Genomic DNA, 72,089 nt, shown 5'->3' with positions numbered 1-72,089 from the left:
TAGTGTTCGTATGGAGCCTAAAACAGGTAAATTGCCTCCATCAGATTTACAAAGAGGATTAAAAGGAAGAGTTGTGTATTTACTGTTAGATTTAAAGAAAAACATTGAAACTATTGGTGTAGACCGTGCAGAAAATGAACCACTAGTTATTCTAGTTAATGGGGTTCCTACTAAGAATAAGAAAATCTGGCAAGAGTTAGTGGATGTTAGAAAAGTGCAAAAGGCAACATTGTATCTGATAAAAAATAGTGAGTACTATAGAAATGTGTTTGTAGGAGAAGAAGAAATAGATTTAGCAGAAGATACTGAAACGTCAAGTGGACAAATTGAAAAAGTGGGCATGTCCAGATGTGAAGAAATCTATGAACATTACAGTGTACATCCAATTCATTCAAAAGAAGTGATGGGGAATACGATTGAGTTATTCCAAATTAAAAAGCAAAAGGAATTCCCATGAGTGTATGGGAAGAGAGCTTGGAAGCTTGTTGTTTCCCGCAGTTGTTTCCAACAGGAAAAGGTGGACGATATGATGAACGTCCTGTGCAGATTCCTGCATCTGAATATCAGACAGCAAGATTATATACAGAAGATCCAAGATTTCGACAATGTATCCCTTATATGTTTCTGTTTGAAAGTGACTTGTCTGGACTTTCATATGCAGTAAATCACATTTTAAAAACTGGAGTGCATCTGCAAATTGTATCTGCAAAGGATTTTATGGATAAAGTACATCAGAGAGATGATCATTTAGAATCTCAGTTGATTAATCTGTTGGCATGTCAGCGTGGGACTAATGATTATTGGTACTGTCGTCATGGAGAACTGAAATGTATGCTATGGAACTTAGGAACTCCTACATGGTTCCTTAGGATGATTTACTTAAATTTCTTCGAGAGGCAAATTCCAATATAAAAAATATTGAATACAAGACACCTGGAGAATTGTGCTCTTTGGATCCTGTTAATGCATGCAGATATTTCAATCATAGATTTGAAGCTATGATGTCTTTTATGTGCAATAAAAAGAATCCTCCTCTTGGAGAAGTTGTGGATTTCTTTTGGAGAAAGGAGCATCAAGCAAGAGGTGCTCCTCATATACATTTGTTGTTATGGATCAAGGACGCCCCCAAATTTGGAACAGATTCAGATGATACTGTTTTGTCTTTCATTGAAGAATATGCCACATGTGCTGTACCCAAAAAGCAGAGAAGATAAAAAGTTAAAACAACAAGTCGTACGATTCCAAAGCCATAGATGTGGAAAATACTGTCGACGAAAGTACAAGTCTAAGGATAAGTTATATACCAAATGTCATTTTGCATTTCCACATCCTGTATTATCCAAAGGAAGAGTGAACAGTTTTATGTCAGCTATGCGACATACCATCACAAGAAAGTCTCCGAAAAATACCTACAACTTAAGAAGAAGCGAAAAGTCAAAATACATAAATGACTACAAGCCAGTTATTTTATCCATGTGGAACGCTAACATGGATATTCAGTATGTTGCGGATAATTCCATTGCTGTTGCTCGATATGTAACGTCCTACATTACTAAATCAGAAAAGACGGAATTGAAAGAAATGTGGGAAGAGATTTCTCACAAGAAGACTCTGAGTAAGAAATTATATAGTTTCAGTTTGAAGATGTTATTGCATCGAGAAATTGGAGCATATGAATGCTCAGATCGGTTATCATCTGCAAGTCTATACTCTAAAAGTAAAAGAATCATTTGGGTGAGTCTAGGTCTTGCAGCAATGCGAAATCGGGTACTGAAATCTGTTCAAGAAATTGAATATTTAGCAGAAAAAGAACCAGAAAGTACAGATATTTTGAAAACGAATATGTTGGACACATATTACCCAAACAAAAGTCATCATCTTGAGAACATGTGTCTCTATGAAGTGCTGCAAAACTACACTTTTAAACGGAATACTACAGAGAACATCAATGATGGAAAATATGAAGTCATTGGTAACGAATGATGTTTGGTGAAACAAAGGAAAGGAAATTTGATTAATCACAGGAAGCTGAGTTGCGACACTGGTGATAAAATGGAATTTTGCTATTTAGCCCTTTTGCAACTGTTCAAACCGTGGCGTTCAGAACTGGAATTACTTGGAGATTTTCAGAGCTATGAAGATTCATTTAATGCTTGTAAAGATAGCATACAATGTAGTGCTTTTGCAAATTATGTGAAAATGTTGAATGATGAAATTGATCAAGAAGCTACAATTGCAGCTGAGATTGCTAGAGACAGTTCTCAAGACAGTCAAAGTTCTGCTGCACTGAGTCAAGATCCACTAGGACAACCAATTGTTGAAAATGAAGCAGCAATTGCCATGAATGAGGTGGAAACAGCAATGCATCAAGCTCAAGAAGATGTAATGGACTTAGCAAAGAAGGACGAACAACTAAATGTTGAACAGAAACAAATATATCAGCAAGTGAGACAACAGATTGACCATGGATTACTTCATGAAAAGAAAGAGTGCTCATGCACATCATTTCAACCTATCCGAATGTATTAGAGTGGACAAGCTGGAACAGGAAAAAGTTTCTTAATTAAAGTAATTACAAGTTATCTACAGAAAACAACTGAGTCGCATTTGTTTCGAGTTGTCACTGATCCAACTGGGTTGGCAGCACATAACATTAAAGGAATTACTTTACATCATTTACTAATGCTACCAGTAGAGCATGAGAACAAATTGGAATACCATAAGCTATCTGGAGAAGCTTGTTGTGAAGTTTCAAGAGTCCTCAAGAAAATGAAACTTCTCATTATTGATGAGGTAAGCATGGTCTCAAACTTAATGCTTGCCTTTGTGCATTTAAGAATGCAGAAAATTCTTAAAACAGAGTATGACGTGTTATTTGGATGAAAACATGTCATAGTTTTTGGAGATCTACTGCAACTGACTCCTGTAGAAGGACAACCAGTATTTAAAAAAACACTTGCCCATGAAGACACCAGAAAGTCTCTGGGTAGTGTTGGAAACGTGAACATATGGTCATATTTTGAATACAAAGAATTGACGAAAAATATGCGACAGGCAAATGATGCTGAATATGGAAGTATTCTTCAAGATATAAGAATTGGACTTCTGACAGAGCATGGCGAACAAGCTTTGCAGAGTCGATTACTTTCCAATTTGTTTCCAAATGAAAATGTAGTTCCTGAGAAAATATACATGAAAATTGCAGAAAATAAATCTGTGATCTGCTTAATGTCAACACTGCGCGAGTGTTCTATATTCAACGAAGAACTATTGAAACTGGAAAATGAAGAAATTATAAAAATGGAAGCCATCGATAAAATAGAGCATGAAGGAATCACTATTATTTTGACAGGAAAATTGAAAACAAAACTGGATTCTTTAGAAAAAAAGATATCTAAAACGGCTGGTTTAGAAAAGAATCTATATGCATGTATAAACTGTTGGGTAATTTTAAGGCGTAATTTGGATGTAGAAAAAGGTTTAGTTACTGGAGCAATGGGTAAAGTTGTGGATTTTGTTAATTATCAGAAAAAAGATGGAAATGAATTTTTAAAAATTAAATTTGATCAGATTGAAGAAGTTAAAGAAATTGGTAGTTGTTCAATTCTTTTTTTGCTTGTTAAAGATTTATATGTCCGTAGGAAACAATTTCCATTTTCTCTGGCATAGGCAGTGACTATTCATAAATCTCAAGGATTAAGTGTAGAGAGTGCATTGGTGAACATTGGATCTACCGTGTTTAAAGAGGGTATGGTATATAATGTCGCGAGTCAGAACATTGTCTGGTTTGTTTTTGATTGATTTTGATGACACAGAGGTTACTGCAGATGCAAACTGTGTAAAAGAGTATAATAGGTTAAGAAGAGCGTATGCTCCCAATTTAGGTCAATATCCTGTATTTGAAAAGTGTGTGGTTGGTCGAAAAAGAAGGCATGAGAATATCTGTACTGAAGGTGTAGAGAAGGGAAAAAAACAGGATAATGTTGTCATTGCAAGCAAAAAGAAAAAGGACACTGTTGAAGAGATTGTTGGTTATCAGTTTGAAAATAGTTCAGGTGTCAACTGCTATGCTAATGTAGTGGTCAATGTTGTTTTTTATCTTGAAGGTTTGCAACAGCAAATTATGGAGAATCGGGAAAAAAGATTTTGTTCCTTGTTGCATTCTGTTTATGAAAAATTGAGAACTGATACAAGTAAAATACAAACTGTTTCTGATGTTCGTAATCTTTTGGATGTATGTTCTGGTTCTACACAATTTACGCAAAATATCCAACAAGATGCTCGGCAATTTCTAATGTATATGCTTACCGTTTTAGAAAATGAAGGTGTAGAAATAGAAAATATTTTTGGCCTTTGTTATAAATGGAAACATCATTGTGAAAATTGTATGTATACATCTAGCACTAATGTAGACACTGAAAGATTTCTATATTTAACATTACCGGACTGTAAATCAGTGTCTTTCAATAAATTAGTTAAAGCTGCAAATCAAAACATGGAGTGTAGCCAATGTAAATCAGAAATGTTATCAACATTATTTTTACAAAGATATGGACAATATACAATTTTAATGATGCAACATTGTACAGCTGATGGAAGAAAATTGGACACTTTAATAAAACATTTTGTAGCAACTCAACTACCAATATCAGGAAGGACTTTTGTAGCAGTTGCAATATTTTTCCATGATTGTCCTTCTACAACATCTGGGCATTACAATGCCTATCTAAAATGTGACAAAGGCTGGACACTTTGTAATGATGCCCAGTTGGTTTCCAAACAACGTTTGCCTAGCGAATTACCAAATTCCTACCTAATATTTTTAAAGCCAAAGTTTTAGGAAGATAATTCACCCTCTGAGTAATTTATTATTATAATTTAATAGGATTACCATTGGACAATTTACATAAAAAGGAGTGCAAAAATACCATTTGGCCTCAAGGAAAGGTATATGTTTGAATTATGGACTTTTTCTTACACATTGACTCAGTGTATATTTTTAAGCGACAACATTTACAGTGTTTATAAATTTAAGTTATAAAATTTTCTTAGCAGAAAGCATTTTATATATGTGTGAATTGTATTATCTGGTATTTTACTGAGGATAGATTGTTGTTAATTTTTTAAACAATCTTTTTGATTGTTTTTTTTTGCCCGCTGTTATGTGATGAGTATGATTGAAATCACTATTTCTAGTGAAATTCAATATATTCTGAGAACAGCAAAAGAAGGCAAAGAAATTACTTTGTAAAATGTTTATATTATGCTGTGTTGTTAAAAATGTGTTATTACATGTTATAACTATTTTTTCTTTTCTTTCACAGATCCTAATTCTAAGATAAGCAATTTACCCCAATTTACATTATAAAAAACAACTGAAAAAAATGTGTACCATTTTTTTTATTTCTATTACTGTGAAGGTAAGTTTAACTAAGTATTAATATGCACAATGGGCTGTGTTTGCACACTGGTGAAGAAGGGGGGATGGACGGAGTAGATATGTGTGGAAAGATGCCCTAAGGGTGTTCTACGTTACAGGATAAAGTTAACATGAATACTGTGTGTCACTGGGACCAACTAACCCACCAGATATGTGCTTAAAATGCCAAAGACTTGCATTGCAGAGAGGTATAAAATGGGACATGGTTTCAGAGCACCTCTGTGCAATGCAGCTGTATGGTGTTCAATACAGAGACATGGTGGGTTAGTAGGGCCCAGGGACTTTCATGATTAAAAGAAACTAAATTCCTCAACTTAAAACACGTCACAGAGTGAGTTTGCACAAGTCTCATCAGGCCCCATCCCTTCCCTTTACCACTCTGTAAACATGTCCTATCACTTTGCCAAAACCTAAGTACTTATAAATGTATTTTCTTCTCTCTTTGCAGTATTGAAATTACTCTATTTGTAAGTCATATAGGTAAGAATTGGCCTAGTCATTAACCCTAGTACAAATTAATTTCTTTATATACTATGCAAGCAGATCTGCAAGAAGCTACACAGTTTGAATACACTCTTCTAAACACCGTGTTTATACCTATGTAGTTTTGGAATCTCCCTGTCATAGGATATCATGTGACCTGCAAAATAACAGATTTGATTGGTTCATAATATTTCCCATTGTACCTATTGAAGGACCGCAACCATTTCAATCATTCTTCTTTGAGCATCTTTGGAGACAAAACTCTGTGCTTACCTCCTATCATTCGCAACCAATTTTCCAAACGGAAATATGTCATTCTTTGTAACATAGTTATAGCGCAAGACAGTCTTTCATATTTACAAGGAGAGGAAAAGGCACTGTTTGTACCTTTTCTTCTCCATGTAAATACGACCTTATTATACACACCACTTTGTGTTGAAAGGGCGTTCTATAGGTGTTGCTGTGCATAATTGCAAAGAACACTCATAGAACAAGACACATCTCCAGATTTATCAGAAATCATAAATCTGGACATGTGTGTGAATGGTGCACCATCCTCCAATTGGTGTAGCAAGGCACAACAAGGAGAATTGTTTTCACTTCTCATTTTTTATCTTTCAATATATGCTACAATGCTCAGCATACATTGAAGGAGAAAAATTCCTTTACTGATTGTTTTTGTTCAAGAAGGTGTGTCTTCCTGCACAAAAACAAACTCTACACGACACAGATATCCTTGCACCATTGTGCAAGGGTGCCTGTGTCACCACATGGCTGCAGTTTAAGCAGCCGTGCAGAGGGAAGCATAGACTTGCAACATATTTATGTACATATGTTGCATCCCTGTGCTTCGGAAGTACCACAGCACACTGCAGTTAAAGAGCTTACTGTGTGATGCTGCCGGACTTCCTCATAGTTCTGCACTTATACATTCGCCATACACTACTAATGCATTCGTTCAGTCAATTATGCACTACACATACATTCATCTAAACTTTCACACACTATCATACAAATATAGCTCTTTTTTAAACAGAGAAGTAGTTCTGACAAGAACATTTTTTTTTCCTCTTTTCTGTTTTATATTTTTTTTGTGCTTTTTTCAACGATTTTGTGTTTTTTTCTTTTTAAACAAAAAAAGGGAACAGGATGAACAAAATAGTGAACTTCAGGAAAAAAAAATAAACAGAAGTTTAACACTGGTGTTTTTTCTGTGCTCTGCAGATGAGGTCAATGGACTGCTCTCCATAGCAGAGCAGTTTGTTGCATTTAATGCAACTAATTTTAAGTTGTCCGAATTCGGGACGTATGTCCGGGTGACCGACAGATGGCGATGCCGCAGATGTACTTGCCACTGCTGGCGGAGGGTTGTCATGCAGTCTTCTGCACTCTTTCCTTGCCAGGTTGACAGGGTGCAGAGTCCTGAGGTGCTTCATCATACTTGCGGTCCCGCAAGAGTACTTCTTGGTTGGATCACCTCACGTGGCTTTAGTTGCATTTGTTTTAGTTTGTCCTTCAGGAAAGGATTTTTTTTTCCAAACCACTGAGGTGTATCGTTCAGGGCGTGGAGGTTCAGGAACAAAACCATCATCTGAAGAATGTTCTGAATCAGTTGGTGGCTGCTGTCCAGAAGCCATTGTCTTCATATGGAAATGAATAGAAGCTGTGGAAATCTGCAAAAAAAAGTTCTTCTGAGGTGTGAGATGTTCCCTCAAAGAAGAATGATGGAAATGGGTGGGGTCCTTCAATAGTTACAATGGGAAATGTTATGAACCAATCAAATCTCTTTTTTCAGGTCACATGGGGTCTGCGCACAATGCGCATAGACAGCATGCACCCAACGCGACTTCGCGAAATCGCATTAAAAACTAATTTAGGTTTATTAAAAGTAAAAGTATATTATTTTATGATTAGGTCAGATAATGTCTTGCCTTAATAGTTATATTGAATACATATGTATATCTTTTTCGATATTAAAACTTTTTGCAGGAATCGCGCACCTACCGCGTCAAACACATATATGTTGTTTCGCGGAAGCGCGCGAGCATCGCGTAACGTAATACGTATGTGTCGCCTGTGCACCTGGAGTCGCGTACCGGTCGCATAGCAATCGCGCAGGAAAATACGCACCCATCGCACACCCTACGCGGATCCTACCCAACAATCGTAAAATGGCGACTAGGTTCTGAGCAGGGATCGAGAAAGGTACGCATTGGGTGCGCGACTCCAAGAAATAATTTTTTGAAAAAATAATAAAAGAATATTAACAATATAGTTAAAAAATATATTTAAAAAAAGTAAATTTTTTTTTACAAATATTTTTCTTTTTAAATTCATTAAAAACATGTGATATTAAAAAGAAATGTAAAAAAAAGAAGTTTAAAAAATGAAGAAAAACAGTATAAAGAACATAAATAAAGCAATTGATACACTGAAAAATAAAGATTTAGAAATCCTATGAAATTCAGTAAAAAACCATAGGTTAGAGATAAGTTATAGATAGGAATTAGCATTTAAAAACCTTTGAAATTCACTGAAAAAAAACATAGGTTTCAGGCACGTTATAGTTAGGAATTAACATTTAAAAAACCATAGAAATTCACTGAAAAAACCATAGGTTTCAGGGGTGTTACAGTTAGCTGGACATTTCCCTCGTACAAAACCATTGAAATTCCCCCGTTATAGTTAGTTCAGCTAACTATAACTCGCGCGCCCCCAATCCACTGCTAATGACGTCACATATTGCATCACTCATGACATCACTGATGACATCTCAAATGACATCACTGATGACATCATCCTTGTGATAGTGGGAGACCTCCTCTTAACCTAATATAACCTTTGATACACACATACAAAAATAAAACCTAAAATCTTCAAAACAATGGACATACCAAAACCAGTTACAACAACCAATTCAGTAATTCTAAGATGTACATACACATGCACTCATTCACCAACAGTCCTATATAGTCACTCATATATGTACTCACTCATCATATATACTCATACACCTATACATCCTGTTACACACCGCCACTCATCCATAGTTACTCACACACATAGTCACTCATGCTAATAAAGAATCAAACAACCATTTACTTGCATATACACTTATACACACACCACCACACTTACTTCTACAGAAACTTACACATACTTACTATTTTAAACAATCACTTATAGAAACACATACTTATTCATACAGGACCTCTTCCAATCTCTAACTCTCACATATACTCACTTATATACACCAATACTCACATATAATAGTTTAAAATATATGTAGTTACTAATATAGACACTATTGAAAGTCATTCACTCACTAACACACCCATACACACACTCATCCACCCATACAGTCCTGCACACATACAGTCTTCAACACATACAAATAGTGACTCACTCATTCATGCATGTTTGCACTAAGTAATACCCTCCACTGAATCATACAGACACTCATACTGATACTCGAAAAAACAAATATTAACCCAGATAGACACACATGTAGCTACTCACCAACCCATGCAGCCACTTATACACAAAGTCAGAGACTGATACAGATATTTATATATATATATATAAACATTACTCACTAACCCATGTATTCACTAAGATATACTGAATCAGTCAGTTATACAATCGATTTTTCATAAAAAACAATCAATTTAGACACTTACATACTCATTTATTCTTCCATCGACCTTCAGATATACATATATAAAACTTATTTATTTTCAGAAAAAACACATTCACTGGATGATGTCATGAGTGATGTCATGAGTGATGTCACTGACCATGTCATGAGTGATGTAATATGTGACATCATCAGCAGTGGATTGCGGGCGCGCGAGTTATAGTTAGCTGAACTAACTATAACGGGGGAATTTCAATGTTTTGTACGAGGGAAATGTCCAGCTAACTATATCGCCCCTGAAACCTATGTTTTTTTCAGTGGATATATATATATATAGAGCACATTTAGTGTGTCCCTGGTGTTGAGGGTGCTCTATAAAAGAGCTGCTTTCCACCTAAACTCGAGAATAACCCAGAGTTCACTTCTTCTTTTTGCATAATGTATGCATCACCCTATTCCTGAAAGGGTTTTGATGTATGTGTGTGTGTATAATATGTGTGTGTGTATATATATATTATTTTTTTTCACTGAAGAAACTAAAGGTTACAGGGACGCTATAGTTAGGAAATGGAATTAAAAAAGCCTTAAAAATTTCACTGAAAAAAAGTTTACACAGACGTTATAGTTAGGCTCAAGTTTCACTGGTGCAAAACCAGAAAAATTCAGCAGTTCTAGTTAGCTGAGCTAACTATAACTTGCGCCCCAGCAATGCACTGCTTATGACCTCATATATTACATCACTCATGACCTGGTCAGTGACATCACTGATGACATCTCAAATGACATCATCCAGTGACTGTGATTGTTTTAAAAATGTTTGCGTGTTAAATATATATACCAAGGTGTATTGATGAATCCGTGGATGTATGAGTGCCTGTATGGATGATTCAGTGGGTGCGTGACTGACTGTATAAGTGAGTAAATAGGTGTCCCGATGAGTGTATGGGTGAGTGACTCGGTTTTGAGAATGTCTGCACAGGTCTGTTAGATGGTGTCTAAGTGGCTGTATGGATTGGTGAGTGGGTATGTGAGTGGCTGTATGGGTGATTGATTGGGTGTCTGAGTACCTGTATGGGTGCATGAGTGTGTGGCTGGGTGAGCATGTGTGTGACTGCCTGTCTGCATCAACATCTCTTTCGAGACAGCAACCTTCCCGGAAAGCTAGAAGCACGCCGAGATCAACGCCCTACTCAAGAAACCCAAGCCTACCTCGAGGAGAAGAGCATCCTGGACCCGTCCTGGTCCGGGTTCCGCAGCAACCACAGCACCGAAACTGCCCTCATTGCCACCACCGATGACATCAGGGTCCTGCTAGACAACGGAGAAACAGCTGCCCTCATCCTCATGGACCTGTCAGCCGCCTTCGACACGGTCTGCCACCGCACACTACGAACATGCCTACACTACGCTGGGATCCAAGAGAAGGCCCTGGACTGGACCACATCCTTCCTCTCCGGCAGAACACAGAGCGTCCGCCTCCCCCCTTCCACTCCAATGCCACTGTGATCATCTGCGGCGTACCCCAGGGCTCATCCCTCAGCCCAACGCTGTTCAACATCTACATGGCACCTCTCGCCCATGTCGCCCGACAGCATGGCCGTCGTCGAATGGATGAGGAACAGCCGACTGAAGCTGAACTCGGACAAGACGGAGGTCCTCATCCTCTGTTTCACCCCTTCGGCCTGGGACGACTCCTGGTGGCCGACCACACTGGGAACAGCTCCAACACCCACCGACCATGCACGCAACCTAGGGGTCATCCTCGACTCCACCCTCTCCATGACTAAACAGGTCAACGCCGTCTCCTTCTCCTGCTTCAACACCCTCCGCATGCTCCACAGGATCTACAAGTGGATCCCCACCGAAACAAGAAGGACGGTCACCCAGGCCCTCGTCAGCAGCATGTTGGATTACAGAAATGCCCTGTAGGCAGGAACTTCGGCCAAACTCCTGAGACTGCTGGAACGCATCCAGAACGCTTCGGCATGTCTGATCATCGACATCCCCCGCCGCAGCCACATCACACCCCATCTGAGACCTGCACTGGCTCCCAGTCAACAAGAGGATAACCTTCAAGCTCCTCACCCACGCACACAAAGCTCTCCACAACACCAGCATACCTCAACAGACGACTCAGCTTCTACACCCCCACCCACCAGCTCCGCTCCACTGGCCTCGCCGCAGTCCCCTGCATTCAAAGGAAGACTGCCGACGGCAGATCTTTCTCCCACCTTGCTGCCAAGACCTGGAACACCCTCCCCACCCACCTACAGCAGACCCAAGACCTACTGACCTTCAGAAGACTCCTCAAGAACTGGCTCGTCGAGCAGTAGCAGCACCCCTCCACCCCCAGCGCCTTGAGACCCTCACGGGTAAGTAGTGCGCTTTACATGTGGAGAGGTGTGGCTCACTGGTTAGAGGTGGCAGACCCGTAAGCAGAGAATCGGCCAGGGACCAGGGTTCAATTCCCGACGCGGCAGGGTCGTGGACCAGGGTCAAAACGGACTCGATAATTCTCACCTCGGTACCTTCTCTAACCAGGAACATACTCGGCAACTCTGGGCATTAAGCCTGCCTCATCTCTACAATGGCCCCCCACAGACGCCGGGGATGCCTGGTTTCACCTTGGAGATACCCAGAAAGGGACCATCTCACAGGGAAAACCAGGACGGGTTCCCCAGCGGTCTTCAGCGCCAGGATACTCCATGGAGTCACAGTGCGCTTTACAAGTACACCCACATTTACATTTACATTTACATTTGATTGATTGATTGAATGAATGAGTGGGTGGGTGGATGAGTCAGTCAGTAGCTGTATGGGTTCGTTAGTGTGTAAGTGAGGAACTGTATAGGTGACTGAGTGTGTGTATAGCTGTGTCAGTGAGTAAATGGATGTGTCAATGGTATATGGGTGAGAACTGGATATGTGAAAAGCAGTATATGTTGGAGTATATGTTGGAGTATATGAGTGACTGTATGTGTGAGTGAGGGATTGTGATAGTGACTGTATGGGCAAGTGTGTCCTTCTGTCAGTGACCATTGGTGAGCGAGTATGTGTTAGTATCTGTATGAATAAATGGGTGTGCGTATACCTGTATAGGTGATTAAATGGATGTCTGATTGACTCTCTAGGTAAGTTAGTAGGTGTGTGAGTAGCTCTATCAGTGACTGACTGTGCGAGTGGGTGTATGAGTCAATATATCAGTGACTGTATTGGTGAGTGAGTTGGTGTATGCGTGGCTGTATGGGTGGATGTGTGTAGACCTATGAATCAGTGAGTGGGTGTGTAAGTACTGATATGGGTGTATCAATGGTTTTGAGAATGTTAGTGTTGAAGTTGGAGTGCGTGTATGAAAGTTTATTTTGGGTGAGTGGGTGCATCAGATTCTCAGAATTATGTCATCAGTGAGGTCACTGACCATGTCATAAGTGCTGTAATATGTGAAGTCATAAGCAGTGCCTTGCAGGGGGTGTGAGTTATAATTAGTTCAGCTAATATATAATAATAATATATATATATCATGTGGCATAACAGAGGTCGATGAATGCGCTATTATTGTAGGCAACCTCTGTAGTAATGTACCCTTTGAGAATTAGAAGGGTGCTGTAAGCCCATTTAGGGCGTGACTACATTCTTTATCGTGCAGCGAGAATTAAGAGATAAGTGTCAACTATGCGAGTGTTATGAATAACATCATTGTTCTGATATACAGGATGTATTTGTTAGAGAATGAAGTATGTAACTCCACCAACAATAAGATGTTCTTTTGCGTAAGATCATATCACTCCAAGATGGCGTGACCATGATTGCCTGACCTGTAATTGAAAGTGATGATGTTTTTTGAATAAATGAGACGCAAACGTGGCAGCCACCAACACTGAGGAAGGCATACAGCTGAAACGCTTTTGTTTGTTTGACATGATGGCTAATAAATATGGTTGAGGATATATATCTATATATATATATATATATATATATATATATATATATATATATATATATATATATATATTTTTTTTTTTTTCTGCAATGTGGCTTGAACCGGATCGCTCAGCAGCGGGTGCGGGTGTTGGGCCAAGCCAATGGCCGATAAATCGTATTCAAAACAAAGGACATCCGCACTCTGGAACCTTGTAATAGTTTATTTAAGTTGACAGAGCCCTGACTGTCACTCCACCAACGCGTTTCAGCCTTGTCGGCCTTGTTCACGGTAGGTGATTTTACTTTCCATGTCTATTATATGTCATTTCCTGTTAATACAAGATTGATAGAGACCCCATGGGATTCTGGGATCTGTAGTCCTATTTGACATTCAATAGAAAAACCTCGTGACAGTGGAAAACAATTGACAACTTGTAAAATTGTTTTAAAGAAACAACACATTCATATTGTGCATCGAATGAAGAAGAAATAGACAATAACAATCTAATAATCAATCTTTCAGATCATGTGCTATCAGATACTGAATATCGAATTCTCAACAAAGGCCTCTCCTTTTGCCCACAAAAACATTTTGACTATACTACCACTAAAATCGACATATACAAATACATGCGAAAACTGAAACTAACTAAAATTCATGCTTCAAGGAAACATCATGAATTAAATGCAGCAACTCAAGATGATATCTTACAAACTCCAAGTGATTCACTTCTGACGATTGAGGAAATACCACACTTGAAAAACCTCTATGACTTAGCAAATGAATCTGAACATGACCAGATTACAGAAATTGAAATACTTCAAAATCTTGGCATTGACACAAAAAAACATGAGCCTAGTGGACTTAAACAAAAATCCAAATTCTGTCCACAGTTATCACCCGGCAACAAAATTGACTCTTTCTCAGAAGTCATTTTGAATGAAATTGACAAACTTGAAAAAACAAGAAATAACAAAATCAGAGAAAATACTTCAACCAAAGAAAATATAGCAATTCAAAACCTAGCAAAAAATCCTAAGATAATCATCAAACCCGCAGACAAGGGTGGAAATATCGTGATCCTAAACACCAATGATTACATAGAAGAAGCACACCGACAATTGAATGACGCCCAAAAATACACTAAATTGACCAACAATCCGATGTACAAAATGATTGAAGAGATCAAGAAACACCTCGATTCATGGCACGAACATAAACTAATCAACAACGAAGAGAAAAAGTTTCTACTAAAGGAAAATCCCACAATTCCCACCATATACTTCCTGCCAAAGATCCACAAAACACTCATAAAACCACCAGGAAGACCAATTGTATCCTCCTGTGATTCCCTTTATGAGAACATATCATCATACATAGATTGCTACCTTGCACCACTGGTAAAAAATCTGTCCGCCTACATTCAGGATACCAGTGACTTTTTGCGGATCTTGTCAAATACATCATGGAACTCAGAATATCTTATGGTGACTATAGATGTCGTGTCATTATATACATCGATTGAACACACCATCGGACTGAATGCGTGTGCATACTTCCTCAGACAAAAAGGCATACATGAATTAGAACATTCTGCCATGCTGTTGACAATGATCGAAATATGCCTCAACAACAATATTTTCTTCTTCAATCATGAATTATACCATCAACGATGCGGCTGTGCTATGGGTATTTCCTTCTCACCCAACTACGCCAATCTCACAATGGGCTGGTAGGAAAAGGAAATAGCCTGGGGCCCACAGAACAACGAGGCCCTGGACAAAATCGTTCTATGGTCCCGATACATAGACGATCTGTTCCACATCTGGAACGGAAGCAAAGAGGAATTCATGCTATATTTCAAAACACTCAACAATAATGACTTTGGACTTTCATTCACTTGTAACACAAGTCGTCGCAAAATCGATTTCCTTGACATATCGGTATATATCGAAGATGGTCAAATTGAAACGACATTATTCCGGAAAAAAACAGCTACAAACGGCATCCTACATGCTGAAAGCTTCCATCCTAAAGCTCTACTTAAAAGCATCCCCTACGGCGAATTCATCCGCATGAAAAGAAACTGCTCAAGTAATGAGGATGCAAACAAAGAAATACTCAATAGTGCCATGAGACTACGTAAGCGTGGATACAAAATGAGGGATCTCAAAAAAAGCATGGATAAAGTGAAAAATATGAACAGAACAGACATCCTAATTAAAAAACATCCTAATACAGATAACGAGAATATGACACAAACAGCACCAAGACTAATATTGTCATACAGCAAAGAATCTTTTAAAATTAGACAAATTTTCCAAAAATATTGGCCAATTTTACAACAAGATCACAATCTGGCGGAAATCATTGGCACTCAACCGTCAATTTCATATAGGAAGTTACCCTCGATCCGAGATCTTGCCACAAAAAGTCATTTTCAAACCAAGAAACAAGAAGGGCCAAACTGGCTTGCATCACAACAGATTGGCTTCAGGAAGTGCAACAACTGTAAATCCTGTAAAATTGGGAAAAACATGACCACAATCAAGGATCCAGAAGGAAATACCATCCACATTGGCCATAAGATTACGTGCACAACTAAATTTGTAATTTATGTGATCCAATGTGATTGTGGCTCAATGTACATTGGCAGCACCATCTGCATGCTCAAGAAGCGCATCCTTGAGCATATTAGAGCAGTGAAAAACAAGGACTCAAGCTATGCAACTGCCAAACATATGTTGACTTGCCAAGAGGGAAACTGGAAAAATATGTCATTTTTTGCTATTGACACAATAGAAAGTCATGAAAGGATGGGTGATCGCCAGAGAAAGTTGTGACAACTTGAATCTAAATACATCATTAGACTGCGTAGTAAAAACCCGAGAGGATTGAAATTGGACGAAGAACTTTATGTACATCTCTGAGATATATCCCCATCACAGACTATTGGACTTTCTGTTCATCCTCACTAATACTCATTTTGAAATTGATGCATACCAAGAACTGAATCATATGAGCCTTAAGAAGTATACTTTCTTTTCTCTTTTTCGAATTGACCTTATTGCTTGATATGCACGTTACTGTTTTATTGTTTCAGAACCCCTTGTGACGTTTGTTCTTATTTTTTGGCACATGTACTATACATTAAGTCTTGGGGTCACCAACAACCAGGCTACTACGTAATGTAACTTTAAACCGGTCACTAATACCAGGTTACATGCCAATATGCACAATATGAATGTGTTGTTTCTTTAAAACAATTTTACAAGCTGTCAATTGTTTTCCACTGTCACGAGGTTTTTCTATTGAATGTCAAATAGGACTACAGATCCCAGAATCCCATGGGGTCTCTATCAACCTTGTATTAACAGGAAATTACATTTAATAGACATAGAAAGTAAAATCACCTACCGTGAACAAGGCCGACAAGGCTGAAACGCGTTGGTGGAGGGACAGTCAGGGCTCTGTCAATTTAAATAAACTATTACAAGGTTCCAGAGTGCGGATGTCCTTTGTTTTGAATATATATATATATCTATATATATCTCCAAACCAACACCGGGTCCCTTGAAGAAACCGGACACCGAAACTGCTGACTCTGGTTACTTCTCCAAGTTTATTTTGTTAAAATGCTGTGCTGTTTTTAGTTCTACACTCTGATAAATAATCTCTCACCAATTCTATTGTATCTTTATCACTGCACAATAATTAGGATATATCTTTTCTTTCTTCTTATTTACAAGAGCAACAGATATGAACTTTTATTAACATTTCCTTAACTGCGTGACTGTAGGTTGGTGGGTAAAAGGAATTATCACACCTCCTACAGGTCGACATGCAAATCTTCGTCTGAATTAAGGCTTTGGGGGATCTTGGTGTCTAACAACAGTATATATCTTGATTCCAGCTGCCTAAGTTTTTTCTCCCTGTTGCCCCCTGTCTGTTTTTCGGGACTGAATCAATCACGAAATAGCCAAGTTCTTTGGGATCACCCCCATGTGTTTCATTTATATGCCTGGCTACAGGGTAAGTCTTTTTCCTTGTTTTTTACAGCCCTATGTTGCTGAAGGATTCTGACATAGACCATGTGGATTGTGCTACCCACATACAGTTAGGGGCACGAATACCGAAGAACATAAACCACATGGTCACTTTTGCAATTAAAAAATCGAGGTATTTTCCAGGGTTTGTTCAACAATGGCGAATTGATCTTTTTCATATTGATGCCATGTTGACAAGCCTTGCATTTCAGACATTTCTTAAAATCTGGGCTCGCCTTAAGCCATCCTTCTGTTTCCATCACCTCAGGGCTTTTGGCCACCATCTTTTGCCCCATGGACTTGGCTTTTCGGAACGTTAGAAGCGCCCTACGGGAGACAGAGCCCCCTATCGTGGGATCATTCCGCACTAGGTGCCAATGTCTATTTAGGCAATCTCTCACCTTGTCCTGATAGGCATTATAACCCATGATCATTCTGATTGCATCTTTCTTTCTGGCAGCCTGCTTGCATGCATCCTTTGGGAATAGAAGTGACTCCCTGGTGATCCCATCTACTTTGCTGAGGGCCTGAGTCAGCACCTGTTGACTGTAGCCTCTCTCTCTAAACCTCTGTGACCAATTCTCCTGCGCTTCACGAAGGGAAGATGGTTCACTGCAATTTACTTTTATGAGCAGGTGTTCTGCATAAGGTATACTGAACTTAAGTTTAGGTGGGTGGAAGCTGTCTGACTGCAATGTTGGCTTCCTGTATGTACGTGTGTGTAATCTGTTATTTTTTATGAATACTTCCAGATCCAAAAAAACCACCAAGAACTCTTTTTTTATTTTTATTTTTTTCTATTGATTTTATTTGTTGATTAATTAAAACCATTACAAAAAGGGACAAAAATAAATACAAACCAAACACTTTACCTAATTGAACATTCCAGAATACAATACATAAAATTGACCACAATCAATTAACTTTTTCCAGTTCGCGAAAATTCAGAGTTATTATTTCATTTTTAAAATAGTTTACAGGACGTCAAAATTTTCAGGGATAAAGTGCACGTGTGCCATTCGATAAAAATAATAAACCTTATAGATGGAACATTATCTAAGAATAGTACTCTAAAAACAAACAATTAGTACATTATCTTAAAATAGTACTATAAAAGAAAATACTTAGAAAGTGCCATAAAAATAATTCATCATCACCTTAAAAACAGCAACATCGACAATTCACAGTCTTAACAAATTTAACATATACTTTGGGTGTCAACCTTACATAATTTCTTTTCTACTATAAGCATAAATTTTACAAATTGGTGTATAATATAAACGTTGACACCACTTAAGCAAAATATTAATGCCGATCTACAAGTCCTAAGTCCCGTTTCTTTAAAAATAGGTTTTAAAATTATTTTCCGTTCCTTCATCATTTTTGGGCATAGTGTTACCATATGCAACAAGGTTTCGTCATACTGCCCACAAAGCCGACAAATATTTGATGCCCATTTGGACTCCCATTTAGGGGTTCCATCTTTGGTTGGATAAATGCCAAACCTTAATAACATAAATTTCTTCTTAATTAAGGGTTTTTGGTGATAAAAAAGTAAATAAGGTTGGGCCATCATTTTGTCGAAGCAATTGGCAATAGACCAAAATTGTTTTTTTTTCTCAACTCATATTTATCCAATAATACTGACAGCAAGGCGACGGTTGAATTAATTATTTTTTTATAATCCACTTTACTCCTTGTTTCGTCTTCCAATTTGGGACAATCAAATCTTAGGAGGCACTCAGCTAAATAATCCTGCCAGCTTCTAGAGTATTCACTAGTCGAAATCTCGCTCCAACACATATTGGCCAGCGTGCCCTCCTTGGCTCGAGATAATACCAATAGTGTTTTTACAAATGATGCTTTACGCACCAAGTACTGATTCCGTAAGCCAAATTCCAATCTTAAATTGGCACGGGAAGTCTGCCTAGGAATCCTAAAGACTGATTTATATGTCCTTGCAACTATGGCCTCCAATACTTTCACGTCTCTACCCTTAAAAATAATAGACCCATAGTCCAAGGAGGGAATAAGTTTTGCTTTCATGACTTTAAGTAGATGATCATAATTGGGGCATACTAATTTATCTCTTAATTTTCGAAATGCGAAGGCAAGCGAAGTACCTTTAGCCTCTAAGTTATTGAAGTGCTGTCTGAATGATAGTCAAATGTAATTCCCAAATATTTGTAAGTTTTTACACAGTCCACAGACAAACCATTGAAACACAAATCCTTTACCCCAAGTTTGCCTTTTCTTATTAACATTATTTTTGTTTTTTTTATATTAATTGTTAACCCATTTTGGGTTACATATATATTAAAAGAATGTATTAATCTTTTTAGTCCTATCATAGTTTGGCTAAGTAAAATAGTATCATCAGCATACTGTAAGTATTTAATTTCTTTACCCATTACAGAAGGGGAATGTGAATTTACGTCATTAAAATGGATTGGGAGATCAGACATAAATAAGTTAAAAAGACAAAGAGCGAGCACACATCCTTGTTTTAAGCCAAGATTTGTTTCGAGGCGGCGGGTAGTATGTCTACCATTGCCAATTTTGACCTGCACCCAAGTATTTGAGTACAATAACTTGATCATTTTTAAAAGAGTTTCTGATATACCCCAATTCATTAGCTTTTTACAAAGAATATTTCTGGGTACAGAGTCAAATGCGGCTTTGAAGTCGATAAAACAAATATACAATTTTTGTTTCCTACATATTGCTCTTTCTCCTAGTAATGATAATAAAATCAAATTGGTAAGAGTCGATTCTCCCTTCCTAAATCCAGTCTGAAAGATTGGAATCAATTCTTCTCTTTCCGCCCAAGACTCCAACTCCTCTAACAGACAACTTGCAAGTATTTTAGCATTTACGTCTGTGAGGGTAATTAAACGATAATTTGCAGGATTCTCCTGGGGCCCACTTTTGTAGATCGGTTGTATGATACTTCCCCTCCATGAGTCTGGAATACAGCCTGTCTTACGAATTTCATTGAAGAGGACCGTTAATAGCTCTGGCCAATACTCAATTTTGAGTTTAAAAATAGCGTTCGGCATTCCATTAGGGCCAGGTGCTCCATTTGATCTAATTTTAAGTAAAACTTTTTTAACTTTGTCTACCGACCATAACTTAGTATTAGTAGAGCCCGGTGTATCCCTTACACCAAGAGGGTCACACCCTTCAACTGGCTCCAATTTAGGGTCAAGACATTCAAACTCCTCTATCAGTTGGCTTCGGGGAATTAATTTATTATTTAAAAAAATGTATCCAGCTTAATTCATCTATATTGGCACTTGTATTTCTAAAATTTCCATTTTCTAAATTATTACTAATGCTCCAAAACATTCTCGGATCCTTAGATTTACATGCATAATGGAGTTTAGCCCAGGTCTCTTCATAGTATAAATATTTAGCCCTCCAGATTTCATTCTTGTAACCCCTCTTTAAATTTCTGATTTTGAGCAATGTTAAAAATGTAGAATGAACCCTTTACTTTTCTGTACACTGATCTTATTGATTTGTTAAGAGATCGTTTCAGATATAATAAGCGTTGGGAAAACCAACCTGGGTTCCTAGGATTCAGAATTCCACCCCCAGATGGTCCCCTATTGGGGAATTCATTCAATAGAGATTCACATATGGTGGGCCAAAGGGCAATCATCGAAGTTCCGTCAGAGTATTCGACCCGCGCATCAAGGATCAGATGAGTGAGAAAGTCAATTATGTCTTTCTTTGTTTTCTCATTCCATATTAGCCTTTTTAAATTTAAAGCGACCGGGGCCGTTCTTAATATTTTAGTCTCTGGTAAATACTCGAAGGGTAAATTAATCGTAATAACTTGCGGATTATGGTCGCTCTCAATCCTTGGCACAACCTCATAACTTTGAACACGGTCTGCGAGTTTATCTGACAATATCGTATAGTCAATTATAGAAAGACAGTCGGCTTTATTAAATGTTGGAAAATGCTCTCTATCGTACAACATCGTTAGATTGTATTTAATAAATTCACACTTAGACCATTGGGATAAAAGATCTGAGTGGGTTTCCCGCTTTTTATATGATAAAAGATGGGTATTAAAATATCCCGAGATGATCATCTGTGCATCCCTATGATCATAATATAGCACTTTCACCATCTCCCATAACTCAATAAGTTGAAGTGATCGCACCTTTTTTTTCGAACTTAAATAAACATTTAAAATGATCAACGATTGACTGGCTATTAATTTAACACATTGAATCCATTTAACTTGAAGGTCTATTTCATAGTGTTCAATATTAAGACTTAAAGAAACATATATTGAGAGTCCCCCACTCGGTCGACCATATGCAGCTTCCCTGCACGCTGTATTCAAATATTCGTAGTAGCCGATCAGCGGCGTGCTAGCCAAATTCCACGTTTCTTGCAGAAGTAACATATCAAATAAATTTAAAAATCTTACAGCATTTACATCTTCTACAAGTGTATTAAAACCATTTATATTCCAAGAGCAAATTCTGACTGCTGTTGGAGCATTAAACAAAATACCCCAACATCAATCAGTCTTTGCTGAATTTTTTCCAGATAGAATAGCCGGGAGCCAACTCCAATCATCAGCTGCCGCATGAACCCCTTTTGATTCCTCACACACTCGTGACCCTGGCTGACAGCTTTTGATTTTAATGCCACCTAGCCTATTTAGAGCTAATGATGGACCAGAGGCTCCTTTCAATACTCTAAATTGGTTAACAACAGTTTGTTTTGGAGCCTCCTTCTTCACAATGGGTATTAGTGGGGTAGGGTATTGCAGACCGTGTAGTCTCCATACTTTAATCCCCCAACTTTCAAAGTTGTTAGAATTCGCTAATATTTTCTTTACAATATCATCCTTTAGCCAAGTCGTGATGGTTGTCTCCCTATTACCACCATCTATCTTAAACTCTACCGAATCCTGGTCTTCAGTTGCAACATCCTTAAGATCAGGAGTTGCTTTTAGTAATTTCAGAATGTTCCCTCTATTCAAGATATCATGTGAACCCCGAGTCGAGTATTGAGGGCAGAACACCACTTTTCGATTTTCAACTTGCAGTGATTCAATATTACTCCTAAACTTTAGATCGGATTACTCCTAAACCCTAAATCCGATCTAACCGTATTCCCAGCAGTCACCAACAGGGGACTATCCTGCAATTTGGGGGATTCAATATTACTCCTAAACCCTGGACCGGATCGATCAGTATTACTCCTAAACCCTGAGTCCGAACGATCCGTATTCCCAGCAAGGAATTATCCGGTTGATTTAAACGATCAGGCTGCCCTGGCTTAGATTGAGCCAGAATACGGGGACCCTCAACATGTTCATTCTTATTAGGATGCAAAGGAGGGGAATTTACTAATTTTCCATGAGACAGCTTCTGGTCATATACACGGGGCTGTATTCTCTGACTAATCTGGTCCCTGTGCATAAGGGAAAGGTTCACAATTGTTTCAATGGCCATATGTTGTTCACTTTTTGAGACTTCTCCTTCGTCTCTGGACCCAACGGGCCCTATTTCTTTTGAATAGGTGTGTATATTATTATTAGACCCTATTAATTCTTGAACTGGGATAATCTCATTCTGGGAAAAGTTTTCAGTACCCTGATAAAAGAGTGAATCTTGCATAGGCTTATCTTGACCTACCTGGTTCTCTCGGATTGACAGTATCTGGGTTTTAGTCCCCACATTTAGAATAGACCTATCCTTTGACCCTTCATTTCCAGCTTTACTGCATGGCTTAACCTTAACCGCAGTCGAAGATGTAAAAGGGAAGAGAGCTATAGGACCAGAATTCAAGTTTAATGGGCCGCTATAGTTTGCAACCCCATTAGCTATTTTTTTTTATTTTTTTTTGTCCCGGGCTGCCGTTTTATGTGTTTTTCTCAATCTTTTCCTCACCCTTTTTGATAATACTTCAGGTAATCCTGTTACTTCGGTGACCGTAGTTACTATTGAGCTACTCTTATTTGACTCTAAATTTATCTTTAGATCAGGGGAGTGTAATGCTTCTAAGGGTACCTCAGTATTACCTGCTACAGGTCTGGGGGCCCTACTTTTAACACTAGCCTCCGCGGGGGAGAACATTTTAGGACCAAAGGATTTTTTTCTATGGTTCCAGTCTTTCTTATATCATCTCCCGTCCCAACTTCCCTACCGGATAATAATTTTACTTCGTGGACCATAGAACTAACAATTGATGGCAGATCAGAGATTTTATCGATCAATTGAGCACACGTGCAGGATATTAACTGATTTTCTTTATCAGCTTGAACTTTAGAAATCAGCTTAGTTAGTTGAAAAAGCTTTGCGTCAATTCCTACAACGTGAGTTGCTAAAGTATTTAAAATATCTACCTGAATGTCTAGCTTATCATAGTGGAAATTTAGGGCTTTTGTTATAGAATCCATAGTATTAAGCATACAATCCTATACTCCACGCTCAGAATTACTAACATTATTTTCCAAGATATCTGATTTTACCTGAAAATTTCCATGAAATTTTGTTAGAAAAGATAAATCTGCGGAGTTAAAAGACTTACATTTCTCATTAACATCCGACTTAACCGTATTACTTCTACTGTCCACACCTGGATTCAATACAGACTTATTGATACAAAAGCTATTTTCCAAAATTATACTGGATTTATCCAAGTTAATAGGATGAGCCTCCCCAGTTAAGGGAAGATGTTCAATCGGACTTAATACTAACTCATCTCCGCCACCCTTATTATGCGACTTAAACATGTTATAATCAGCCTCTACTATTTTGTTGGTTCTCCATCGCAAATAGATCAGTAGGCTGTTCAATTAGCTGATCCACAATAATATCACGGTGAATTTGTGCTTGTGCTTGCAGCCTTCCAGTATACACTGGTAAATTTTTCGATAGAATAAGCACTGGGTCTTGTGAGTCTTTCACCGGCATTGGAAGCTTTTCCATAGGGTTACTCATTTCCAATGCCTTAAATTGTCCCGAAATATCTTTAGAATCTTACTATGGGGATGAATGGTCAAGAATTAGGTTCGAAACCAAGAACACCGTCTCATCCCGGGGCCTTGGTGGAGACGGGGCAAATTTGGGCTCAAGATCTTCACCCAGTTGAACACTATTTAAACACGGTGACAATACAAGAGAAGTAAATGAGGATGATCTGCAATCAACACCAGAGTTGCCATTATCCTTCTTATTTTGTGATCGATCTTGCTTTTGAGTATGGTACTTAAAAAAGTAACTCTTAATTGACGGTTGGACGTCAATGTTGGTAATCTTCTGAATCTTCCCTGGGACTACTGGGGATAAAGGTGGTACGCTCAGCTCATCTGATTCAGTCAAGCAGACCCTTGATGTAGTAGCCCCCTCATTTTTTTTTTCATCTGATTTTGGCTGTATCCACACTTTAGTTAATGCATCAAGATTCTGACGCTGTTTTAACTTCGGCAGAGCACCGCGCTGGCGTCCGGATCTCATCGTTTAACCAGCGCCTTGGTGTGACTGCAACAAGTTTCAACAACGTAATAAGAGATGATTAAGTTATGATTAAATTATACCAAAGGCGTCTAGGGGATCCTCACGCCTCCCAAACAGGACCCGTTGTTACTTTGTTGCTCTTTTTGGCCCCGTCCACTTATACTTTGGGGGACGCCCTTCACCACCACTTTTACTTTTACTTTTATCACCACTACAGCTCACCTCCCAGGCCTCCCAGGCTGACCGCACCAAATCCTGCCAAGCCCCGAGCTCCGAAGACACCGCAAACCGCCCAGACCTTCAGCCGCAAAGGCAGAACAGCAGGGGAGACACACCAACGGCAGCGGCAATGCGATGGCAGCAGTCAAGCACAGGGCCAGCGGTAGCAGCCGCCAGGGAAAGGTTGGGAAAGACCGCAGCAGCGAAAGCGGCAATGGCAATGGCAACTGCGGGTTGGAGGACCGCCAATCCTCGCGGTGGCAACACAGCAAAACAGCAACACAGGATCTCCCGGCCGCCCAGCCGCCCAGGTAAGGCTGCCCAGGTCAGGCGCACACAGGCTCCGGCCGCTAGGGAATGAGTATTTGCGGCTCCGGCCGCTGAAGGGTATCGGTTGCGGCTCTGGCCAGGAAAGAGAGTGCTCCGGCCCCGGCTCCGGCTGCAAGCTCCAACCACGTGCTCCGAGTGACGAGCTGATGAGCGAACAGAGCGAGCAAAGCAGTAATGTCAACAATGCCCAGTCCTGCTCGAGTCCAAGCTCAGCACCGTGCTCCTTACTCCGAGCTCCGAGCTTCGGCTCCGGGCTTCACAGGCTTCGCGGGCTTCGTGTACAAACTCCTCCTCCTCCTCCTACAGCTTGTCATGTGGCCAAGGACTCGCTAATTGTACTTGTGAAACATAGATTCAGGGAATTTTCAATTAGCGCACAAATAAAAACATTAGCCTTCTTCCGGGAGCCTCTCCACAGTATAAACAAATAGTCAATATACCGGGACCAGATTACAATATCTTCCTTAAATTCAGTTGCAAATTCCACCTCGAGAACCAGTAGGAGTGGGTAGGTCGTGAGACTACGCGGAATTCGCAGAACTTTTAAGACATAAGAAAGTCTCATGTCTGACCTACCGGGTACTGTTGAAGCCTGGTTAGTGTACATAATTGGGTAGTTCCAGGTCTGACAGGTACACTAAATAGGTAGATACACGGTTGATGTGAGTATGATTCCATGTCACCAACTATAAAAGTGTAGATAGTCTTCACTGTTCTGGTCCTGAAGGATCACATGTAGAATATACATCCAGCGAGAAACCTGTTGACCTTCACTCACCAATAGGGACGCTTAATTCAAGACATAAAACTTAGGAGAGCGCCCTAGTGTTTGTTTTTAACTAAGGTACTCCTAACCCTATTTTAAATCACTTTTCATCATATACTTCTTCACATTTCTGGCCCCTCACGCCCACTTCACCAAACTGCTATTGGAAAAAGATCTCCGCGAAAGTGCCTCTACTATAGGGAGCCCGTTGGGTATTGTACCGCCGACCCAACGAAGAGCAGCCCAGATGATGAAGCATGACACCTGAAAGGGTGTGTGAGGGCATTAAAATCCAATATTTGAACTCCCAACTCTGAACCCTCAAGGTCAAGTTGGCACTGTTTCCCTTGCTCTGATACCTAATCATAGTCTGGCCATAGCCAACAACATTTCTGAGTGCTGATAATATTTAATGGGTCTTGTGTTAAGGAAGTGTCTAAGGGCTCTGAGGCCATCCTCATGCACAATACTTGTATACAATGATGCTACGTCAAGTGTAATCAACAAGCATGAATCTTCCCAGGTTATATTGTGTACTCTCCTCAAAAAATCTCTGGTGTCCTCAATATAGGACAGGAGTGGCTGGACAATGTCTTGTAAGAAATAATTTATATATCTGGAAGTAGCCTCAAACAGGCTCCCAATTGCCGATATAATCAGCCTTCCTGGGGGTTTTTGTATGTCTTTGTGGATTTTGAGGATTAAGTATAATATGGGTGTTACAGGATCATCAACCTTTAAATAGCCATACTCTCCCTCACTGATTAGCCCCATCCCCCTCCACCTTGATAATTCTTTGTGATTTTTGTTTTTAACTTCCAGTAGATTACTCTGTGAAACTCCTACATAACACTTGCTGTCTTTGAATTGACTTCTAGCTTCGTCGTATTTTTGGATAGGCCATAGAACAATGTTCCCACCCTTGTACGACTGTCAGACTACAATATTCTTCCGTGCTGATATAATATACTTTGTCTCTCTGCTTCATACCATTACAAAACTTCTCACTAGACAGTAATGAAATTGATTTCATATCTTTTATTACCCTAACTGCAAATGCATCCCTCGGAAGGTTGGGGACAAAGGTAGATTTCCTTCTGAAGTGTGTAGCCATACTCCCATAGTTGTCGATACCAAGCAGGTCTGCTGTCTCCTTAAGGGATGCAGAAGCATGAGGATGATCTGCAATCAACACCAGAGAAGCATCAATGTCATATGTTCCCTTTCAATTTGTTCAAGATCTTGTAAAATAATTAAATCTCTTTCTGCTAGGTTGGAAGTGGAAGCCTCCATGCTGGATGTTTGAAGTTCCCTGGAGCTTGTTTAATTAACAAAGTATTTTTTCAATTTTAGCTTTCTCTTGAATTTGGAAAAGTCAATTCTTATTTGGTCATAGTTAAAGTTTGTTCTTACACAAAAGACAGTCCTAATGATATTTCAGTTTCCTCTTTGGAAAGCACCAGATCAGAGAGGTTTATGACTCTTATGGCCGGATTGCTCATTTGTTGTATTGACTGGTCTTGGTTTTGGCTCCAGACCAGAGCTCCATGCTACCTCCTTCTTCTTTTGCACTTTCTCAGAAGCCTCTTCCTCTTCGCTGTGGTCTCTGTCTGGTGTTGATGGTCCTGTCCATACCTAAAAAAACGCATTTCTTCGACCACTGTAGAGGACCTCCCTTATTGGTCTGTACTCTTGATCCGTCTTCCTGGTCTGTGCCTAACTCAGAGCTCCATTCTGAGATAGTCTCCGTCACCTGTCTACTCTCCTTGCCCTTACCGCTTTGTGTGGCACTGTCAGATAATTTCTGGCGCCTTAGACTGTCAAAATGTCTGGCGAAAGTGTAGATCTGGCCCCAATATATATATATATTAGAAGGCATCCGCTGAAACGGGACACCCAAAGAGACATATACACATATATATTGATACATACATATCTATCTATCCTATCTATCTATCCCATCTATCTATCCTATCTATCTATCCTATCTATCTATCTAATCTATCTATCTAATCTATCTATCTAATCTATCTATCTAATCTATCTATTCTATCTATCTATCTATCTATCTATCTATCTATCTATCTATCTATCTATCTATCTATCTATCTATCTATCTATCTATCTATCTATCTATCTATCCATGCACATATGTATATATATATTTATATATATATGTGTGTGCATACGCATATATATATACATATGCATATATATACGCATATATATGCATTTACAATTTACATACGCATACATACATATATGCACCGGCTAGTGGAAAAAAAGACCTGTTATATATTATATAGTCACAGGCTACTGAACAATTGTTGGGTCACATACTTTTCAGGCTTACTAAGGCTTGGGATTGGTCAGTCTTCGTGGTACCTCACGACTGACACTGACTCTACTTTATTGTTGGCTTTAGGCAGTCACTGCTTTACGCCTATATAATATAGAACAGGGCAAATGTAGGTCTGTGCTAAACATTTCTACAGGGTGGTTACAAGACCCAGTGCTCGCCGTTACTGACATTGGGATGGATTTCGACGTTACAGTTTGATTACCTGCAGGTACAGTGAGCCATTGTTGGAACTGCAGGCCACAGACAATTTGTAACGTTTGGATTTCATGACCTAACCGCAACATTTTGTGATCCGGCATATGGTTGTCAAGTGACGTATGACTAGTTTTGCAAACTCCTATGCCTGTTTACAGATATTCAGCACTTTACTTACCGGTACGTTGTGCTTTGAGCTGCCAGTCGTTTTGGTTTGGTTATACCTCCTAGCCTTGAAAAAGTCAGTTGTACGAAACACGTGTCAGCTGCCAGCGTTTTGTCTATGAATTTTAGAAGAAAAGAATAGGAGAATAAAGACAAAGGAATACTTTGAATGACCTCCCTGTGATTACTACTTTGGTTACTGCCTATGATACAAGATGGAATAAGTTTGTGTGCCTCGGCATATGTGTATGTACATGTAAATATACGGAGACGTTTCTCTCTAGAGTGTGTCTCTTTGAGGGAGGAAGGAGACTTATTGACTGGAGAGCACCACATTGTACTATACAGACGTTTTTACGACTTTCCGGCTGATGTAGTTGATAGATGTGCATTTGTAAATAGGCATTGCCACTTCTGTGCATTTGTGTGAATTATATACATATATATAAAAATATATACATTACCTACTGGCGGTCACCAGTAGGTACTTATAGTTAGGACCTTGTTTCTATTCAAAAAGAGTTTTTCTTTTCTCAATAACTTTGGCGCCGGTTGAGGAATCTTCGCGAAATTTTCAAAACTAGTGGGGTGCTCTGGTCAGCCCCTGTCTTGAAAGTTTCGGGGTGAATCATCAAGCGGGGGCTGAGAAAAAAGGGGGGTCCCAAAACACGTTTTCCCTCATAATATTGTCCATAGGAAACTTTAGACAAAGCTACAGCCCGAACTGCTGAACCGAATTACACCAAATTTGGCAAAAAGGTAGCCCTTGGTTCAGAAAGAGCACTTTTTAGGTCTTGCCTATGCAGCGCGCTGCATAGGAAAGAGACCGTTAGCCATCGGTTCCCTTTTTCGCCCAAAAACATGCACACGTTCCATTGCCTTCAATGGCAATGCGTGCGCGTTTAGCGATTCCCTTGCGGGAGCGAGCAGCTGGTGCCATATGTTATCAATTATCGTGCCTTGCTGGTCGCTCCCGCAAGGGAATCGCGCAGGCCCCCCCTCCTCTCTCCCCCTTTCCGCCGCGTGAGGTGCGCGCTCTTGTTTAAGACGTCGTCATTGATACACCATGGCTAGCTAAAGAATGTTGACTGCACTCAACCACGTTACGGCTAATGTGACGTGGTCTAACGAAAGAAGGAACTTTTTTCATTTACATTGCAAATTGCCAAGTCTTCTACACTTTTTGAAATGTCCCCGACTTCATTTGCTTCATTTGAGAATACCAAGCCGCAGGACAGGCTATTCGGGTACTTCCTGTGACACAGGCGGTGGTAGGTTTTTGATACATTAATCCTCCAGCGAGACGTGTTCGATTCAGTGGCTGAACCCTGAATAAAAGGCGCACATCTATAATACAACTAAGTAAGGGGCTCCATAAATCCCCCAGAACCCAACAGCACGACATGAGATAGCCCAGCCTGGCACAAAACAGCACAGTATGTCAGAGCATGACCTAACACTACAACATGAAACATAGAGCACGGTATAGCACAGCATAGTGTAAAGGTATAGAAATGTATTAGCATAGCAGAGTTTAATAACATCATAAAAGGATAACTGGACACAGTATAACACAATAGATAGAGCCCAAACGCTCATGAAAGGAACACAGTACAGAAACACAGCAGAGTATGACAGAGCGCTGTCTCACCACCACATCAATCCAAGGGCACACTTCATAGCAGTGCAGTTATCCCTGCCCAACAAATCTTTCAAAAGGCACTCTTTTCTGTGGGTCATTGTCCCAGCTTCCCTATCTCTGAGCCTCGGAGTCCTCGGGGTGCCTCCAGTCCTGCCTGTCCTCTGCATGGGGCCAGTGTGTAGCGCCACCACTGGAGGCCTGGTCCAGCGCCGTCCCGCCTTCCCTGTGTAGGCTCTCGGCTCACCTCAGACTCCTTCCTCTGAGTCCTAAAGAGCTCTCTGCTCCTAAACTGACCCTTCTGTTTGCTGCCATTGCCCGACTCGTCCATGCCTGCTCCATATAGTTAGTTTCTGCCAGTCTGATTTCCAGACACCTGCTGCAGGGCCGTTGCCAGTGCAGGCCCAGCCCACCCAGTCTGCGGGGGTGTGTCAGTGACCGGAACACTGCCCCTGCAACACTTGCAGCAGACAGGACCTGCCTATGGGGTGCCCCTGCGGGTGGAGTCACCGCCCAGACGACTGCTCCTCCCCTCTCAGCAGCACAAGTACTGCTATGGGCCCGGCATGTCCTAGGTATGGTGGTCACTGTCCCCGGAGCAGGACAGACAGCAGAACAAACCCTGCCCCAGGCGTGCCATAGAGGATAGCGTCACTCATACTTCCGCTCCCACTCCAAGCTGCACAGGCATCACTGATAGAAAACTCATGGTATGGGGTCACCGACAGATCACAGACTCTCGGATCCAGCATCGCCACAGAGAACTGCAAATCAAGTGGCAGCTGATTTTAGAAACACCAGAGAGGACAGGTTGCTGCTGACCCTAACGCTCTGAATCTGAAGGCCAGAGGAGTGACGGGAGAGAGGCACCGAAACTGCATAACGAACAGGAGTGGAACCAGTTCTTTAAATTGGCAGGTACTGTCCAGTACTGAGTACCCGCACTTCTCAGCACTACTGCAATACATTCAGTGGGAGAGTACCAGCACTTCTCAGGAACAAACATACTCAAACTAGTGAATAGCTACACTTCTAAATTTCAATTCAAATAACTGGATAACAGGACAATTTCATATGCACATCCATTCCCCTACCTACTATATTGGCTTTTTATAGTGCTTTTCAGCCCCTCCCGATTTCAGGGTGGTCGGGTAAACAGCAATGTTGGTTACGTATGGTTGGTGTAGATTTTTAGGTCTTGCCTGATTCTCCCACTCTCTCACTAACTGACTCTCCCACATTCTCTCACTGACTGACTGACTCACTCTCACTGACACTCTCCCACTCTCTCTCACTCACTGACTGACTCACTCTCACTGACAGACTCTCACTGACACTGACTCACTCTCACTGACAGACTCTCACTGATAGACTCTCCCACTCACTGACTGACTCACTCTCACTGACTCTCCCCCTCTGTTACTGACTGAATCTCCCCCTCTCTCACTGACTGACTCTCCCCCTCTCTCACTGACTGACTCTCCCACTCTCTCACTGACTGACTCTCCCACTCTCTCACTGACTGACTCTCTCACTCTCTCTCACTGACTGACTGATTCCCTCTCTCACTGACTCACTCTCGATGACTGACTGACTGACTCACTCACTCTCACTGACTGACTCTCCTACTCTCTCTCTCACTGACTGACTAACTCTCCCACTCTCTCTCACTGACTGACTCACTCACTCTCACTGACAGACTCTCACTGACAGACTCTCACTCTCACTGACTGACTAACTGACTCACTCTCTCTCTCTCTCACTCACTGACTCACTCTCACTGACTCACTCTTGCTGACTCACTCTCGCTGACTCACTCTCACTGACAGACTCTCACTCTCTCTCACTGACTGACTCTCCCGCTCTCTCACTGACTGACTCTCCCACTCTCTCTCACTGACTCTCACTCTCACTGACTGATTGACTCTCCCTCACTGATTGACTCTCTCTCACTGACTGCCTCTCACTGACTGATTCTCTCTCACTGACTATCTCTCGCTAAAAGACTGACTGACTCTTGGTAAAAGACTGACTCACTCTCACTGTCTGACTATCTCACTGACTCGCTCTCACTCACTGAATGACTCTCACTGACTGACTCTCTCACTGACTGACTGACTCTTTCACTCTCTCAGTGACTGACTCTCTCTCGCTGACTGACTCTCTCGCTCAGTCTCACTAACTGACTAACTGACTGACCTTCACCCTCCTGTTATTTATGCCCCCATAACAAACAAAAAAACTACAACAAGCAACCATTGGGACAGGCAGATACAAGTTGCCAGCATTGAAAGGACACAAAAAACTCAAGACATTATTTTTAATACTTTTTTAATATGGTTGTTCAGTTGTACAGAATGCTTTTTTGGTCATATCTAAGGTAACAAAAATGCTTCTGACACTTCTTTATTATAACTTTTCAGCATGCTTCTGTACAGCACAGCTTAAAGACATAGGTAAAGTCAATATCTCAGACTAAACACTTATAAGTTCCCAAAGGTGAGATCTATTGGCTATGCCAATGCTTGTTGTTAAATGATGTAAATCAGTAGTTTCTGAGAAATTAAAAAAAGAAAAAGTTTCGATATCTGGGGCAGCGGTGGGTTCGCGAACCCTTCTGGGCACGAGCTTCACTCTGATTGGCTGCCAACACTCCAAACCAGGAAGTGTTGGCAGCCATCTTGTGACTCGGTAGACCCGAGTTACAAGAAAACAGTAAAAAAGAGGTTAAAAAACAAGAAAAGGGGGCAGGGTAGAAACACTCACATACCCTGCCTTTTACATATGTAGTTACTTGGACATGTACCACTGAGACATACATTCACTCACCAACACACCCATATACACACTCACCCACCCATACAGCTGTTTCCACATGTACTCTTGAACCCATACACCCATTGAATCAACCACTCACACATCTATGCGCAGAGTCGCACACCTCCCACACACACACACTCAGTCTCCCATACAAATACTCAGGCAACCAATCAATAACCCATATAGACACTCATGTAGCTACTGACTAACCCATGCAGCCGCTTACACAACAACAGACAGACTGATACAGACATTCACACAGTTTAGTCACTAGCCCATGCATTCAGTAAGACACATTTAATCACTCACTTATACAGTCAGTCACGCACCTACTAAATCCCCCATCCAGACACTTATACACCCACTCATTCTTCAATACATCTTGGCATATATATATAAAACATATTTAAACTTTACAGAAACTCACAGTCACTGGATGTCACTGACCGCGTCATGAATAATGTAATATGTGACGTCATCAGCAGTGCATTGCGGGGGCGCAAGTTATAGTTAGCTGAACTAACTATAATGGCGGAATTTCTATGGTTTTGTACGAGTGAAATGTCCAACTAACTATAACGTCCCTGAAACCTATGTTTTTTTCAGTGAATTTCTAAGGGTTTTTTAAATGCTTATTTCTAACTATAACGTGCCTGAAACCTATGGTTTTTTCAGTCCCCACACATGCCCCGGGGGCCACCACCTCCCCAGGGCTTTCTGCACATTGGGAGGGGGGCCGTGCGGCCCCACCTGGAGCCCTTGATGGCCCTGGGGACCGCCACCCCCCAGAGCCGGCTCCTGCAATGTCCAAGGGTGCCCACCCCCGGGACATTGCCATTTGCTATGGCGGGGGCGGGAGCACGGCTCCCACCCTGCCATAGCAAACCCTGCTTTGCTTCAATGAAACGAGAGCAGGAAAACCTGCTCTCACTTCAAAGAAGCAAAGCAGAATGGCTTTTCCACAAGAGAGCTGCATGTCAGCAGCTCCTCTTGTGGAAAAGCAATGCCAGCTCCCGCAGGAGGTGGGGAGCTGGCGGGACCGTGGAGGCATTGGGGCTCTCCCCACGGTCCCCAACGGAGAGGCCAGGCCCCGGGGGATGGGGTCCCTGGGGCCATAATTGCCCTGAGGAGGGGGGCCATGCTGCCCCCTCCTAAAAATAAAAAGGATGGCCAGGCCCCGGGGATTGGGGTCCCCAGGGCCTTAATTGGCCTTTTGAGGGGGGCCACACGGTCCCCCTCTGCATAATTTAAAAAAAAACAAGGTTTCAAGGCCCAGGGGGATGGGGTCCCCGGGGCCAAAAGTGGCCCAGGGAAGGGGGGCCACGCAGCCCCACCTCCCAAAAAAGAAAAAAATGCCAAGAAAAGGCAAATCGCCGGAGCCCCCGCCCCCTTCCTACACCACTGTGCAAAAGCGCCCCGCGGCGCGTTTCAAGGTGGGGAATTAGTATATAGCCCACCAGGTACCTCCAGTAAACGCCACAGGGCTGCGTTGCAGAGAGGTGGTCAGAGGCCATGCCCCTTTTTACACCTCTCTGTAACGCAGCTATGTGGCACTTAATGGAGGTACCTGCTGGGCTAGTTGGACCCTAGGGTCTCTCAGGATTCAAAGGAACTTAATCCCCCAACTTTAATTGCGCCACGGGCGTGTTTGCACAGTGGTGAAGGGAGGGGGCGGGGCCTGATGTGACAAGTTTGGAAATGTGCCCCGTGGCATGTTTTAAGTTGGGGGAGTGAGTCCCCTTCAATCCTAAGTGTCCCTGGGGGCCAACTAGCCCACCAGGGACTTCCAGTAAGCGCCACAGAGCTGCGTTGCAGAGAGGTGGTCTGATGCCACGCCCCTTTTTACACCACTCTGCAAACGCGGCTTCTGGTGCACTGCTGGTGGGGCAATGAGGTCCTCTTGTGTCCTGAGGACCTCACGACACAAGTGGACTTCATCCTCTGAGCAGCAGTGAATCAGAAGCCGCATTTGCAGTGTCGTGTAAAAAGGGGCGTGGCCTAGGAACATCTCTCTGCAATGCAGCTCTGTGGCGATTACTGGCGGTACCTGGTGGGCTACTTGGCCACCAGGGACCTTTGGGATTCAAGGGTACTTAATAGGGATGTTATAGTTAGAAATTAGCATTTATAAAACCTTTGAAATTAACTAAAATAAACTATACGATTGAGGCACATTATAATTAGAAATTTTTGTTTAAAAAGCCATTGAAATTCACTGAAAATCCATAGGGTTCAGGGACGTTATAGTTAGAAATTAGCATTTAAAAAACCTTAGAAATTCACTGAAAAAACCATAGGTTTCAGGGACGTTCTAGTTAGTTGGACATTTCACTCGTACAAATCCATATAAATACCGTCGTTATAGTTAGTTCAGCCAACTATAACTCGCGCCCTCGCAATGCACTGCTGATGATATCACATATTACATCATTCATGACATGGTCGGTGACATCACTGATGACATCTCAAATGACATCACTGATGACATCATCCATGTGAAAATCTGATGCACCTCCTCACACTCTAATATAATCTTTGATACACCCACTGTGAAATACAGACTACCATTTTCGAAACCATCGACACACCAATACCAGTTACTACATATGCACTCACTGATTGCTAGATCTACACACACACATCCACTCATTCACCCATACAATCACTCATAAATACAGTCCCTCATCAATACAACTCTATCATATACACCCATACACCTATACAGACACTCACACACCACCATTCATCCATGGAATTACTCACACACCTAGTCAGCTATGCAAAGAATCAATCACACTCCCATTTACTTACCTATACAGTTTTACACACACCACCTCACTTATTCATACAGATACTAACGCATACTTACTCTCTTGTACAATCACTGATACAAGTACACACTCATCCATACAGTCACTCTCACAATCACTAACTCTCACGTATAGCCATTTATACACTCCAACTCTCACATACACTGCCTTTTACATATGTAGTTACTTGGACATGTACCACTGAGACATACATTCACTCACCAACACACCCATACACATACTCACCCACACAGCTGTTTCCACATGCACTCTTGAACACATACACCCAGTGAATCAACCACTCACACATCTATGCGCAGAGTCACACACCTCCCACACACACACACATACACACACACACACACTCAGTCTCCCATACAAATACTCAGGCAACCAATCAATAACCCATATAGACACTCATGGAGCTACTGACCAACCCATGCAGCCGCTTACACAACAACAGACAGACTGATACAGACATTCACACAGTTTAGTCACTAACCCATGCATTCAGTAAGACACATTTAATCACTCACTTATACAGTCAGTCATGTACCTACTAAATCCCCCATCCAGACACTTATACACCCACTCATTCTTCAATACATCTTGGCATATATATAAAACATATTTACACTTTACAGAAACTCAGTCACTGGATGATGTCATCAGTGATGTCACTGACCACGTCATGAATGATGTAATATGTGACCTCATCAGCAGTGCATTGCGGGGGCGCAAGTTATAGTTAGCCGAACTAACTATAACGGTGGAATTTCTATGGTTGTGTACAAGTGAAATGTCCAACTCTAATGTCCCTGAAACCTATGGTTTTTTCAGTGAATTTCTAAATGCTTATTTCCAACTATGACGTGTCTGAAACCTATGGTTTTTTCAGTGAATATAAATATACATATAAATATATACATATATATACATATCAGTCCAAGTTGCTCCTTCAGTGTCCCCAATCCTTTGAGGGGTGGCGCGAGACCGGTGGAGAAACCGGTAATTTAATATATATTGAAACGAATTCCCACTCGCGCTCTCAAAAACCTCTGACACAGTAAACCAGGCCTCAGTTCATATCCATAAGGGGGTTGTTTGTGTGAACAAGCCACTACGGTGGCGAAACGCGTCACGGCGGGTTTATGAGAGGAATAAACCCCCTTATGGATATGAACTGAGGCCTGGTTTACTGTGTCAGAGGTTTTTGAGAGTGCGAGTGGGACTTCATTTCAATATATATATACATATATACACATAAATATATATAAATATACATATATACATTTGTATAAATATATATATATATATATATATATACAAATACATATATACACGTACATATATATATATATGTGTACAAATATGGACACGTTTTGCAAAGGCATTCGTTTGTTGTGGTAGCTATTGGGCATAGCTCCTGGGAAGAAGAAATATATTGAAATACAAACTGTGAATATGTGCACTTGCAAATTCCAGAAAGGAACTTTACTATATTCCATGGTGCATTCTGGGACATTGAGGTATTACGACTACGAAAATCAAACAGTCTGCCTTTAAATTTAGTCACCTGACACCACAGACTGCCCCCCAATGATTAAGGCTGATATATATGCTGAAACGCATCTGGATAAGAAGTGCTGCCACATGGTATTGATTAAAGTATGTTTCACCTTTGAAGTTGGGCCTCAGCTTATTTTCTCTGTGCTGCTGGCAATTTAGTAGGATACTCTGTTCCCGTGGTGCTGAGGCCGCCCTGCTAGAGTTGCGGGCCCACTTTCACGGAGAAATGGTGATGGATATATACATATATATACACACATATATATACATACACAAGAGAGGTTGCCCCCAGATGAAGTGCGCACTCAGATTTATTTCTAGAAGGAAAAGAAAAACTTCAATAAATCACATATAACCAGCAGTCCAGTGCCGACGCGTTTCAGGCCTCACGCCTTTGTCAGAGGCATCCTGCATGAAAACGGCAACATCACTACAAAATATATCCCCTCTTTTATATCAATCATTCTCATGTGAGTAAACAGCTTGTGCCGAGGATTCTGGGATCTGTAGATCGAAAGGTTGCCCATGTGGGCTGCCGTTGCCACACAATCTAAGATTGTCTCTGCTGATGGCATCCAATAAAGTTCCTTTCCTTTACTGAAAATCTGCTGTTCCACTCAAAAAGCTGCCCAGATAAGCACACGTGGACCCGCATTACTTCCTGCGGTGGCGCCACTTCACGACCCGGCCGGCTGTATGAATGCAAAGAAGAGAGGTTGCCCCCAGACGAAGCAGATTTATTTCTAGAAGCAAATGAAAAACTTCAATAAATCACATATAACTAGCAGTCGAGTGCCGACGCGTTTCTGGGCTCACGCCTGAAATGAAGGAACAGCAGATTTTGATTCTGGGGGCAACCTCTCTTCTTTACATATATACATACACATATATACATACATATATATGCATACTTATATATACACATACATAATACATATACATACATATATACACATACATATATGTACACATTTATATACATATACAAATACATATATACACACATATATATACACATACATAAATCTAATCATATATACATACATACATACATATAGAGACATACATATACACACATATCCACTACCACGTCCGGTCTCCAGCAGTTGCTCGACCAGAAGAATGACACAGCATTCCAAAGGTTAGTTATCTCCAACTTTTAATCCCTCATTTCAGGCTATGACGTGTTTCGGCAGGATCCCCTGCCTTGATCATACACCAAGCCAGAATACAACACTTTTGTTACCATCATGTGATAGCAAATGCAGACAACATACTACCATTGTGTTTCTTTTGTAAGGTTACATTTACATAACCATTTTCTTTTTCTGTTTTTCATACAACTTTACAATTTTCTTACTTGGTTTTCCTCTTTTTATGTTTGTTTTCTTTACTTATTTTCAATGGCTTTCTAAACATTTATATATATTTCAACAAATCTTATTGTACCACAGTGAGTCACTCTGATATATAGGATGTTTGAGTTCATTTGACTCATTGTGCGCATTATATGAGGACCTGGCTTATACGCTAAATATTATTTACCATGCTGCCAAAGATTGCACAGATCAAGGGTAATTTTTGAAGATGCAAGTGCTTTAAGTCCAAAGCATTCCATTTCTACGCAGTGATTGGCATCCATTGCCAATATAGTATTTGAACAATAACATGCTTAATTATGCGCATTGCAGACGTTACACTGTGAACTGCTAGAGCCTGATTGTGGACTCTTCGTTGTTTCTGTAATCTTTTGGCAGAATTAGTCTTACATGGTAGTCAGTATACTGTATTATTATGCAAAACTTCGGACGACATTCTCTATCATTCTAAATTGTGGGAGGAAACAAAAGTGCTAGTGATTAGTGCAAATCACTTATGCATAAAGTGCTAGTGCACATGTGGGACTGTATCCACATTCTTAGCAGCATATTTTCGATTCCTCGAATTGATAATATGTGAATAATGGTGGAAATCCCGCAATATGCGTCTTTCGACGAAATAAAGTGCAAATGCAATATAGGATACTGTCCTCATCATTAGCAGCTTATACTTCCTTGAGTTAATGGCTCAAAGATAGTCGTGCAAATTACGCAATATACATATTCTCATGTACTAAAGAGCAAGTGCTTCTAGTGCAACAAATGTTCCCTCATTAACTATTTGAAAATAACACAATTTGTATTGACCAAAGCCTGCGTATTAAAATTCATTTGCATAAGTAAAAACCAGTATTCAGTCCTATCGCCTATAGTTTTGGGGTGTTTTCACCTCAGATCTTATAACCATCCTAAAACGTGTTACTTATACTGTTGGTACAAGATGTTGTCTATAAATGTACAAATCTAAAAACAGCCATAAAAGATACAGACTACATCCTAACTTCTTCCTTCTTACAGTAATATAGGCTTAGTGACCATTTGATTGGAAACTACTCTCGACCTTGTGAGGTTATGCTTATATACACATATATAGACATATATATATATATATATAGACATACATATATACACACATATACACACATATATACACACATATATACATACATATACCTATATATACACATATATAAATTAATATACATTTGTATACATAAACACACACACATATATATATATATATATATACATATATAGATACATATACACATATACATATATATATACACACACGCGTACTTTCTCCGGCACAACAGCCATCACCAGGGGGCAAGGACTCGCTGCCCCAATCAGCACTGTGCTACCTGAGCGCACGGCACAGCGTCACCAGTAGCACCAGGTGGCGCCTTTAAATCTTGAAGCGGGCTCCCGCAGCGCGGGCAAAGCCCGGGCGGGCCCATCCTTGCCCGTCACTGACCGGAGGAGGCTGGGCTGGGCTACACCTTTAACATCTGCTGTCAGATATTGTTTGCTACCTGTGTTTCTACACGACTCCCAATGTAAGTAATGACTAGGTTATAACCTGTTGTTGGAGTCTGAGCTGGGGTTTGCCGGGAGTGTTGTGTAGTGGCAGCAAGACTTTTAAACTGCCCTGTGCCTGTAGTTTGTGGGTGGGGTGTGTCTGGGCAAGCCTGTCGTATAAGCACATTATGGGGAAAAGAAAGTATGCCCCCACAGGCTCATCACCTGATACAACCAAGGGCACTACTGATTCTTTTTTAATAAAGGCAGTGGGAGCAATCTCTAAAGAAATTGATAAAGCTGAGAGGGAGTCTCACAGGGCAGGGCTCGAATAGCAGCACTGACACCGTCTGGGAATATGGCACTGGTAGCTTAAAATGTTTCTGAAAATGGAGCAGGAGACCTTTTGAGTCAGGGACAGGGGGGAGGAAATAGAAGAGACTGGGGGCCCACACCAGAGTACCAGTACCAGTTTAAAGAGCGTTGCGGTTGGCCAGACTACACAGAGCAGGGCCACATTGCTTAGTACTCGATGTGTGGATCAGAGTGGCCCACCAGCCCTGAAGAGACAGCGGAAGGTACAGAGGAACACAGCTTCCAAGCAGCCGGAATAAAACACCAAAGGCCAGATTTAAGGGGTGCCAAGGATCTTGTCAAGGATGCTGAAGAATCATGGGGATCCCTTAAGGAAAAAAATGTGGCGCTGGTGTGTTGTCTCCTAAAGGATTTTCTAAGTGAGCTACACTCTTGAATATTGAAAAATCGTTGCCCTCGGATGATCAACCCACGCAGGTTGCTGCACTTAAGTGTAATGTCCAACAACAACTCATTTCTAATGCTGCTACACCTGTAGAGACATGCACCGAGTCCCAGAACCCTTCAGTGACTATGGGTACAACAGGACGGGGGGAACTGGGGGATGACTAGGCCGGGTCAGCTGACCTACCCAAACAGGGATTCGAATGAAAGAGGCTCCCATGGGGGATCTCAACAGCATGGTCGGCGGGCCGGGGGTGTCACCCAATTTGCCTACAACACCTGAAACTTGCCAGTTCTACATCTCCCACCAGCAAGTTGTCCTTACACAGTGGTTCTAGTGGGGGTATCAGCACAAGATAGTACACAGGATGAGTCTAGTGTACAGTTGATAAACAAAGTAACCCACGGGTTAGGTAAACATGCTGGGTTTAACACCTCAGACAAAAGACACATCCTGATGGCAAGAAGGGTGGCGTGGATTGGCAGGTCTAAGGAAATATTCCCTGGGGATAGCGTACTTGTCAAGCTTAGGTACCAGGCACTAGCCCAGAAGATTTTGGTTTCATCCTCGCAATCATTCAGGATATGTGCGTCTATACAGGAAGTGGGCCTAGTTGGGGTGGGGGACCCCTGAACTCAAGAAATGTATTCGCACCACTGAGGGATTTGAATGATATAGATTGACTCTGAGAGGGGTCGAGTATACTAAGAATGGATGGCAAGCGGGTGGCACACATTAAGGAACAAAGTTGGAGGGCGGAGACCAATGCTTGGGTAATCTGCAAAATCCATCATGAGTGTAGGGATCAAAGGGAAAGGAGGTTTCCCAGTGTAGATGGGGCTATTATTAACCCTCCCGGCCCCCTGGCGAGGTGAATCATGGGAGATTTTAAATTCATTTTATTGAACGTGGCAGGTTTGGCGAGTAAGTTTCGGGATAAGCAGTGGCGCCGTTACATCAGAAACTTCCATATAATCTCCATTCAGGAAACATGAGAGCAGGTAAATACCTTCTTTTTTTAGAAGGGTATAAAACTTTATTCTGTCCAGCCCTCAGGTCTATTACAGGGAGAGCTAGGGGGGCCTAATTATGTTTGTAGATTTAAGGATCCAGGGGAGGTGAAAGCCCATGCCATGGGAGTCGGATGTAGTACAGGGTTTAACATTTGTAAGCAATATTCATTGTTTGGCATTTATTAATTTTTACAATGCACAGTCAAACTCGCAGGGGTCAAAATGCCTGAATGAATTAAGCACCCGATTGAAGAAATTACAATTTGAATGCCGAACCCAGTCACATTTAATATTAGCTGGAGATTTTAATTGTCACCTGTGTCCCAATCTGAGGGTGACCGATTGTGACTGGCAGGCCTGTACACTAAAAAAGGGGCCACACATGGAACACACCCAGTCAGGACGGGAGTCGAGTGTGTTTTTAAATACTTTTGGTCTAACCCACACAATGTGCCCCCCACTTAAAAGGTTAGAGGCTTTGCGTCATTTATTGATTTTTATCTTTGTTTCTCACATAGGAGGTTTATTACCTGTTTTAATATTTGTCATAGCATATTCAGTGATAATAATCCCGTAACTATATCACTTGTTGCCCCCCGATATCTCCCAGTATCGCGTAGTTTGATTGGGGGACTGATCTCTGCAACTGATCAAGGCAGGCGGCTGCGTTGGGTGCAGGTTGATACTGTTGCTTTTAATAACTCCCTTTTTAACAGAGCTAAGCAGGAGATACAGAATTGTTTGGACCCAGAAATACAGGGTCATGAACTAGTTCAGACATTTACAGCTATTGCGCAACTAGTGGATAGCCTTTTAAAAGGACATGCAAATCCACGTTCTAGGGATGTGCCAAGATAGTTTGATGGGCAATGTTCTCAGGCCCTTAGAGCTCTAAAGAGGACCCTTAAACAATCACCTAGAGATAGGGGATGGATTGCGACCTGCCGCAAAATGTATAAACAAGCAGTTAGGACAGGGAAGCGTCAACTCCAGAAGGCATGGAAGGATTTATAAGAGGCGGTTGAGCTAAAGGACTCTACTCGTTCCTGGAAGGTCATCAACAGCCCATGTTTTAAAGATTCTAATAACCCGAACCTGGCCCATAACGTTTTACCCGTTCAGTGGCAGGCTCATTTTGAGGGACTGTATAATCAGCCATTGAGAGTGGATGAGACACTGACTATTGCCCAGAGTATGGACGCTATCTCTTTTACTTTAGAAGAGGGGAGACTTGGAATAGATTATCTTGCGTGGAATAAAGCCCCAGGACCAGACGGGATTCCACCTGACCTATTCGGAAATAACCCAGAGGTATGGGCGCCGATTTTGGTGAGGGTACTAAATGCTGCAGTTGAAACAGAAATACCTTTTTCATGGTCCACGGCCACCATTGTCCCGATATTCAAGAAAGGGGACAGTGATAGTCCACACTGCTATCGCCCAATATCCCTTATTGATGTGACAGCGAAAGTCCTGGGCTGAGGGGTATTGAATAGGTTGGAAGAGTGGGCAGAGACCCATGGAATAATAACGGATGTGCAATATGGGTTCTGTGCAGGCAAATCCACGGCACACCAATGTGTAAATCTCTATCTTGTTACTGCGAAGTACACAATAATCAAAGCTGGGGCGATTTATTTAGCCTTTTGGACCTCACTACAGCTTTCGATCGTGTAAATTGTAGTAAACTTTGGAACCCTATGGGATCGCTGGGGGTGGATCCGGCTCTAATTAACATCCTAATGGCATTACATTTAAACACTTCTGCTGCAGAAAGATATACGCAAGAGGGGAAGACCACAGATTATTTTAAGTGCCTGTGTGGGGTCAGACGGCTGTATTTTAGCTCCTTTTTTATTTACATTATATATTAATGGCCTTGACTCAGCATTAACCGCATAACAAGCAGATAACCCCACAAGTAGGCTCAAGATCAGTTCCTGTTCTACTTTATGTGGACGATGCAGTCCTCCTTGCTCGCATACCAAAGGGCTTGCAGCTTTTATTAGATGGGTTCGTAGGGTTTATGAACGAGATGGATCTGTCACCTAACTTAACAAAATCTTACATAATGGAATTAGGGAAGAAGAGCAGGAAGTCAAATACCTATACAGTAGGCACACATATTCTTGGGAAAGTACCGGCCTTCTCATATCTAGGCATCCTGTTTGTTTAAAAACTGAGTTTTAAACAGTTACTAGAGGGTAAGTTTCTCGGTTTGACAAAGTCCACTGGAGCGATTACAAGCTTTGCTCATAGATTGGGCAACTGGTTGCCTGGGATAATTTAAAACTGTATAACTCCTTTTGTAGTTCTAAAGTTTTATATGGGAGCGAGGTCTGGGGATTTATGAGTACAAATAAACTACAAAGTGAAGAAAACAGTTATTTTAGGTGTCTGTTAAAAGAGGAGTTGGGGTCTAAATACATCTCTGACTTGGTGGTGGTGAAACCCCTTTTGTGTTGGGTGAACATATGGTCCAATGAGGAGACAGGTTTTAATAGGCAAGTAATTCATGACTGTCTCTCTTTGGACCATGCGTTAAAAATCCCGTGGCTGAAATATGTAAAGGACTCCTTTACTATGCTGGGCAGAACAGATTTGTTCTCTCATCCAGACAAGGTGTGCTCACGGGATGAAGTGCTTATTAAAGATCTGTTTTTTAAATATATTGTGGCCCAAAGGAAGGAAACCGAATTGAAAAAAAACCACGGTTAGAAATTACATCTTAGTCATGTCAACACAAAGTATAGAACCATACCTAACCCTCATAGCCAGTGAACATGATAGATTTTTAACTACACAGTTTAGGTTGAATTTGTTTAATCATTTACTGGCTGTACCTGCAGGGTATACGGCACACCTTGAACAAAAAGGGCCCTGTGGCTGCGACAGTAGGTCTCCACAGGATGCCCTACACTTTGTTCTCCCGTGTCGTATTACTCATTCCCGGGAAGAGTGTTTCTTAAGGGACTTTTAAGGAAACTTTGATTCAAGCAGGCCTGTGTGGCTCTACTGTTTTTAAAACAAACCCCAGGTGTTTTTACGTTATTCTGTGTCTCAAAATTTTTAAGATTCGCTTTAAAGTTAAGAACTACTAGGGGAACATAAAAGCAGAAGACCTTCAACTAACCTGTGTATCAATTATGATAGTTTGTAGAGTCTTTTTAATGTTTTTAGTAACTCTTGAGTACTTCTTTTACTGTTTTATCTTTTTCTTGATAGTTTCTCTTTTTTATGATCACTGTTTTATATTGATGTGTTGAGGAAATTGTATCTTTTATGGTCATATTCTCTTATATGCTGAATAAAGATTATTATTATGTATATTATATATACATACATATATTCATATATTCATGCATATACACATATATATATATATACATATATATTCACATATATACATACATACATATATGTTACCTACTGGCGGTCACCAGTAGGTAGCTATAGTTAAAACCTAGTTTTTTTTAGGAAAAGCGTCTTTGATTTGCCAATATCTTTGGCACCATTTGTTGAATCTTCATGAAAGTTTCCCAAAAATAGGGCCGGACCGCTCAGTTTGAGTGTTGACAGTTTCGGGGTGTTTCGTCGAGCGGGGGCCGAGAAAAAAGAGGTGTCCCAAAGCGCGTTTTCTCCATGATATGTTCCATAGGAAACTTTATTACAGGCTGCAGCCAGACCTGCTGAACAGAATTACACCAAATTTGGCAAAAAGGTAGGTCTTTGTTTAGAGTGCACCCTTTTTTTATATGGTGTAAATCCATTCAGTAGTTCCTGAGAAATTCAAAAAAGGAAAAATATCGATATCGGAACACTGAGGAGGAGTTGCGAACCCTCCTGAGCAAGAGCTTATTTCTGACTGGCTGCCAACACTCCAAGCCAGGAAGCGTTGGCAGCCATCTTGTGACTCGTTACCGTGAAACAGTGAAACAAACATAAAAAACAAGAAAAGGGGGCTGGGTAAAAACACCCTGACCCCCTAGGCCTGCTGAAGGATTCCCACAGGGTCCTCCAGGGCTAAAAAAAAGCATTTTGTTTATAAAAATCGGCATAATTCGCACTGGGTGCGCAAATCCTGCCGAGAAAATTAAAAAAAATAAAGCGTGGGCTCCCGTGTTTCGTTATTGTTAAGCTCCCTCGTGGGCCAGGTCCTTGGGGCATGCCCAAATTATATAGCGGCCCGCACATCCCGGGGCTTTATTGATGATTTGCGGGGGAGGCACGCAGCCACCCCGGGGACAACCACCTCCCTGAGGCTCTTATTTAAAAAAAAATGTGTGTGGGGGGCTTGAGCTCCCCACACGCCCCAGGGCCACCACCTCCCTGGGGCTTTGGCAATTAAACATGGGGGGCACGCGGCCCCCTGCAGCCCCGGGGAAAGCCACCTCCCTGGGGCTCAGTTTATATATTTTTAAAGATGTGTGGGGACCACCACGTAACCGGGGCACCAAATATTCAAATTTGGGGGTCTGTTACGGACCCCTGGCCCCGGATACCACTACCTCCCCAGGGCTTTGTAAACATTGGGAGGGGGCCTTGATGGCCCTGGGGGCCACACCCCCCCCAGGGCCGGCTCCTGCAATGTACCGCGGTGCCACATTGCTGTTGGCTATGGCAGGCCCGAAGCACGGCTCCCACCCTGCCATAGCAAACTCTGCTTTGCTTCATTGAAGCGAGAGCAGAAAAAGCTGCTCTTACTTCAATGAAGCAAAGCAGGATTGCTTTTGTGCAAGGGGAGCTGCATGTCAGCAGCTCCCCTTGCTCAAAAACAATGCCGGCTCCCACAGGAGGCGGGGAGCCAGCGGGACCATGGGGGCATTGGGGCTCCCCCCACAGTCCCCAACAGAGAGGCCAGGTCCCGGGGGAGTGGGTCCCCGGGGCCAGCAACGGCCCAGGAGAGGGGCCACGCGGCTCCCCTCCCCTATAATTAAAAAAACGTTAAAAAAAACACGGAAAGGCCGGACCTGGAGGATGGGGTCCCCGGGGCCATAATTGGCCTGAGGAGGGGGGGCCTCACGGCCCCCTCCCAAAAAATAAATGATATTTAAAGGCTATCCAAGCCCCATCGGATGGGGTCCCCGGGGTCTTAATTGGCCTCTGGCGGGGGGTGGCACACGGTCTCCCCAAATAAAAAAACAAGGCTGCCAGGCCCTGGGGGATGGGGTCCCCGGGGCCAAAAGTGGCCCAGGGAAGGAGGGCCAAGCAGCCCCCTCCCATAACAGAAAAAAAGAAAAAGTAACCACAACTCGCCGGAAGCTCTGCCCCCTCCCTGCACCACTCTGCAAACGTGTAAGTTGGGGAATTAATTCCCCATCAATCCTGAGGGTCCCTGAGGGCCAACTAGCCCACCAGGTACCTCCAGTAAGCGCCACAGAGCTGCGTTGAAGAGAGGTGGTCCGAGGCCATGCCCCTTTTTACACCACTCTGCAAATGAGGCTTCTGGTGCACTGGTGGTGGGATGGTGAGGTCCTCCTGTGTCTTGAGGACCTCAGGACACAAGTGGACTTCATCCTCCGAGCAGGAGTGTGAAAGAAACCGCGTTTGCCTTTCACATATGCAGTTACTCACACATGTACCACTGAGACATCCATTCACTCACCAACACACCCATACACATACTCACCCACCCATACAGCCCTTCACAGATGCACTATTGAACCCATACACCCAGTGAATCACGCACTCACACATCTATCCACAGAGTCACACACCCCCACCCACCCACACAGACACTCAGGCATCCATACAGATACTCTGACAACCAATGAATAACCCATATAGACACTCATGTATCTACTCAGCAATCCATGCAGCAGTTTACACACCAACTGACAGACTGATACAGACATTTATACAGTTTAGTCATTAACACATGCATTCAGTCAGACCTGTTTAATCACTCACTTATACAGTAGGTCATGCACCTACAAAATCATCCATACACCCACTCATTCTTCAATACACCTTGGTGTGTATATATATATATATATATATATATATATATATATATATGTATTTATAGCTCCTATTTAGATGTTACAGAAACACACAGTCACCGGATGAAGTCATCAGTGATGTCACTAACCATGTCATGAATGATGTAATATGTGACGTCATCAGCAGTGCATTGCGGGGGCGCGAGTTATAGTTAGCTCAACTAACTATAACGGACGAATTTCTCTGGTTTTGTACGAGTGAAATGTCCAACTAACTATAACATCCCTGAAAACTATGTTTTTTTCAGTGAATTTCATTGTTTTTTTATGCTAATTTCTAACTATAACGTCTCTGAAACCTATGTTTCTTTCAGTGAATACACATATATACATTAGGCCTGGGTGGTAAATTTCGTTCCGCTCGCTGAATTTGTGATATTTTTCTTGTTCGCGATTTAAAAATGCATTCTCGCGCGCGCGGTCGCGAATTACCAGGTCCCTGCGTTCGCCGACGAGTTTTCCTATCCGTTTGCTCGCGCCACAAGATATGGGATTGTTGGTACCCGGTTGCGCTATCCCGCGAGAGATTGCGATCATGAACACGTCATTGCGATCATGAACAGGAAATAAGCATCGCGAACAGGATGGCCGCACCCATTATAAATTGTAAATAAATAAATTGATACTTGTATAGCGCACTACTCACCCGCAAGGGTCTCAAGGCGCATGTACGAATACCGCTGTGGAACCCATCCTGGCTTTCCCTATGAGGTGTCCACTCATGGGCACCCCCAAGGCATCCTTAGCGTTGTGGGGGCCGTTGTGGAGATTAAGCAAGCTATTGCCCAGAGTTGCAGAGTGGGACTCCATGATTGGAATAGGCACCAAGGCGAGAATTATCAGCTCCGTGGAATTTTTGAGCCCAAGACCCACCGAGGCAGGGAATTGAACCCTGGTCCCGGGCTAGACCTCTGCATCAGGGTCTGCCGCTCTAATCATTGAGCCACACTTCTCCACTATTAGACAATTAGCGTCCGCATGGGCAAGTTGGAGATATATTTCCCCGCGAGCATGCAACAAAACATCGCGAACGGGCGGGAAAAGCAATCTCCGCATCTTCGAGAAAGTTTTGCATGCTCGCGGAGATTTTGCGCAATTTCGCGATAATTTGCGAAAGTCAATTTAGCAAATTCTGCCCACCTTTAATATACATACATATACACACATATATATATTCACTGAAAAAACCATAGGTTTCACACACGTTATAGTTAGGAATTAGCATTTACAAAACCTTGCAAATTCACTTAAAAAACCATAGGTTTCACACATGTTATAGTTAGCTGTACATTTCACTCGTAAAAAACCAATGAAATTCCACGTTATAGTTAGATCAGGTAACTATAACTTGCGCGCCCACAATAAACTGCTGATGACGTCACATATTACATCACTCATGACATGGTCAGTGACATCACTCATGACATCAATGATGACATCTGAAATTACACATTGTGGATTGCGGTCGCGCAAGTTATAGTTACCTGATCTAACTATAACGTGGAATTTCATTGGTTTTTTACGAGTGAAATGTACAGCTAACTATAACATGTGTGAAACCTATGGTTTTTTAAGTGAATTTGCAAGGTTTTGTAAATGATAATTCCTAACTATAACGTGTGTGAAACCTATGGTTTTTTCAGTGAATTTGTACGGTTTTTTAAATGCTAAGTTATGTATTTATTTTTTATTTATACGTGCGCGCCTCGCGTTTTTTTACACAGTAACATTTGTTTTTTTCTCCCTTGTGGGTCCTTTAATTTATTTAATAAATGTGATTGTTACTTCTTTATTTTTTTATTTTATTTTTTTCCCGTGCGCGTACGGTAAGCTTACCGTACGCGCACTCCGCGATTTTTTTTAAAAATTATTAAATGTATTTTTCGTACTTTTGGGTCCTTCTTGGACCCCCTGACAAACACTAGGGGGTCTGCAACTCTATTCGTTGCCCCCTTTTCACGTTCCCCACCTTTGTTTCTCAGTGTGAGAGACAGAAAATGGCGGCCGACACTTCCTGATTTCGACCGATTCGAATGTTTACAGTCATGTAACCACCAATCAGAATTGAGCTTGCGCACGGCACCGTACGCGTACGGTAAGCTTACGGTAAGCGCACGGAGCGCGCTTACAGATATATAAATTGATTTAAATGCTATTTTCTCAGGACCTATTGAACAGATTTACACCAGACCTACAAAAGGCACATCCTTGACCTGAGGACTACCTCTCTGCCAAATTTCAAGTAATTCTGTTCAGCCGTTCGGGCTGTAGCTCGGACTAAAGGTCCTATGGAAAAATGCATGGGGAAAACGCGTTTTGGGACCCTCCTTTTTTCTCAGCCCCCGCTTGACGAATCCCCCCGAGACTTTCAGGGTAGGAGCGGAGTGTAGCGCCCCATTAGTTTTGAAAATTTCGCGAGGATTCGTCGACCGGCGCCAAAGTTATTCCAAATAGAATGTTGCGGATTTCCTATGGAAACACGGTCCTAACTATAACTATCTACTGGCGACCGCCAGTAGATAATATATACACATATATATATTCAGTGAAAAAACCATAGGTTTCACAGACGTTATAGTTAGGTGGACATTTCACTCGTAAAAAACCAATGAAATTCCCCCGTTATAGTTAGATAAGCTAACTATAACTCGCGCACCCGCAATCCACTGCTGATGACGTCACATATAACATCACTCATGACATGGTCACTGACATCACTCATGACATCACTGATGACATCTCAAATGACATCACTGATGACATCACTGATGACATCATTTTGGGAAAAAGGGGGTGGTGATGGACAGAGTGTCTGAATGATGCAGAATACTCTTACCAAGTCAAGAGATCATGGTTTTAATCCATCACCGTTTTTTAGCTCACTGCACCATCCCAGCTCAGAACCTGGCTACATGCAAATTAGTCTGTACCTGTCCCAGTGCATGATGGGAACAGGGCAAACCAAACTACCAAGCCAATTCTTATACTGGGAAGGAAACAAGCTTCCGGGGACCGGTTTCTGGCATTACAGCCTTCGTCGGCCCGGCTTGCCTGAATCCTCATGGTGCAATGAGCAAGGGACTCACGTCTGAGCATACCCTCCCACACTGAGTGTGGTTAAAAACGATTTGGGAAAAAGGGGGTGGTGATGGACAGAGTGTCTGAATGATGCAGAATACTCTTACCAAGTCAAGAGATCATGGTTTTAATCCATCACCGTTTTTTAGCTCACTGCACCATCCCAGTTCAGAACCTGGCTACATGCAAATTAGTCTGTACCTGTCCCAGTGCATGATGGGAACAGGGCAAACCAAACTACCAAGCCAATTCTTATACTGGGAAGGAAACAAGCTTCCGGGGACCGGTTTCTGGCATTACAGCCTTCGTCGGCCCGGCTTGCCTGAATCCTCATGGTGCAATGAGCAAGGGACTCACGTCTGAGCATACCCTCCCACACTGAGTGTGGTTAAAAACGATTTGGGAAAAAGGGGGTGGTGATGGACAGAGTGTCTGAATGATGCAGAATACTCTTACCAAGTCAAGAGATCATGGTTTTAATCCATCACCGTTTTTTAGCTCACTGCACCATCCCAGCTCAGAACCTGGCTACATGCAAATTAGTCTGTACCTGTCCCAGTGCATGATGGGAACAGGGCAAACCAAACTACCAAGCCAATTATTATACTGGGAAGGAAACAAGCTTCCGGGGACCGGTTTCTGGCATCACCACCCCCTTTTTCCCAAATCGATTTTAACCACACTTAGTGTGGGAGGGTATGCTCAGACGTGAGTCCCTTGCTCATTGCACCATCAGGATTCAAGCAAGCCGGGCCGACGAAGGCTGTGATGCCAGAAACCGGTCCCCGGAAGCGTGTTTCCTTCCCAGTATAAGAATTGGCTTGGTAGTTTGGTTTGCTCTGTTCCCATCATGCACTGGGACAGGTACAGACTAATTTGCACATAGCCAGGTTCTGAGCTGGGATGGTGCAGTGAGCTAAAAAACGGTGATGGATTAAAACCATGATCTCTTGACTTGGTAAGAGTATTCTGCATCATTCAGAAACTCTGTCCATCACCACCCCCTTTTTCCCAAATCGATTTTAACCACACTTAGTGTGGGAGGGTATGCTCAGACGTGAGTCCCTTGCTCATTGCACCATCAGGATTCAAGCAAGCCGGGCCGACGAAGGCTGTGATGCCAGAAACCGGTCCCCGGAAGCGTGTTTCCTTCCCAGTATAAGAATTGGCTTGGTAGTTTGGTTTGCTCTGTTCCCATCATGCACTGGGACAGGTACAGACTAATTTGCACATAGCCAGGTTCTGAGCTGGGATGGTGCAGTGAGCTAAAAAACGGTGATGGATTAAAACCATGATCTCTTGACTTGGTAAGAGTATTCTGCATCATTCAGAAACTCTGTCCATCACCACCCCCTTTTTCCCAAATCACTGATGACATCATCCAGTGAATGTGTGTTTTTCTGAAAATTAAATATGTTTTATATATGTATATCTCAAGGTCGATGGAAGAATAAATGGGTATATAAGTGTCTAAAAGGATGATTTTTTTTCAAAAATATATTTTGTAACTGACTGATTAAGTGTATCATAGTGAATACATGGCTTAGTGAGTAATGTTTAAATATGTAAATATCTGTATCAGTCTCTCATTTTGTGTATAAGTGGCTGCATGGGTTGGTGAGTAGCTACATGGGTGTCTATATAGGTTATTAGTTGGTTTTTTGAGTATCAGTCTGAGTGTCTGCATGGTTTGGTGGAAGAAATTACGTAGTGCATAGGTGCATGAATGAGTGACTCACTGTATGTGTTGAAGACAGCATGTGTGCAGGACTGTATGGGTGGATGAGTGTGTGTATGGGTGTGTTAGTGAGTGAATGACTGTGTGTTAGTGAGTGAATGACTGTCTCAATAGTGTCTTTATGAGTAACTACATATGTTTTAAACTAGTATATGTGACTATTGGTGTATATAAGTGAGTATATGTGATAGTGAGAGATTGGAAGAGTTCCTGTATCAATAAGTATGTATTTCTATAAGTGATTGTTTTAAAAGACCAAGTATGTGTAAGTTTCCGTAGAAGTAAGTGTGGTGGTGTGTGTATAACTGTATATGAAGGTAAATATATGTTTGATTCTTTATTAGCATGAGTGACTATGTGTGTGAGTAACTCTATGGATGAGTGGCATTGTGTAACAGGATGTACAGGTTTATGAGTACATATGAGTGAGTACATGTATGAGTGACTGTATAGGGCTGTTGGTAAATGAGTAGATGTGTATGTGGTTCTTAGAATTACAGAAGAGTTTGTTGAAACTGGTATTGGAATTTCCATTAATTTTTTATTTTTTAGTCTCTATTTTTTAATGTGTGTATCAAAGGTTATATTGGGGTAAGAGGAGGTCTGCCACTTTTTCACAAGGATGATGTCATCAGTGATGTCATTTGAGATGTCATCAGTGATGTCATGAGTGATGTCAGTGACCATGTCATGAGTGATGTTATATGTGACGTCATCAGCAGTGGATTGCGGGTGCGCGAGTTATAGTTAGCGTTAACTATAACGGGGGAATTTCATTGGTTTTTTACGAGTGAAATGTCCACCTAACTATAACGTCTGTGAAACCTATGGTTTTTTCACTGAATTTGCAAGGTTTTTTAAATGCTAATTCCTAACTATAACGTGTGTGAAACCCATGGTTTTTTCAGTGAATTTGTATGGTTTTTTTAAATGCTAATTCCTAACTATAACGTGTGTGAAACCCATGGTTTTTTCAGTGAATTTGTCTGGTTTTTTAAATGCTAATTCTTATATTTAACGTGTGGTTTTTTTTTTGCAAGGTTTTTTACATCTTTTTATTTTTACTTTATATTCTCTTTAAACACTATGGTAACATTTTAAAAATTGTGCAATATATATTTTTTTCACCTTTTTTTTTAACCAAACAGGTAAGATATATTAGTATAACATAGTGATTCTTTTTTTCCACTTTTTTTAAAAAAAATTTTTTTTACGTGCGCGTACGGTAAGCTTACCGTAAGCGCACGTTTTGCTTTATGTATGTAATATTTCTACTCTTTTTGCGTATGGTTACGCAATTTACGTAGACGTTCGTACTGCGTACGCGGCGCGTAAGCGCATACGTTACACGAGCACGTTACGCGGAAGTGTTGGGGCGTGCCTGTTATGCGCATGCGCGCGTGCGCGTGTCTTTTATACGCGCATGCGTACTTTTACCGTAAGCGCTCCGTAAGCGCTCCGTAAGCGTAACGTACGCGCACGGTGGGTCATGTGATCAAGAAACAACACTTTTGATTGGTTTAAACTACTTTCAGTTCTAGAACTCTCCTACACCACACCCATTCCCCTCATTTCTGCTTGTGATCCCTTAGAAGAAAGAGCTGAGTTGTCTTTGGGATACAATGGCAGACCAGCAGTCCTCTTCTTTGAGTGAGGCTAGCAGCACCACCATCAGGCAGAGAAGGAGGAAACAAAAGAGCTCTTTTATATGGGAGTATTTTACGTTTCTTGATGGCCAGAAAAAGGTAAATGCTCCTTTAGTGACTTGCAAGCTTTGCCAGCGTGTACTTTCTAGAGGTAATCCTAACAAGAAGTATTCCTTCGGGAATCACACTATGTTAAGACACCTTGAGGATGTACACCCTAGGACAAATGCTCGACGTACTGGAGCAAACCCTTCAGTAAGTCGACCGAGCACATTCACAGCAGCTCAGCCGAGTACATCTTCGGCAGCTCAGCTGAGCCCTTCATCTGTGGGGGGAGAATCACCTTTTTCTGGTCCTCTGGAAACTAACCATCGATTTGCGAGGGTTACAATGCGCTGCTCAAATTGTCATGGTCTAATTGTTCGTGGGGAGACCAGTGTTCCCCTAATTAACAACAGAATAGACCAGCACATTTGTCCTACCAGCTAATATTCCCATTCTTTCTTTCCTCTGTCCCTGTATGAACACAACGGCTCTTTAAGAGCCAACCTTACCTTTCAACTTTTTAAAATTTTTTAAAAAAAACTTTTTTTTTTTTTTTACCGTACGCGTATTTATTATTTTTTTTTTTTAAAACACTAAAAAACAATTACCACATTACAAGGTCCTTGAGGGATTAATAACGAAAAACTGAAAATCTGATTGAGGAGAAGTGGAAAAAAGGGACCATGAAATTTCTGACTTACCTGACCCACCCAAAAAATTAAATATCAATTTAAATTTTATTTAAATTGCTAGAAAAATGGTTTTATTTTTCGAAAATTTTCTTTCTCAATCTGAAAAAAAAAGAAAAAAGTATTAATATTTAATAAAACATTTTATAATACAGTACACGCATTTACATATTTTCCAAAAACAATTTTTTGCCATTTTTTGGCTGTTTTCAGAATATATTGCATTTCACTATAAATCGTGAAAGCAATTGCATTCATCACTTAACAGCGGGCAAAAAAAAATAACAATCTCAAAGATTGTTTTAAAAAAGCCCAGAATCTCTTCTCACTTAAACATAACATTATAGAAATGCAAAATATTCAAAAAAAATTTCATCTAATAACAATAACTATTTCTAAAAAATACCGTCTGACAATTTTGTTACAGAACCATAATCACAAAAATAATATATCTCAAATAACTCCACAATACATCTGGTTACCTTTCCTTTAGGCCAAATGGTAATTTTTAAATTCTTTTTTGATTAAATTTCCAATGGTAATCCAATAAAATTCCAAAATTTGATTTGTACAGATGTTACCAATTCTCTTTAAAATGTTGGTTGCCGAAAGATTAATTAGGAATTAAATAAGTCCACAATACAATTGGTTACCTTTCCTTTAGGCCAAATGGTAATTTTAAAAATCTTTTTATTAGAAAATTCCAATGGTAATCCAATAAAATGGTAAAATTGATTTGTACAGATGTTGCCAATTCTCTCTAAAATTTAGGTTTCAGGAAGATTAGATAGGAATTTGCTAAATCAAAAGGCAAACGTTGCTTAAAAACCAATTGACAATCATTACACATTGTCCAGCCTTTTTTACATTTTAGATAAACTGTGTAATGACCAGAAGTTACAGTAGGTCCATCATGGAAAATTATTGCAACTGTTACAAAAGTTTTTCCTGAAATTGATAATTGCTGTCCTGTAAACTTCTTTATTAAAGTATCCAATTTTGAACCATCAGCTCTACATCGTTGCATCATTAAAATTACATACTGTCCGTATTCCTTTAAAATTAACGTTGAAAACATGTCAGATTTACACTCACCGCATTCCATGCTATGATTAGCATCTTTAACTAATTTAGCAAAAGTGACTGATTTACTCTCTGGCAATGTTAAATAAATAAACCTTTCAGAATCAACATTAGAGCCACATGTATTGAAACAGTTTTCACAACTATGTTCCCATTTATAAGAGAGACCAAACATATTTCCTATTTGTACCCCTTCTTCTTCCAGTACCTGAAGAAAATACATCAAGAATTCCTGTGCATCTTGCTGTACATTTTGAGAAAACTGTGTACATCCTGAACATACATCTAAAAGTTTTCTAATTTCAGTAGCACTTTCTATTTTAGTTTTATCAATACTCAGCTTTTCAAAAAGGAGACTCAGCACAGAACAGAATCTTTTTCCCTGATTTACTATTATCTGCTCTTGCAAACTTTCAAGATAAAATACAACATTCAGCACTACATTAGCGTAGCAGTTGACACCAGAGCTATTTTCAAAATGACAACCAACAACCTCTTCAACATTGTCCTTTTTCTTTTTGCTTGCAATTACATCACTCTTCTTTTGTTTTCTCTTCTCTACATCCTCATTACAGATATTCTCAATTCTCCTTTTCCGAGAAACAACACGTTTTTCCAACACAGGATACTGACCTAAATGAGGAGCATAGGTTCTTCTTAATCTATTATACTCCTTTACACAATTTGCATCAGCACTAACTTTTGAGTTATCAAAGTCTATCATGAATAAACCAGATAATGTTTTCACTCGTGAAAAAGCAACATAAGCCACACCTTCTTTGAACACAGTTGAACCAATGTTCACAAAAGCACAATCTACAGTTAATCCTTGAGACTTGTGAATAGTTACAGCATATGCTAGAGAAAACGGAAACTGCTTCCTACGTACATATAAGTCTTTCACAAGCAAAAAACGGACTGAACAACGACAAATGTCTTTAACCTCTTCAATCTGATCAAACTTTATTTTTAAAAATTCAATCCCATCTTTTTTCTGGTAGTTCACAATACCCACAACTTTACCCATAGCTCCATTCACTAAGCCTTTTTCAACATCCAAATTTCTCCTTAAAAATAATCTACAGTTAATGCAAACATATAGATTTTTTTCTAATCCAGCTGTTTTCGAAATTTTCTTCTCTAGAGAATCCAATTTTTTTCTCAGTTCGCCTGTTAATGTAATTGTAATTCTTTCATGCTGAATTTTGTCCACTGCTTCCAATTTCTTAATCTCTTCCTTTTCCAATTTCAAAAGTTCCTCATTGAATACTGAGCACTCACGTAGTGTTGGTATTAAGCAGATTACAGTATTTTTTTCTGCAATGTTCTGGTATATTTTCTCTGCAACTATTTCTTCACTTGGGAATAAATTATGTAGCAACCGACTCTGTAATGCTTTCCTGCCAACTTCAGTGAGTAGTCCAATTTTGATATCTTTCAGAATACTTGCATAATCTTCATCGTTTGCTTGCCTCATATTAGTAGTAAGTTCCTTGTACTCAAAGAAGGACCAAATATTTGCATTACCAATGCTTCCCAATGACTTCTTTGTGTCTTCATGTGTCACAGTATTAAACACTGGTTGTCCTTTAACTGGAGTAAGCTGTAGAAGATCCCCAAAAACTATGACATGTTTTCCACCAAATAACACGTCATAGTCTCTCCTTAGAATTTGCATTAAGTTTGATACCATGCTCACCTCATCAATAATGAGAACTTGCATCTTCTTCAACACTCTTGACACTTCAAAGCATGCTTCTCCTGTTAGCTTGTGGTATTCTATTTTGTTCTCATGCTCCACTGGTAACATTAGCAAACGATGTAAGGTAATTCCTTTTATGTTATATGCTGCTAACCCAGTTGGAGCAGTTACCACAAAAGACAAAGTTGAATCCGTTTTTTGCTGTAGGTAGCTTCTGATGACTTTTATTAAGAAACTTTTTCCAGTCCAGCTTGTCCGCTCACATACATCCTGATTGGTTCAAATGATGTGCATGAGCACTCTTTTTTTTCATGTAGTAATCCGTGATCAATTTAGTTTCTGATCTCTTCATAAATTTGTTGCTGTTCTTCATTCAGTTGTTCTTCCAAATTTGGTAAGTCTATTAATTCTTCTTGAGCTTGATTCATAGCCGTTTCCACTTCAGTCATGGCTATTGCAGCTTCATTTTCTACGATTGGTTGTCCAAGGGGATCTTGACTGAGCATTCCTGAACTTTGGCTGTCTTGAGAACTGTCTCTAGCTACTTCAGCTGCAATTGTAGCTTCCTGTTCAATTTCTTCATTTAACATTTGGACATAATTTATGAAAGTACTGCATTCAATCGTATCTTTACATGCATTAAATGAGTCCTCATAGCTCTGGAATTCTCCAAGTAGTTCATCCTCTGAACGCCATGGTTTGAACAGCTGTAAAAGTGCCAAGTAGTAAAATTCCTTTTAGTCAGTAGTGTCACAACTCAGCTTCCGGTGATTTATCAAACTTCCTTTTGTTTGCTTCACCAAACATCCTTCCTCACCACTGACTTTATATTTTCCATTGTTGATGTCTTCTGTGGCATTCCGTTTAAAAATGAAGTTCTGCAGTTCTTCATAGAGACACATGTTTTCAAGGTGATGACTTCTTTTTTGGTAATATGTGTCCAACATGTTTGTTTTTAAAATGTCTGTACTTTCAGGTTCGAACTGTGCTAAATATTCAATTTCTCCAACAGATTTCAGTACCCGATTTCTCATTGCTGCAAGGCCTAAACTTGCCCAAATTATTCTTCTTGATTTCGAGTAGAGACTTGCAGAAGATAACCTATCTGAACATTCGTAGGATCCAATTTCTCGATGCGATAACATCTTTAAACTGAAACTGTATAGCTTCTTACTGACAGTCTTCTCGTGAGAAATCTCTTCCCACATTTCTTTCAATTCAGTCTTTTCTGATTTAGTAATGTAAGACGTTACATATCGAGCAACAGCAATGGAATTGTCAGCTACATACTGTATATCCATGTTAGCATTCCACATGGATAAAATGACTGGGTTGTAGTCATTTATATATTTTGATTCTTCTTTTCTTTTTAGGTTGTAGGTATTCTTAGGTGATTTTCTTGTAATAGTATGTCTCACAGCTGACATAAAACTGTTTACTCTTCCTTTTGAAAGAACAGGTCTAGGAAATCCAAATCGACATTTAGTGTAGAATTTATCTTTGCTCTTGTATTTCCGTCGACAGTATTTTCCACACCGATGACTTTGGAAACGTAAAACTTGCTCCTTTAACTTTTTCTCTTCTGTGCTTTTTAGTATAGCACATGTTGCATATTCTTCAATGAAAGATAACACTGCTTCATCAGCATCTGTTCCAAATTTTGGGGCATCCTTGATCCACAACAGCATATGAATATGAGGAGCACCTCTTGCCTGGTACTCTTTTCTCCAAAAGAAATCCACAACTTCTTCAAGAGGTGGATTTTTTTTATTGCAGATGAAGCACATCATAGCCTCAAATCTATGATTGAAATATCTGCAAACATTAACCGGATCCAATGAGCACAGTTCTCCTGCTGTCTTGTATTGGATGTTTTTAATGTTTGAATTTGCCTCTCGTAGAAAATCCAGTAAATCATCCCAAGCGTACTCAGCACAGCTTAGGGTAAGGAACCATGTTGGAGTTCCTAAATTCCGTAACATGCATTTTAATTCACCATGGCGTCGGTACCAATATTCATTTGTCCCACGCTGACAAGCCATCAGATTGATCAGTTGTGTTTCCAAATGATCATCTCGGTGCTGCACTTTCTCCATAAAATCCTTAGCAGACACATTTTGTAAATGTACTCCACTTTTTAAAATGTGATTTACTGCATAAGATAATGCAGACAAGTCGCTTTCAAATAAAAGATGGAACAAATAAGGAATACTTTGACGAAATCTTGGATCTTCTGCATATAGTCTTGTAGTCCGATACTCAGAAGCTGGAATCTGTTCTGGACGTTCATCGTATCGTCCTCCTTTTCCTGTAGGAAACAGCTGGGAAAAACATCGAGCTTCCAAGCTCTCCTCCCATACACTCACGGGAGTTCCTTTTGCTTTCTTCATCTGAAACAGATCAATAGTGTCTCCCATAACTTCTTTTGAATGAAGAGGATGTATGCTAAAATGTTCATAAATTTCTTCTTCCTTTGACTTGTCCACTTTTTCAATTTGACCAGTTGGTGTTTCTGTGTCTTCTTGTAAATCTTCTTCTTCTTCTTCTTCTACATAAATTGATTCATACCATTTATTATTATTTTTCAAATACAAATTTGCTCTTTGTACTTTTCGTACATCCACCAGCTCTTGCCAAATCTTCTTATTCTTTGTAGGTACACCATTAACCAGAATTACTAATGGTTCAGTTTCCAAAGTATCTGCATCAATAGTTTCCATATTTTTTTTCAAATCCAAGGGCAAATACACCACTCTTTCTTTTAAACCTCTCAGTAAATCAGAAGGAGGTAATTTACCAGTTTTGGGCTCCATATGTACTATGGTCTGGAACGGATGAACACACTGAATGAGTATAGACACATATGTATTTAAATCAGAAAGTTCGGCAGGAATAGCATCCAATTCTAAATTATTATGTACAGCTCTGGTCGGCATTCTATTTTCTTCTAACTTGTTATAACAGTATTTACAAATACGCTGATCTTCACCCAATTCAAAACAATTTTCCAGAAATATATATGTTGCAAAATCCTTCCACTTATAATTATCTTCATTTTCACTTTTTTTATACAGATCAACATTCCTGGTTTGATTTTTATAATGAGTTCTGCGGCAACAAATACAAGTAATATTTGGTCTTTCATTAGAGATTATTGCAAATTTTGTCATTTGATCATCAAATTTCTTACTTACAGAGGGTTCTACATTCTCTTCCACATCTTCCTCAATAACTGTGTCATTACCTGCACTCTCTTGTTCTGGACCAAAGTAACTAAATTGAATTTCATCAGTAACCTTCTCTACATCTGATACCGATCCACGGAACAGAGCCCTATTCAATTCATCTAACTTTATTGCTGGACTTTTAGCAAAATACAATCGTCTCACAAACTTTCTCATTTCAGTATGATGAACTGCCAGCATCCTAAAATGGTGAAAAACACTTTGACACACTTTCCTAGATAGACAAGCCAGAGAGTGTCCTTGCAAACCAGTATTCTCTCTCACTCTGCATGGATCTAGACTTTGAAGCACCTTAATCTTCTGTTTTACACTTTTTTTTACTATATTCTCTTAGAAACTCACGAAATTTATCAATAGATTCCTGACGCACAGTGCAAATACTACTACAATTCCAAGTATACACTGGGGCTTTAGGACGTCTCCCCATAACCTCATCCGCCATCACTTGTTTCTCATCTCTTGGAACCATTTTCTCCTTCTCCATTATACAACCATTTTTCACTTCATAAGCACGACCTCTGGTGTCAACTGCATGCAGCAAACTATTACTTTGAAGATAACTCTCTTCATTAAAAAAAGGTTCACTATTTGAACTATGCATCCATTCTCCTAAAAACACTTTACAAAAGTTTGTTCTTTTCACTAGTCTTTTCCTTTTGCTTTGTGATTTCAGTACATTGACCATTTTATCTAATGTACGCATCCTGTTCAAAAGTAAAATGAATAGTTTCCTTTTTAATTCTAAAGCCTTTGCTACAATGGCTTCAATTTCTTTTTTTCTCTTATAAAATTTTGCTTTTTTCTTATATTTCTTCACATCCTTTATCAAATTTGGACATAACTCTTCTCTGAAACATTTTTCTACGAATCTCTTTAAACGCTGTTTTTCTTTTTAAGTTAATCTTTATTGTTTCTGAAGGTATATTTGCATTAACTAAATGCTCAATTTTCTCCTGTTGTTTTCTATTTAAAACATTATTTCCAGTACAGACATTTTGTAAATTTTTCCTTTTTATGAAGATATTTTTAAAAAAATCTTTTGTATGCTTACCAGAAGACTTTCTCTTTTTCCCAACATGAGCATCTCCAACTAACTTAGGTCCTCGAGTTGTCTTCAAATATAGATTTTTTTTCTGGTTTTTCCTTAGTCTGGATTTTGTAGGCATCTTAAATTTTGTTCACTGCTCTTCAGCAGCTGAAAGAAACTAAAAAAAAATTCCTTTATTTTATTTAAATATATTACTATATTTTTTATGATCTTTTCAAATCTTAAAATACTATGCAACCTCAAACACCACTCGGTTGTGAATACTATGCATGATTCTACAGGATAAGCAGCTGGGTGTGTGCTAAGAGTCTGCTTCTGCAGAAAAATAGCTGCCCCTTTCCTACTAATGCCAATCTAAAATTACCAGAGTAATACGCAATAAATCTCTGTCAACAATTCCTCTTTGCACACAGAGTCATGGTTTGATATTAGGCAGAAAACGAAATTTCTTTCCTACAAGAGAAAATCACAATAAAACCATCACAAATTAAATATCTAAAAACAATTCCTCTTTGCACACAGAGTAACACAGAGTCATGGTTTGATATTAGGCAGAAAACGAAATTTCTTTGCCAATTTGAAAGCACACTTACTACTCTTTTTTTGGCAAGTAATAAGTACTTTTACAGTCTGACACATTTTCAATCCACTTTTCAGAATCTGAAAACAGCACATGTCCAAACAGCTTTTTGAGACCAGGAACATGTGTAACCTGGGTGAATGACTACACTCCAGCAAAGGCAACCAGCCTTAGTGTTGTTGAATGTATTTGCATTACTCACTGCAACCTCAAACACCACTCGGTTGTGAATACTATGCATGATTCTACAGGATAAGCAGCTGGGTGTGTGCTAAGAGTCTGCTTCTGCAGAAAAATAGCTGCCCCTTTCCTACTAATGCCAATCTAAAATTACCAGAGTATTACGCAATAAATCTCTGTCAACAATTCCTCTTTGCACACAGAGTCATGGTTTGATATTAGGCAGAAAACGAAATTTCTTTGCCAATTTGAAAGCACACTTACTACTCTTTTTTTGGCAAGTGATAAGTACTTTTACAGTCTGACACATTTTCAATCCACTTTTCAGAATCTGAAAACAGCACACGTCCAAACAGCTTTTTGAGACCAGGAACATGTGTAACCTGGGTGAATGACTACACTCCAGCAAAGGCAACCAGCCTTAGTGTTGTTGAATGTATGTGCATTACTCACTGCAACCTCAAACACCACTCGGTTGTGAATACTATGCATGATTCTACAGGATAAGCAGCTGGGTGTGTGCTAAGAGTCTGCTTCTGCAGAAAAATAGCTGCCCCTTTCCTACTAATGCCAATCTAAAATTACCAGAGTAATACGCAATAAATCTCTGTCAACAATTCCTCTTTGCACACAGAGTCATGGTTTGATATTAGGCAGAAAACGAAATTTCTTTGCCAATTTGAAAGCACACTTACTACTCTTTTTTGGCAAGTGATAAGTACTTTTACAGTCTGACACATTTTCAATCCACTTTTCAGAATCTGAAAACAGCACATGTCCAAACAGCTTTTTGAGACCAGGAACATGTGTAACCTGGGTGAATGACTACACTCCAGCAAAGGCAACCAGCCTTAGTGTTGTTGAATGTATTTGCATTACTCACTGCAACCTCAAACACCACTCGGTTGTGAATACTATGCATGATTCTACAGGATAAGCAGCTGGGTGTGTGCTAAGAGTCTGCTTCTGCAGAAAAATAGCTGCCCCTTTCCTACTAATGCCAATCTAAAATTACCAGAGTAATACGCAATAAATCTCTGTCAACAATTCCTCTTTGCACACAGAGTCATGGTTTGATATTAGGCAGAAAACGAAATTTCTTTGCCAATTTGAAAGCACACTTACTACTCTTTTTTTGGCAAGTGATAAGTACTTTTACAGTCTGACACATTTTCAATCCACTTTTCAGAATCTGAAAACAGCACATGTCCAAACAGCTTTTTGAGACCAGGAACATGTGTAACCTGGGTGAATGACTACACTCCAGCAAAGGCAACCAGCCTTAGTGTTGTTGAATGTATTTGCATTACTCACTGCAACCTCAAACACCACTCGGTTGTTAATACTATGCATGATTCTACAGGATAAGCAGCTGGGTGTGTGCTAAGAGTCTGCTTCTGCAGAAAAATAGCTGCCCCTTTCCTACTAATGCCAATCTAAAATTACCAGAGGAATACGCAATAAATCTCTGTCAACAATTCCTCTTTGCACACAGAGTCATGGTTTGATATTAGGCAGAAAACAAAATTTCTTTGCCAATTTGAAAGCACACTTACTACGATTTTTTGGCAAGTGATAAGTACTTTTACAGTCTGACACATTTTCAATCCACTTTTCAGAATCTGAAAACAGCACATGTCCAAACAGCTTTTTGAGACCAGGAACATGTGTAACCTGGGTGAATGACTACACTCCAGCAAAGGCAACCAGCCTTAGTGTTGTTGAATGTATTTGCATTACTCACTGCAACCTCAAACACCACTCGGTTGTGAATACTATGCATGATTCTACAGGATAAGCAGCTGGGTATGTGCTAAGAGTCTGCTTCTGCAGAAAAATAGCTGCCCCTTTCCTACTAATGCCAATCTAAAATTACCAGAGTAATACGCAATAAATCTCTGTCAACAATTCCTCTTTGCACACAGAGTCATGGTTTGATATTAGGCAGAAAACGAAATTTCTTTGCCAATTTGAAAGCACACTTATTACTCTTTTTTTGGCAAGTGATAAGTACTTTTACAGTCTGACACATTTTCAATCCACTTTTCAGAATCTGAAAACAGCACATGTCCAAACAGCTTTTTGAGACCAGGAACATGTGTAACCTGGGTGAATGACTACACTCCAGCAAAGGCAACCAGCCTTAGTGTTGTTGAATGTATTTGCATTACTCACTGCAACCTCAAACACCACTCGGTTGTGAATACTATGCATGATTCTACAGGATAAGCAGCTGGGTGTGTGCTAAGAGTCTGCTTCTGCAGAAAAATAGCTGCCCCTTTCCTACTAATGCCAATCTAAAATTACCAGAGTAATACGCAATAAATCTCTGTCAACAATTCCTCTTCGCACACAGAGTCATGGTTTGATATTAGGCAGAAAACGAAATTTCTTTGCCAATTTGAAAGCACACTTACCACTCTTTTTTTGGCAAGTGATAAGTACTTTTACAGTCTGACACATTTTCAATCCACTTTTCAGAATCTGAAAACAGCACATGTCCAAACAGCTTTTTGAGACCAGGAACATGTGTAACCTGGGTGAATGACTACACTCTAGCAAAGGCAACCAGCCTTAGTGTCGTTGAATGTATTTGCATTACTCACTGCAACCTCAAACACCACTCGGTTGTGAATACTATGCATGATTCTACAGGATAAGCAGCTGGGTATTTGCTAAGAGTCTGCTTCTGCAGAAAAATAGCTGCCCCTTTCCTACTAATGCCAATCTAAAATTACCAGAGTAATACGCAATAAATCTCTGTCAACAATTCCTCTTTGCACACAGAGTCATCTTCTGATTCTATGCAGAAAACAGTATTCCTCATTCATAGCAGTACACCTTAATTTATGGTGAAAACATAGTCCATATTATTTTACATGTTCCTTACATTTAAATTTCTCCCAAAACACAAATTGAAAAACACAACTTCAACAAAAGGAATTCCAATTCTATTATTCATTTCTAAATTTACCACATACATCCCCTCTCAAACTCTTAACTCACCTTTAAAATTAGTTAGTTGTGAAAGAAATGTGGCACTCAAACAGCAGATTATCAGAGCCAGGATCTCTGTTCTGTACACCTCTCTCCTCTCAGCAGAACCAGATAATGGCAATGTTTCCCTCTCTTTTTCCACACACCTTTTTTTCAAATGAAATCACACATTTCTATTGGTTGAAAACCCACCCTTTTCCAAAAGTACCCTTCCCCCAACTTGACTTCTGCCTGCTACCATAGCAACAGCTCATGGAACACTGCTGTGTTGAGTCAGGTCAGAAGTTCACCACACAATGTTTCATTTCCAAAGAGCAAGAGTGCTTGACTTTTCAAACCTAACAGCAAATCCATAGTAATGTTCTTTGGTAACACATTTTTCTGTACCAATACAAAACATGCTTCTATAAATTTACACATACAGCCTAGTTTTTAGTGTAGAATGGTGTGAAACAGCCAATGAGTTCTTTTTATTTTAAAAAAATATGTATGCCTCCATTTCCAAACTGTCTTTCATTTTTTTTCCCATTCTACTGAAATACACCTCCTGAGTGCATCCAGATCTCCTTGGAAGATGTTCACAGTGTGGATTGTAGGGCCCAGCTATGTCTTCTGGAGTGAAAAGTATGCAGAGAAAACAGGTATGGTGAGAGACCTTGCTTTGCCAAATGTAGACATTAAATGGATTGGTCAGAGAGGGTTAAAGTGGCACCAATTGATGCCATTGGTGAAATCCTTCATGCAAATCCAACACCCTGACCTAATAATAGTGCACTGTGGTGGCAATGACCTAGGCACTTTGACTGGGGTAGGTCTGGAAATGCTTATGAAGGAGACCTTTGCACAACTGTTTTCACTTTTCCCTAAAACTGCCTTTGCGTATTCTAACATATGCCAAAGGCAAAAATGGAACTGGTCCAATCAATTTTGTCCACAGATTGACAAAGCAAGAAAGCACGTCAACAAATCTGTTTCTGCTTTCCTCCGAGACTATGGTATGGGTTCCATTTACCACAACAACTTGCGTTACAACATGCAAGACATTTATAGAGGAGATGGTGTACACTTCACTGATGAAGCGAACAGATCCTTCCTCTTGAACCTTAGACTCTGCATCGGTACTTACTTGTAGGTACCACAAAAAAATCACTTCATAAACACAACGGCTCTTTTTAGAGCCCCCTAATATCTAAACACTTAAATCTGAATTTTATTTCTTTTTTTATTTTATTTTTCTGCCGTACACGTACGGTAAGCTTACCGTACGCGCACTCCGCGATTTTTTTTTAAAATTAATAAATGTATTTTTCGTACTTTTGTGTCCTTCTTTGACCCCCTTTCAAATGTTAGGGGGTCTGTAACTCTCTTCCTTGCCCCCTTTTCACGTTATCTCCCTTTTTTTTTCTGTGTGAAACACATGAAATGGCGGCCGACACTTCCTGATTTCGTCCGATTCTAATGTTTACAGTCATGTGACAACCAATCAGATTTGAGCTCGCGCACGGCATCGTACGCGTACGGTAAGCTTACCGTAAGCGCACGGAGCGCGCTTACAGATATATATATTGCTTTAAATGCTATTTTCTCAGGAACTACTGAACAGATTTACACCAGACCTACAAAAGGCACATCCTTGACCTACGGACTACCTCTCTGCCAAATTACAAGTAATTCTGTTCAGCCGTTCGGGCTGTAGCTCGGACTAAAGGTCCTATGGAAAAATGCATGGGGAAAACGCGTTTTGGGATCCCCCCTTTTTCTCAGCCCCCGCTTGACGTATCACCCCGAGACTTTCAGGGTAGGAGCTGGACGGAGCGCCCCATTTGTTTTGAAAATTTCGCGAGGAATCGTCAACCGGCGCCAAAGTTATTCAAAATAGAATTTTCAGATTTCCTATGGAAACTCGGTCCTAACTATAACTACCTACTGGCGACCGCCAGTAGGTAATATAAATATAAATATATATATTATCTACTGGCGGTCGCCAGTAGATAGTTATAGTTAGGACCTATTATCCATAGGAAATCTGCAACATTCTATTCCCAATAAGTCTTGCGCCGGTTGACGAATCCTCGCGAAATATTCCAAACTTTTGGACAGCTCCGCTCTGCTCCTACCCTGAAAGTTTTGTGGTGATTCGTCAAGCGGGGGCAGAGAAAAAAGGGGTGTCCCAAAACGCGTTTTGCCCATAGGATCTGTTGTCGCAGCTACAGCCCGAACCGCTGAACGGAATGACACCAAATTTGGCAAAGAGGTAGTCCTTAGTTCAGACTCGTGCCTTTTGCATAAATGGTGTGAATCCGTTCAGTAGTTCCTGAGAAAATTAGAGTTAAAAGTACATAAATATCTATGGCCGGGGAGGATCCGCGGACCCTACCCACACCGTAAGCGCACCCTCCCCGAACCTAACGCGCACCCTCCCGATCGCGTGCTGAATGCTAATTGGCTGTCGAGTGTCTGCCTACATTCGAAACCAGGAACTGTTGGCGGCCATTTTCTGCCTCGGTAGAAGCGAGGCTGAAGAAGCAAGGGTAAAAAGTGTGTAAAACATATAAAGGGGGCAGAGTAGAAATACTCTGACCCTCTAGAGGTGCTTAGGGGGTCCCAGAAGGTGCGCGGATCCACAGATTTTTTTTTACAAAAAAGACAAGAAATCGTTGGTTGTATGACTACTTTGTACACTGAAAGGTAGGGTGTATATTTCTGTTTTTTAAAGGTATGATTCTTATTGGTTAACAAAAACAGATTGTAAGGAACATTATATATGATAAGCTGATATGTTGAAAAGTGAAGCACACTTCCTCTCTTGTTTAGCAACATTGTGTGCTGAACTTCTGACCTGTGTGCTCAGTGCAGTGTTCCATGACCTGTTTCTATGGTAACAGGCAGAAGGCAGATTGCAGATTGGGGGAAGGGTTGAAATGTATTTCAGTTGGACCAATAGAAATGCGTGTTTGCTTTTGAGTTTATGTGTGAAGGATTGTGATTTGATGTTTACATGTATATGTGTGGAAAATGAAAGGGAAACTTTTCCATTCTTTGTTTTTGCTGAGAGGTGCACAGTGCAGAGATTCTGTAAAAGAAAATATGGTGAGTGACTGATATACTTCTTAATCTACAAAACAACTTGAAAGATGAGTTATTTAATTGTGAGGGGTTGTATGTAGACTATTTTGATTGTAATCAGACTAATGTTTTTCTCTACAATCTTATTGACAGTGTGTGTGCATGTAGAAAAGATTCTGTGATAAGCATTTGTGTTTTTCATGTGTTTGCAGACAGATAACTGTGCAGTTTTTATATTTTGGTAGAATTAGAAAACAGTCATTGTTCATGAATTTGTGAAATGAGTTATGTTATGTTCTGTTTCTATACTAAAATGTAGTACTTCTTCTAGATGAAGAAATGTGTTTTGGTATAGTGTAAGGGATAGTGTTGTTTGTCTAGAATCACACAGTGAGTATGTGTGCATTTGGGAACCACTGTGAGAGAAGCATTTGGTAACATTGTGTATTTGCTGACAGATAAATGTTTTAAAACCGGTCTTGTCAAGTTTTAGTAGCATTAGAAGGCAGTTTTTGCTTATGCTTTGATTAAATGAGTCAGGCTTTGACACAAAAGTGCAGTCCTGAAATATGTAGATTGTGTGCAGTTCCCTTACCACTTGCACTGTAGTGAATACGTTTTGGTAAAGTCCTAGGTATAGTGGTTGTTGTCTAGAATCACACTGTGAGTCTGTGTGCATTTAGGAACCACTGTGAGAGAAGCATTTGGTAATATTGTGTATTGTTTAGCAGATAACTCTTTTAAAACCTGTCATGTTGTCAGGTTTTAGTAGCATTAGAAGCCAGTCTTTGGTTATGCATTGATAAAATGATTCTTGCTTTAACACTAAAGTGCAGTACTGAAATGTGTAGATTGTGTGCAGTTCCCTTACCACTTGCACTGTAGTGAATGAGTTTTGGTAAACTCCTAGGGATAGTGGTGCTTGTCTAGAATCACACTGTGAATCTGTGTGTATTTGGGAACCACTGTGAGAGAAGCATATGGTAACATTGTGTATTTGCTTGCAGATAACTGTTTTAACCTGTCATGTTGTGAAGTTTTAGTAGCATTAGTAGACCGTTATGGCTTATGCTTTGATTAAATGAGTCAGGCTTTGACAGAAAAGTGCAGTCCTGAAATATGTAGATTGTGTGCAGTTCCCTTACCACTTCCATAGTAGTGAATACGTTTTGGTAAACTCCTAGGGATAGTGGTTGTTGTCTAGAATCACACTGTGAGTCTGTGTGCATTTGGGAACAACTGTGAGAGAAGCATTTGGTAACATCGTGTATTTGCTGACAGATAACTGTTTTAGCCTGTCATGTTGTGAAGTTTTAGTAGCATTAGAAGACAGTTATGGCTTATGCTTTGATTAAATGAGTCAGGCTTTGACAGAAAAGTGGAGTCCTGAAATATGTAGATTGTGTGCATTTCCCTTACCACTTGCACTGTAGTGAATGAGTTTTGGTAAACTGCTAGGGATAGTGGTGCTTGTCTAGAATCACACTGTGAGTTAGTGTGTATTTGGGATCACTGTGAGAGAAGCATTTGGTAACATCATGTATTTGCTGACAGATAACTGTTTTAAAACCTGTCATGTTGTCAAGTTTTAGTAGGATTAGAAGCCAGTCTTTGCTTATGCGTTGATTATATGAGTTAGGCTTTGACACAAAAGTGCAGTCCTGAAATATGTAGATTGTGTGCAGTACCATTAACTCTTCTAGACTAGTGAATGAGTTTTGGTAAACTGCTAGGGATAGTGTTGCTTGTCTAAAATCACACTGTGAGTCTTTGTACATTTGGGTAAGGATTGTGAGAGAAGCATTTGGTAACACAGTGTATTTGATGACAGATAACTGTTTTAAAATCGGTCATGTTGTCAAGTTTTAGTAGCTTTAGAAGCTATTCTTTGCTTATGCATTGATAAAATGAGTCAGGTTTTGACACTAAAGTGCAGTACCATGTACTATTCTATTCACTGTGCCAGAACTGAAAATTTTAAAGTTTTACCCAGGCACTAACCTAGTAGTAGTCTGATGATTTAGTCAGTTTCCAAGTCCTCATGTTGTGAACCATACATTATCACATAGATTGTTTCAAATGTCTATGCAGTATGCATGCAGTCTTCTAACATACTATACACTTGTCTTTCACATTTTCAATTTGCTAGTCGGTATCCATACACTTCCAGGAAACACCCTGTAACTCCCTTTGCAGTCCTCTAGTGACCCATTCAGCATCATGTACTAATCCATTCACTTTGCGAAAAGCCTACCACTTATAAATTCACCTAGGCACTCTCCTTGCTGTACTCTAATCATTCAGTCAGTGCCTAAGTATTCATGCACTGAGCCATGCGTTAGCACATGGACTGCTTCAAACCCCTATCCACTATGTATGCAGTCTTCTAACCACCTAGACACTTGTCTTTCACACTTTCAATTC

Source organism: Triturus cristatus, chromosome 1_2, assembly GCF_964204655.1.
Source record: "Triturus cristatus chromosome 1_2, aTriCri1.1, whole genome shotgun sequence".
NCBI lineage: Eukaryota > Metazoa > Chordata > Amphibia > Caudata > Salamandridae > Triturus > Triturus cristatus.
This window is presented reverse-complemented; position numbering follows the sequence as displayed.